Source organism: Prosopis cineraria, unplaced genomic scaffold (assembly GCF_029017545.1).
Source record: "Prosopis cineraria cultivar Desert tree isolate PC_DT_omini unplaced genomic scaffold, ASM2901754v1 PC10, whole genome shotgun sequence".
In the NCBI taxonomy this organism is placed as follows: Eukaryota; Viridiplantae; Streptophyta; class Magnoliopsida; order Fabales; family Fabaceae; genus Prosopis; species Prosopis cineraria.
The window spans coordinates 34,012,878-34,073,825 of record NW_026555341.1 but is presented as its reverse complement, the minus strand read 5'-3'; the positions used below and the strand labels follow the sequence as shown (position 1 = coordinate 34,073,825).

Here is a 60,948-nt window from a genome sequence, read left to right as displayed (position 1 = left end):
AGCCCATAAGCCCATTTTATTTTTAAAAAAATTAAAAAATATATAAATTTAATAAAATAAATAAATACAAATAAAGATATATAATCTTAATCAAGTTTTAAAATGAGATTGAAATCTTCAATCCAGATCAATCTTATCAAATCTGATAAATACAAAAATTTATATATCATAGAGTACAACATTAATCAAAACCAAGAAATAAATCTTACAAAATAATCATATTTAAGAAATTAATAAAAAATTTGTCAATATTGTGTTAAAATAAATGGCAAAAGAACCAACATTAATTATTTTAACAACATAATACTTGAAAAATCATTGATCTTTTGGGGACCAGGGCTTAAAGGGCTGTCTTAGCTTGAGTTTTTTTTTTAAAAGCCTATCAAGACTGAGCCTAGAAGCCCAGTTTCGTAAAAAATCACTAGTTTTTCAAGCCTAAACCCTTATTTAAATCGGTCCTTCAAGTTCAACTCTTATTCCTAATTTTATTTAAAGGAGCTTCTTAAAATAATCAAAAATCTATTTTTTTCAAATTTTGATTATTTTTAAAATTTTAAACAAACATAATAAAAACTCACAAAATAATTTTTTTTTTCAAAAAATAAGTAATTTTTTTCATGAAATAAGCTAAAAAAAGACTCCTAATTATCGCAATTTAATTTAGCTTTAAAATTAAGGCTCTAATTTAGATTATGTATCCGTCGATTACAAAATCCATAATCTAACTATACCATGATATCTCAAGCAATTCTTGATCTAATTATGCACAAGTTTTAAATAATTACCCAGGCTAAAAAGTATATGTCTATTTCAAGCACAAATTAGATTAATTCCAATTTAAAGTTGCTTAATAAATGGTCTATTTGAAATTCTCTTTTGTCAAAGGTGAATTTTAAGATCCAAATACATACTAGAGTAGGTCACTCAATAGCATGAGAACAAATTAAATTATATTAAGCATTGAATCATCAATCAAAATCAATAACCAAAAAAAATCTACTAACAAAGCATCTAAGGTTCATATGATCCTTGAGGAAGAAATAAATTAGCCACATATGGTTCTAAATATGCATAAAAGTTTAGAAACAACACAAAGAATTAGATGCATAGAGTGGAAGAAAGAAGAGAATTAGAAAAATCCTCTCAAAAAGCTCCATGATGACTCTTCAAACTTTAATATAGCCTTCGAACACTTGGTTGACGCTCTAAAATCACCTTCTAGCCTTTAGGTATATATTACTCTTCTTTTTAGGGCTAATAGGGGTTTATTTATAATTATTTAAGCCCTCTTGAGCTTAAACTTCGGTTAGACACTATTGTAAGAATGACTTTTAACCACAGTTATTTTAACCTTTTAACGTCAATCATTAAAGGAAAATAATAAAGAGGAAAGTGAAAGCCAATGTGGAAAGTAAAAAAAAATAATTGAAGAAATAATTGATTTTTTTTTCAAAAAATGGACTTTTAACAACAGTTTTCAATAACTATTGTTAAAAATTCATTCATTTGAAAAAAAAATTATTTTTTCTATACATCCAGAAGTTATAATCTGTAAATTGTATAGATCATACAGCGAGTCTATACAGTTAGCCAACAAAACTACAATGGTTATAAAACAAGTTATAACTACACTTAATATATATTTACAACTACATTATATATTTCTTCAATTGCAAAAAAAAAAATAATTTTGTTCAACTTCTTCACTTTGAAAAGTATTCTTATAGAAGTTGTTGAGCCAAAATATCTCAAATACTATCAATCTCTTATTCATTATAGAGCTCAGTATTATCAAAAAATTAAATTATAAAATTAATCAAAGTAATACTTTAAGAAATTAAAATAAGAATTTAAACTAAAATAATAAAACCAAATACCTCTTGTAATCTTTCAGTAATTCTAACTTGAATTATCTCCTATATGTAATGAAAAACATAATATCTACATTTTGTGCTTCCTAGTTACCTATGACACTGAAATAAATAAAAATTTAAAATTAAACTAAAACACACAAGGGATGATTAAATATAAATTTAAAGGTTTATACTTACATTTGGATAAAATCCATTCCACCAATGATTTTTACTTGCGTTTCCCAAACGTAAACATATAATATATCTTAAGTACACTATTATCATTTGTAAATAAAAAATATTACAAAAGTACAAATATCTCTTGAAGTAAAATTTTATATAGATAAAAACTTACTAATTGAAAATCTAGCTTCTCCCAAAAAACAAAACCAGTATATACACTTTGATCAGGGTAAAGAATACAAAATGACTAATGATAGCTACAACATTTAAAAAATTTAAATGGGAATTAGATAACTCAAATATATATATACATGCATACACATTCATGAATACAAAATACTTGCCATCCAATAATTGGTGTTAGATAACTTGGCAATTTTGTATCTGACATATAATTCATCACATATGTTATCCCTTACTTGCAAGACAAGTCCCTTCATAGTGAGATTTAAGAACTGCAATAGCCTTCATCCCATTTAGGTATTTGGTACAAAATTCAACAGCTTTTTCAATAACAAATCTTTTAACAATTTGAGACTTTAGAACGATATGGATTATTCAAATACCCCTTTAATATTTTCATGTAACGCTTGAAAGGGTATATTTATCTAGGATAGGTAGGATCATGGAGTCTTATTCCCTCACTAAGTAAACAATTAAATGCATCACAATATCAAAAAAAGCTAAAGGAGAGTACATTTCTAATTGGCATAAAATGATATAACATTCGTTCTCCAATTCACTTAACTTATTAGGGTCAATGATTTTGCTGCAAATATAATTGAAGAAACTACACAGTCTTGTAATTGTATGCCTCGCATCATCTTTCAATATGTCTCGAATAGCAACTGATAACAATTGTTGCATCAGTATATGGCAATCATGAGATTTCAAGCCTATTTTCTTTAAATCTTTCACTAGCACAAGATTTTTCACATTAGAAGAATATCATTAAGGCATATTAATACCATGTAAACTATTGAAAATTGTTCCTTATGGCTAATCATTGTACTATAAATATTATTATTTAATGAATTTCTTTTTTATTATTATATTAATTGTATGTTCACTATAATAACTATATCCTAAGACAAGCTATAGCAATTGTTCTAAATGTTCTTGGTCAGTCATCTATGAGGAATCATAAATGAAATAAGACTAATATAACTTTGATTAATTATAGATATATAAATCAAAGTCATAGGCATTTCAAAGGGTACAAGTGCTGGACTGACCCGCCATGAGAAATTTGCATCATATAAGTCATAAGCTTATCTCATATATAACCATATCACTAAGTCCTTTGACCTGAAATCATCATGAATTCCTATATGATGACCATTAAACTTTGACCTAGTTAAAAGTCACCTTTAATCGGGTAATCATAAAAACTACGACTGAGTTTAGTGATATTCATGAAGAGAAATATGAGTGGTCAAGATAAAATTTGTCCCTCACATTAATTAAGAAATATTATTGGGCTCGTTAATGAGTAAGACTGTGAAAATGTATGGCCATGTTATAATGAAAATATTTTTTTCCACTACTATAATCAGTCCACTTAGAGATTGAAAAAGTAATGGTCAGTAAAAGAGCATAATAATTCCATATCTCATACTTGACTGAAATATCACGTGGCAAAATAGATGTGATATGGTTATATAATAGGTTATATTGGATTATCGATCCCTATATGAATTGGGTAGTCACAATGTCTTTCTAGAGGTCACTTGTAACTTGTAAGCTAGTAGCGTTATTCACCTACTGTCAACTTCATATGGGCTTACAGAGTTGCACACAAGAATAACCCAACTCAAACTATAATGTCCAAATTTATTGAATCTGAAATATGTCTAGATTCAACAAATATAATGCTTCATCTAAGGTGAATGAATTTTGATAGATATATATATATATACACACACACACACACATTTTAATATTTATTTGATAAATATTTTGTGTGTGTGTATTATATATAAAATTTAAAATATAATATAATATATATATATATATATATATTCGTGTGTATATAATATATATATATATATATATTTGATATATATGTTATATTATATTGTATCATATTATTATGTTAGTTTTAAATTTAGTTTGATATGATATATTAAAATTAATGACTAACATGATATAAGAAAATATCATATCAGTTTTATAATTTAAATTTATGAGATAAATTTAAATTAGATATGATATTATAGATTTAATTTATAAGATAAATTTAATTTAATTTTGTTGATTACAAAAACCCTAATCTATATAATATAAATAAAAGGGACGAATTTCTTGACGGCAAAACTCTGAGAGCCATAAAAATATCTTAGAAAATAAAAGGAGCATTTGATTGAAGGAACAGACGAACATAAGATGTGGAGAGCGCTAGCATGATATTTGTGTGGATACCAATAGATGGAGTATATATATATTGTCAACTCTTAAGGTCCAAATACTTAAAGAAAATATGTGAAAAGTATGAAAATAAAAGGTAACTCTTCCATCCACCTTGACTTAAACGAGTTTGATTGGTCTGCGATCGCGATTGGGACTTGAATTTTAATTTTTTGCTGTGCCTCCCAATCTATTAGTGCATACACCTATAGAAGCTTGATTTCTCCTTTTTTGAAAGTGTGTTGGATGCATAGGGCAGACAAGTTCTTTTTCCTTCTTCTTATCGTGCAAATAATTATTCTCTTATTTCCATCTTAGCTAAATCTAGCCTAGCAGTTATCCCAATTTTAATCTTTCCATTAATGTGTAGAAGTGTGCCCATAAGATTATCACAAATATCTTTCTCTGCATGCATCATGTAAGGTCACCCTTACTAAACCATAATTAACTCCCAAAACATCAATAATCATAGGACTACACCATCTAATTATTAAGTTTGTAAAATTTACATATAAGGGATCCAATTTTTCAAAAGCTTTCAAATCATCCCAATAATATGTCATAGGAAAAAAATCAGAGTTAAATAAGCTTATAAAAGTATGAGAATCCAATTTGAGCTAAAGCATTTGCATTTAGAGTTGGAAAATATAATATCGCACATACTAAATCATGATTTCCTCTAACATCCAAGGTAATAATGGGTTAAGCCATTTATAATACTAAGCTTGTAGTTTGTAGAAATGAGATCCCAAGTTTTTATAACTTAAAATTTTTTAGATGTCATAAAGTAAGCCTCAAATTTGATTAAAATATTATTTTAGAAGTATGAAATACTTTTTGAGAGTTAAAGACTTAAAATCAATTAACAATATCAAGGATTGAAAAAGTAGAGAGACGTGCCACAACTGTCCTCCTCTATGCCACGTTGTCTAATAGCATTTTGTTGTCAAATGATAACAGTCAGGGGTGACTTCCAATGCCCTCAATTTCTCTACTCGACGTCTAATTTAAATGATCTTGGTGTCTTTCAATAAATTAGCCAATGGCACCTGTTTTACTTCTAAATTATTTTACACAGGGAAGATGAATACCCAAATATACTTTCACAACTTTTCTCACTTTTTACAACTTAAGAGTATCCAAAACTCCACATATGTACTAAAAACTACCACTAACACCCAGAACACTTAATGAATTTAGGACTACATATAACAAGAGTTGTAGTTTCACAGTTTAACTTTGTATCACTTTTCACAAGTCAAATCATAAGGTACATTACTATAAAAGAGACAAACATGTGCCAATGACCCAATCCACAATCTCAATGCATATTGCCACAATATAGACAATTATGTGATAATGACATAATCACTATCATGACTTATCACAAACTAATCAATCATATGGCACCTCTTATTCACATATGCATGATCAATTCCTTCTTATACCCTCTTCATTTCCTTTGATTAAAACTCTAGACTGTAATATCAATCAGGGCTCCGTCTATGTGATCGGACTACCTAGGCTCACTAATAGTGAGGAGTGAATGGCTAAAGATTACTGTATTCACTTTTGAACCACAGCTTCCCCCATTTTGAATCTTTGGGGTGTTGTGTGCCTTAAACTAGTCTCATCAACAAACATGTGGAGATAGCTAGGTTCAAGTCTCTCAACAAACTATGAGATAGTTCCTCAACAAACATTAGGATAAGGCTCAATCCAAACTGATATGAGGGGATAGCCCATGAGGCATGCACTAGCTCAATCTAAACTGACTCGCCACTAATTAAGGATGATAAGACTCCAAGTAGACCTTCAAAGACTTGGAGGAGGAGTCAGTGTACGGCAACCATATCTTTTTTAGAGTGGTGGCTGAGAGGAAAACCTTATCCCTTAATAGCAAGGCGGGCTTATTCTTTTGGTCCACTAAGTGTTTGTACTAGGTGGGAAGGCGGTGATTTGAAATGTTAAAAGGCTTTAAGGTCTTTCACAAGGGCCAACTTTACTAATTGAAGAACTCAAAAAAGTTCTTTGACTTAGTCAGAGGCCGACCACCCAGGAGGCAAGTGAAAGGGTGGTTGGTGTGGGAATCTTTAAGGAAAGGTTCCCGACGGAGCAGAGGGAAGTAGGCCGTCATACACAACTTCAAGAACTAAATGGGCCCATAGAAGTTACTGAAGGGTTTCTTCATCAGTGACGCTGTCACGCCATTATAGAGACGACACAAAACATGGTCTCCTAGGCTATTTGGTTGCCACAGAAGAGAAACTGGGTGATCCTCAGGTATAGTTACACAGGCTTCTCACCTTCTAGGGCCAAGATCTATTGCTCAATAAGATCCAGATTAAGACCAGATACTCCGTAAGGGTGACAGGCTTGTCGACCGGCTTCTTAGAGAACAACTCCATGATCTTCGTATAGGAGCTAGTGCCCTTAATCTTGCTCTCCAATTTAGCTAAAAGGTTGATGTAGGAGTCATGCTTCTCAGGGATTATGTAGAAGTTTTCCTCCTCGGTGATAGGCAACCTCAGGTACATGAAGATGTCCCATATGTGATGGACATAGGACTTAGCTTGAAGATGAAGGTGTTGTAGCTCGGAGCCTAAAAACTCAGAAAAGGGCTGTCAATAGGTCGACCAAAATGTTGACATCAGCCAAGAAAGGCTGGATAAGGTCATAGAGACCTATCTCCTTCCACTAGTACACATGGGTCTACTTCAAGCGTCTTACCCAATTGATTCAAGCATGAGGAGACCGGGGCCAGTTCCTAAGCTTTCGGCAAGATGACTTGGGAAAAGGTAAGGTCGTCCAAGCTGGAATTAAGTTTCGGACTGAGGTTAGTGATCATGGATTTAACTGGGTGCGGGCAGTCACTTTAGACAAGTTAGGCGAAAAAGTCAAGCACTTGACGTTGCTCTTGTTAGAGATTTGGAAACTTTAAGGAGAAGTATTGAAAAGACAATGAATAGTTAATATATATCCCTAATAAAACAGAAGGGCTAAACAGGAGAGGTAAAGAGCTTACCAGAAAGCGATGGAATCGTGGAACAAAGAATTCTCCTGTAGTGAAAATAAAGAAATATTAGAATGAGGACCTAATCAAGGGGAAATTAGGGTTTTTAACAAAAAAAGTATACCGTTACCAATCCATTGAGTAAGGAAACAAGATTTTAGGTAGCGGCCAAGGAATCAGGCAAGCTTTCGGTGGATGTGGAAGACGGAGTAGCAGTAGAGGCAGCAACAAAAGTGGAGGAAGCCATTTATGAGCAAAGGGAAGATTGGAGCAAGGGAAGTAAAAGCTTGAATGTCAAGAAATGGCATAAAGGGCAAGAGAAGTGACAAAAAAATAAGTTTATATTAACAAAGGATGCTCAGAGATAAAGCGACGATTTAGTTTTTTCAAATATACCATGTGGCTTATGTTATCAACCACTGGCATGCGGGGGGCATTATTTAGATCAAAATATAAAACGTCACTCAAATAGGTCACATGGCTAGTTAGGCTGAGTAATTGAAGAGTCAGGCCTAATCTGAATAAAGGGGCTGGCCCTGAAGCTTAATAAAAGTCATGATAGAACAAACATGTCTAAATCCTGCTAGTTACAAAATTTAGACTGTTGGCACATGAAGACATGATCCCAAGTCATTTTGAAATCCACGGACATCGTGCCCAAGTATCTCGATGAGACGAACTGATTATCAAAAATGGAGAACGCGGAATAAAGATCATGCTATGAGTTTCGCGAGATTCTTGATTTTTCAACAAAACTTTCTAGGTTGTAAGGAAGAGGCTACCACCACTTTGACATTATAAATAAAAGACAAAGACACAAAAGAAGGGCAGTCAACACTCAACCAACGACTCACATTTTTACACCTTTTAGCCTTTGGTTTTATTAGTTTAGTTTTACTTTCAATCTAGAGCTGTAACATTTTGCATTTCAATAAAAAAAATCAAACACTTGTTCTACCAAAATTTTGTATATTTTTTACATCTGAGTGAACTGTAGTAAATGAGCTCGGAACCCTTTTGTTATTAATTAAGACTCAGCGTCTCTAACACGCTTGGTATTTGTTGTTCACACCAAGAACATGTTTTAATAAGGATTGAGCATATAGATGGCAGTGTTAACAAGTTTTGTTAGTAAATTGACAAATAATATTAATAAAATAACAAGTTAAATTTTGGTTTCAACAAGTCATCAATATTAAACATATAGAGGGAAGTGCTAACAAGTTTTGCTGTTGAATTAATAATTAATATCAGTGAAATAATAAGTAATATTACTAACAATTTTACTTAGTCTTGGTTTGAAAGTTTGTGTTATTTTATATATTATATTTGACATCATATAATTAATAAACACCATTGGCTTGGTGGTTATTAAATTTTTGGTGCACTAAGAATTTTGGGTTCAAACCCCTGATGATATTTGATGAATTAATTTTGCTGATCTAGTCAACGGAGGATTATTTTTTATAAAATATTCCAAGTACATTTTGGTTTTTTCTCTAAGAAACAAAATTTCAATTTAATTTTTAGTTTTGTAGAATAATTTTGGAATTTTTTTGGAAATAATTTGAAATTATGTCACGCTTGTCCGATAATGAAATTCTACCCGGATAAAAGTGCTTGGCCTGAGAGGAATAAATTCCAAAATACTGCCGATTTCCACAAAAGGGGCGGAACAGTTGCCCCAATAATATCTGATCCAATACTGACCGTCCGCTCGTATTCTTCAGTTTTTCACTGACCTCAAGTTCTGTCTCGCTGGTTTCAGGAACACGACCAAAACCCTAACCCTAATCATAATCCTGCGAACCGCATCCGTCCATGGCCTCGGATGCACATGGCTCCCGTCGTAAGCACCGGCGCTCATCTTCCCCCGAAGAAGTTGAGCGATCCTCTAAGCGTCACAAGCACCGGCACCATGGCAACCGGCATCATCGGCACCGCCACAGTGGCAGGAAACGCGAAGAAGAGCTTGAACTTGATGCTGAAACTGTCGATAAGGTTCCTTCTCCTACTCTTGCCCCTAATTTTGATCCGAAGGTCCCTAGGCTTGATGATGATGTGGAGGAGGGTGAGATTCTCGAAGAGGAGGGTTCCGGTGGCCGAGATGGTGACGTTGGAAAAAAGCATACGGAGTCCGATGTTGAGTCTGGTGAGATTATGGCCACGGGAGGTCGAGGTACTCGATCTGATAATTCAAATCCAGTAAGTTTTGATCGAATTTATTGTTTTCTTTATCTTTTCTACTTTTCGCAACTGTTTGGTTGCTGAGGAAGTGGAGATTCTGACACTATAAGTTCAAAGAACTTGTTTTCTTGTTCGGTTTTGTTTTCGTTTGCGAAATTCAATATTAATTTCTTTGTGATTGGTGGTATTTCATTGAATCCACTTCCTGGTAACCAAACAAGGCTTGGAGTTTGTTTTTTTTAAACTGAATAATGAATTATTGATTCATGAGAGTTTGGTAGAATACCCTGTCAGTGTCTCATAGCCATGTAGAACCCGCTTGCACTACACGAACATGAGTGAATTGCAAAAGAGGTCTCTCTAGGCGTTTCAGTGAAGACTGATGGCTTACGGTTAATTTGTAAGAGCTGGTTACGTGTCCTTTTTTAATTTTACGTATTGACTGATATAAATGTGTTTATGTTAACGTTCATTTTGCTTTAACTTAACTACTTACGCGTTGGGACCTGTAACATATGCACATAATTATCTCTTGTTCTGAGCAGGTACATTGCACTGAAGAGATGTTGCATCGAAAAGATGCTGTTCCTTCTAAAGAGACGGTAGGGAGCAATGCTAAAGGTTTAGAAACTGATAATGAGGATATTAACAATGGTAGATTTGTTAGTCCAGGATTGGATGGAGATGCTATTTGCCATCAGAGACATACTGGTTATGACAGAAATGAGGTTGATGGTTCTTCTACTCATTCAAGTGCCGAGTCTCTGGATGGTAAGCATGCTAGAGCTAGTTCAGTTGGTTTGGGCAATGGGTATTTGGATCGTAAATCTTCCAAAGAGGATAAATGGCAGCATGGGGAGCTCAGATGTTTTAGAGGAAATGAGAAGCTAAAAGGTGACTATGATAATGAAGACCTGGAGGTTACTGGAGGCAAAGCTAGGATTCATAGAAAAAACTCCTCCCCTGAAAGTGGAGGAGGCAAATATAAGACCGGGGAAAGCTCACCTAACTATAGATGTAGGAGTCAATCTAGATCAAGTGGTCATACTCATACTGTAATAGAATATGCTCATTACAGGAGAAGGAATGATGAGGAAAGAATAGAGGATCATGGCAGGGAGCGTGAACATGTCAGTAGAGATTTAATGGTAGGTGATAGAAGGGAGCACAGTTCCAGTTACTACAGTCGAGAGGCCCGAGACAGAGAGAGAAGCAAGGACAGGGAGGGGGATAGGGACCTAAGAAGGGAAAAGGAACGAGAAAGGAGTCGGAATAGGGAGGATGACCGTGCACATAGGAGGGAAAAAGAACGTGAAAGGAGTCACGAGAAGGACAGAAGGGATGCTGAAAAAGATAGGAGCAGGGGAAGAGAGGTGGACAGGGATAGAAGAAGAGAGAAGGAGCGAGATAGAGATAGGAACTGGGAGACAATGGCTGAGCGGGAGAGAAGGGATAGGGAAAGAGAGAGGAGCAGGGACAGAGCAAGGGTTGGAGAGAGAGGTAGAGTCCGGGAGAGTGAAAGGGATGATAAGCATCGAGAAAGAGATAAGATTAGGGACAGAGAGAGGCATAAGGATAGAAACGCCCTTGATAAAGATAAATATCTGGGTAATGAGCATGGTAATGATAGCCGGGACAGAGATGTACGGTCTAGGCATTCAAGACATGAAGAAGCGGAAAGCCATCGGGAGAGAAAAAGAAATTCTGAGTCTGTGAAAGCTGATAACCCTCTGGACAGGTATTTATATTTTCATATGTGAAGTGTCCAAAAAAAAAAGCTCTTCTCTTATTTCTTTGTTTTTATTTTGGGAATACCTCACTTCGTTGATTTTTTTTTTCCTTTGAACACAGAGGTGAGGATGAACAAGATGACTTAGATGAGATGGTTGCATTGCCATTTGCTGAACAAGAAGAAGAAGATTTCAATAGAATTAAGGAGGAGAGTAGAAGGAGAAGGGAAGCAATCTTGGAGAAATATAAAAAGCAGCAACCACTGCAGCATCAACAAGCAGAACAAACTTATGAAAGTACAGAAAAAGGTTCCCCCCCCTTTTTTACTCTTTTTTTTTAAATTTTCTTTATTTGCCTTAGTGATGTTCTGTTGAAATGATCTAAGAATGTGTGAGACTTAGTACAGATGATGATACTTAAATAAATAGGGTCCTGAAGTTTGGATGATATGTGTGCAACATTTTTGTTGTTTGTTCCCCCCTTATTTGCTTACTATTTATTCTGTGTTTGCCATTGTGGGTTACTTTCCATACTAAAGCGTACATTTTGAACTATGATTAGATAAGGATCCTGTGAACATTCCGGCTGCTGTTTCTGAAGCTGCTGATTCTAAGAATGATGGTGTTGATGTTTTTGAAGCGGAAACATCTTTTTCTGTTGGTAAATCTCCTCGAGAAAATGGAAATGCTGCATCTGAAAAGATCCCTGGTGTTGCTGGGGGCTTGGGAGAGGGTACTCCAAAGGTTTGTTCATTTGTTATTGTGTATGTTGGAAAAATGTCATAACTATATTGGATTTCTGGTCAAATCCTTTTTGAGCTATTTTGTTTTGAAGCTTATTTATAACATTTACAGAGTGAAAGATCTGATGACAAGTTTTGTGATGACATATTTGGTGAGACACCAACGGGAGTTCGGAAATCGGTAGGTGTTTGGTTAACTTGTTGTGTTTTTATAATGACAGCCATTTTTTTCCCACTCAAGCTATCAGGTCTCTGGGTCCATATTAAGTAATGATATTGCTTTACAAGTAATAGCACTTCTTGCAGGGAATGGCATTATGGCATTTTAAAGTTATTAGCTGATGCTTATCAAAATAGGATGTTATAGATAGTGAATAGGTATTTGAAGTTCCATAACTTGTCCACTCTCAATAAAAATGAAATAAGTAAAAGCTTAATGCATTTGCATGAGTGGTGTGAATATTTTAGTTACTGATGATTTAGGAATTGTGATTTGGGGAAAACTTAGTTTATATACTTATTGAACATTTAATTTTAAGAAGCCTGTTGCTTATCTACAACATCTTTTCAAACTTAAATGTATTATTATTAATTTGTATTCAGTGTGATGGGTGATTTTAACTTCTGGGCGGTAATATGATTCAGATAATCTTTAGTAGCCACTGGATTTTGTGGTTGAATGTGTTTGTTACATTTTCTTGCGAGATTTGTGGATTTCATGTTCTTAGTTCCTAAAAGAAATGGGAATAGAACCTAGGAATTTTGTAAGACTATGAAGCAGAGTAACATGAATGGTTCCTATTTCTTAACCCTCCCTCTTCTTTCATACTATCTATTGAGAATTTGTATTCGTGTGTTGCAGGGCAAAGGGGATGGATTGCGTGTTGATAGAGGTGGATTGCATGACAATTGGGATGATGCAGAGGGGTATTACAGTGAGTATCACATTTAATTGCACGTAGCTGTGTTAATTGTAATCTAATTGTTGCTTCAAGTATTAACTACTTGTCGTGGCCTTGTGCTGGCTATGCACCCAGGCAAGGTCGTATCTATACATTTCTAAAAGCAAATCCAGATACCTTTTGCTACAAGCTAGGATTCATAATTCAGAATTGCGAAAACGATCCAAGAATGCCATACTGACACTTCTCGCGCTTGCAGTAACAAAATTTTTGTTGATGAGAATATGTTTTATCAATGTGATGTGCAAAGTCTCCTGGAAGTACTAGAAATCCTAAAAGTTTTTGGCCTGTCTTTTGTGTTGGAGATATGAGTCTCATTGTCATTTATGAATTTTGCGGCGTATTATAATTTTTATATTTTATTTTGGTTTTTTAGTTTATTTTCCATAACAATTTAGGATTCACAGTCAAGAATTGATAAAATGCCAAAGAATGCTTAATTCTTTGCTGATGAATTTCTAGTGATCTGTTCGGGTATATTTTGTCAACATGATGTGGGAAATTTCCTGAAATGATTTGAACTCCCAAAGATGTTGGCCTTTTTTAAATTATGCTGGTCTGTTGTACATCTGTTTTTCTGGTTTTAGTATTGGGTGTTAATGTTTCAGTGCTTCCACAGGCTATCGTTTTGGTGAAATACTTGATGGTCGATATGAAGTTATAGCAGCTCATGGTAGAGGTGTCTTTTCGACAGTTGTTCGTGCAAAGAATCTAAAGGCTGGTAATGGTGAGCCTGAAGAAGTAGCTATAAAAATTATTCGTAATAATGACACTATGTGAGTTATAATGATTCCCTTGTATCCTTAGAAAATATTTTGCATTTAACTAATGGCTCTGTTGCTCATTGTCATGTGTGTAATGTGGCACAGGTACAAGGCTGGTATGGATGAGTTGGTCATACTAAAGAAATTAGTAGGTGCTGATCCAGATGACAAGCGTCATTGTGTTCGTTTCCTTTCAAGTTTTAAGTACAGGAATCACCTTTGTTTAGTTTTTGAATCTCTTCATATGAATCTGCGTGAGGTTTTAAAGAAGTTTGGTCGCAATATTGGCCTTAGGCTAACAGCTGTGAGAGCATACGCAAAACAACTTTTTATTGCACTGAAGCATCTTCGGAACTGTGGTGTTCTTCATTGTGATATAAAGCCAGACAATATGTTGGTATGCCTAAAATAGCTTTCGTATTTGGTTTGTTGCTATAAAAGATCATTTCTTTTGGTTTTTAACTAAAAATTAACATTTTTCCTCTTTCATTAGGTGAACGAGGCTAAAAATGTGTTGAAGCTTTGTGACTTTGGTAACGCTATGTTTGCTGGAAAGAATGAAGTTACACCATACCTTGTTAGTCGTTTTTATCGTGCCCCTGAAATAAGTAAGTTCCTTTCATGCATGTGCCTTATTTTCATGTTGAAGTTCTTGTGGTGTTACCAACTGTTGAATTTTTGTTTGATTTTGTGCAGTACTTGGCTTGCCATATGATCATCCGCTGGATATATGGTCTGTAGGCTGTTGCTTGTATGAACTCTATACCGGAAAAGTTCTTTTTCCGGGTCCTAGTAACAATGACATGCTACGTCTTCACATGGAATTGAAGGGCCCTTTTCCAAAGAAGATGCTTCGTAAGGTAAAAATGCTTTGCTTACCATGAATTGTTTGCTGTTGTTTGAATTTGAGCTTGAATGTTTTTATGATGAAGTGGGTCTGGTTTGTTGGTCCTATTCAAGATATGATTATGATTTGACGCTTTTGGAGAGGATGGAATTTTAATGGAGCTTATGGTCAAGCCTGAAACCCCCCCTTTTTAATTTTCACATTATTACATTACATATCCAAGCTCTAAAGGATAAATTAAAATATTTTACATTACATATCCAAGCTCTAAATGATATATTACAATTTTCTATAGTCCAAAATGAATAATTCAAATCCAAGCTTTAATCCAAAGATACAAATCTTAACCCTCATCATCATCATCATCATCCAAAAATAGAACATTTGATCCTTTGAAGTAGGCCCACTTTAATTAAAAGAAAACACAATCACATTAGTTAAAGAAGTTAGAACTTACACTTCAATTGAAAGAAAACTCAGTGTGGTTTGTAGTGAGCTGGTTAAGTTTAGCATAACATTGTTTTGGATGAAAAGAGTGATAGGGCGGAGCATTCTAATTTTCTGACCCCTTCATATTGGTGGATTTTGGCTGGGTTAAGTTCTGATTCTGATCGTTACTTGCAATTTAAGAAACCTAATTCTAGCAAGCTGTTATGTATTTATCACAAAAAATGTGGTGCATTGGTATCAAAGGAGCAAGGAGAAGCTATACTAAGAAACTACTGTTTTTTTCCGCAAAGAAATCTTTTGTTAAAATTAAAATAAATAAATGATCTGTTGGAGTTATGGGTTGATTAATCCTAGAGTTATATATTGGCAACTCCCTAAGGTAGCGTTTGGATTGGTGGACTTGGAATTAAATTTTAGATTTAAAATCTTACATTTAGAATTTTAGATTTGGGTTTGAATCCTTTATTTGGGTAGTTTAAAAAAATTTCGCATGTAAGAGTGATGAGTTGAGATTCAAAATGACAATGAAAAATCAGAAATGATGAGTTTACCTATATTTTTTAATCAATGAGAGATAAGAAAAGATATGAGAGGTATGGAGGGATCAATAAAACACGAAGAGAACAAAGTGTTTGAAGTGATTAGAATTTCAAATGATTAGGGTATAGGAGGAATTTGAAATTACAAAGGAAATGTAATGAGAGAATATTCAAATCCAAATCCATAAAATTTTGTTTATCTAAATGAAGGATTGAATCTAAATCCAAATTCTCCTTAATCCAAACACACCATAAAAGTAGGGATTTTTGATGAAATGCCTTACATATTGAAACATTGGACTTTTTAAAAAATGCCTTGTGATATGAAATGAAGGGAGTATTTATTGCTTTTTTGAAGAAAAATTATTTGTTAAATGATGCACGCTGGAATTTGAGATAGTTGTAGGAACACAAGTGAGAGGTATAACTATAGTGCTTCGTAAAAGGAAAGGGCATTTTATCACAGCCATCCCCTAAAAAAAAAAAATGAGCCTCCATTTCTTACAATCCAAACAAGGATTGGGGGGCCAACCTCCTTCCCTATCATCCAAAATCCCCCAACAAAACACATCAATAACTAACATTAGATAGAGCTGTGCAAATATGGTTTTTTTTCCCCCTCTGCAAGTGTCATATTGGAAATTTCATCCTTCAAACTCACTCCACTCTGCTTAGATCGTAGTTTTCTAGCAATAGTGTGTGACTATCTATTTTTTTTATCTAAACTTTTGCAGTTTAAAAAATAGAGTAGGAGCTCTCTCCTACCTAGCGTCACTTCACCTTGCCATCTTTAAACCTTCTAAATAAGTATTTATGAGTCTACATTTTTGCTAGTAATTGATTTCACCATACTTTTTTCAATCTTCTGGTGTGACTGTCTAATCTCATCCGTGTATGTGACCTGTACCTTGTAATGGATTTGTGGTGTTTCTGATGAAACGTATTGCTTTTATAACTTGCAGGGAGCATTTATTGATCAGCATTTTGACCAGGACTTGAATTTTCTTGCTACAGAAGAGGATCCAGTGACAAAAAAGGTGAGTTGGACCTTTTTTTTTTTTAGTATTTTAAATATTCTATTCCCAAGTTAACCATGTCATTTGTTATATAGGTGGATATGCATTTTTGAGTTTATTGATTGTGGTTTCAATTTGATTCTGTAGGCTATAAAGCGGTTGATTCTCAATATAAAGCCCAAAGATATTGGAACTATCATTGCTGGCTCTCCTGGAGAGGATCCAAAGATGTTAGCCAATTTCAAAGATCTTTTGGACAAGGTTTTTGTCCTGGATCCAGAGAAGAGGTTGACAGTTTCACAGGCATTAAGCCACCCATTCATCACTGGCAAGTGAACAATGTTGCTGATTTTGTCTGCGAAATGATGTTTGCTGATTTTTGTACATAATGACCCAATTCATAGTGATTCTAATCATTTGACATTATTTATCCTCTCTGCCCCGTCCAAGGGGTGTCAGCAACGCTTGTTGGCATGTTGAAGTGATAAAGGGTGATGTCTGATCAGGCGTACACTTTACTGGCGGTTCTTTCAGTGGAATGTACTGTTTCTATTGTAAGACAACTTGCCAATGGCAGTTTCCCCCTTCTTGTATGGCCATTGTGTAATTTAGTATATTAGTTTTTTCAATATAGTTGTATATGTACTTTGGACATTATTTTTGCAATTATATTTTATAATGGAAAATTTGATTTAGCACTTGCTTTTCTGATCTTCTGCTGAACATTGGCTGTTGCATCATGTTTTACGCTATTCTGTTGTAGCACTAGCTTTTGCAACCTTCGTTGAACCTTTTCATTCTTAGTTTTGTTACTATTTGATAAATTATGGTCCTTCTCATTTGTTGCTGTTAATGCCAGTTCATTTGTTCTTAAATTTGCTTATTTGCTTGGATTCTGGAGATGCTAATTTAATTCTTCATTCAGGAGACCTATCAATGCTGTGAGGCAACCCTCCAGTTCTTTAGATGCTTTAATGGCACTCAGGAGAAGGTACCTTGGTTTGTTTATTGGGAAAATTAATTTGACCACACTGGAATGAGTAAAAATTTACTTAAAATTCTATAGGCACTAGTAGATTAGTCACTTCTCTTGATTGTAAATTAATGTTGTGCTTGTGTGGTCTATTTAAGGTCATTGGAAAAGCCTTAATGTTGCCATTGCTAATTTGTAATGTGGGTTCGCGTACTGTGGAATCAATCTTTATGCCAGCATTATTCTATGCCTTAGAAAGTAAGTCACATGAGTGACATTGCTAAAGAATAGTGTATTTTATTGTTCTGTGGGTATTCCTTTGATTGATCAAGCTGTATAACATGCAAATTGCTTGGCATGTGGTGCATGTCCTTTTAGCTTGGAAATATAGATGTGCATGGGACGATAATTTTATTAGCTTATCCTTTAGTCCAGAATCTTTGTAGTATTTTATTTCAATTATTTCTTAAATTTGAATTTGAATTTATGCAAATCCTAATGAAATTGCGTTGCATCTTATCCATGGCCTGATCATTCCGGAGGCATTTCTACTGGAGGTGTTTGGCTGTGTTCTTGAAGGGAATTCTTATCTCAGGGGGTAATTAAATCCAGAAACTTCTGTTCAATTTACCTTGTGGTATGGGTTAAAGTTGATGTTGCCTGTATTTGATTGAATTCTCCTGGTTTTAATTACCTCTTTCTCTTTTTAGGTACAGTATCTTTGGTCCTGCTATTTTTGTAAGTATATTCATGTCCGACTTAAATTTCTCATATTGTCTGCATTTATGTGACTGATGTTCAATTGCACGAGGTTTCCTATGGTTAGTCACTCAGTTTTTATTTGTACATTTGATATCTTGTGACCTCCATGGATTCATTATATTTCAATTTTATTCATGAGCCGTGTTTCTGATGGTAAAATTTGGGTCATGTCATACATTCTTAGACCTATTTCTCTTCTGAATTCTATGTATGGCATAATGAGCTCCTTCCTCACATCATGGCTGTCTGGATTCCCCTTCAAAGATCCCTATTGTCATAGTCTGTTCTGTATGTAACTCCTTCAGACTGGACTCTTATCTCTTAAAAGGTCTAGTTTTTGCAAACATATGTCTTCTTTCCAAATCAACTGAACTGCTTCAGGATGAGCTTGTTCCCCACACTCTAAACTAGAGTAAGCCAGGAATGGTGCAGTGCCATTATATGTTTTGATCAACATTTATTATAGATGTGAAGTTACCTAATCATAAAACAATAGCTTATAAGTTGCCGCGAATGTGGATCCTTAATCTGGAACAGGAAGTAATCCATGGATAGTGATGCATTTTGGTTGACTTTTAGTGAGAGCTATATGTATGAGAGCAAAATCTAACAGATCAAATCCAAGCAGCAATTTCTTTTGTATGGATGAGAGGAAATCGGAACTTTGAGTACATTCCTTCTGATCCCCACTTTTTTCTTTTTGTTTTGAATTGGCCAAATTAGTCAAATGGTCAGGTTCATAATTCTAGTCACATTTCTCAGCCTGTGGTCTTTGACAGGACTGTTCTTTTTTGGGGATTAATGGGGAGGGTTGAACAAAACAAATGGATTAAGTGAATGGTGGTAAATATCAAAGTCAGGTAAGTGGCTGATTCCTAGATTATGCAAGTTGTCCTTTTTGTATTTGTTCCTTCAACGTTTGGTTCTCTGTCAACCAATTTCCCTAGAACTGTATTACTAGGATTGCTTATTTTTTGGAAGTATGTTCTTTCTTAAGGTCCTAACTAGTCTTGACGACATGCTTGATGCCTTGGTTATTTGGCATTGGTACACATTGGCATTTCTCTTCATTTTCCTAACTCCTTTGCATGTTGTGATGTACATAATGTAGTGCTTATTTGATTTTTTGCTGATCAAAAGTCATCTTGTCAGAAGTTTAAGCGTTAAAGGGCAACAATACCCATTAACTTATGCTCCAAGAGGACTCAGTATTCTTAAGTGTATTTTGATGAGTGCAATTTTACCCATACTGTTAAAAATAGTTGATGTTCATTAGGTTTATGAGGTGGGTCGCACAATCATGCCACGTGTCAAGCTTTGACAGTTTCTCTCTCCTCTTTTCTTTTTCTTTCTACAGTCTCTACCAATGGTCTCATCTGACTATTTCTTTTCTTCTCTCCCACATATCCTTTTCATCATTGTCATCTTGAATCTTCATCACCATATTAAATCCAACTAATTATTACTCTCTCCAAGAGATGATGCCTCCTAAGCAAGAAACCACTACTGTACATGTGACGTTGTCGAGCATTTTGGCCTTCCCTAACTGGCTGTTGCAGTCCCATGCTCCACCACATTCCCTCTTCTCTCTTCTTTTCTTTTTGTCTCTCTCTTCCCTCGACCATCCCTTTTCTTCTCTCTCGTGCTAAACATATTGCTGCAAGTTTAGTCACGACCAGTTCAATCATGCATTCTACACTTATGAACAAGAGGAAGATGAGGATCGTGGAGGGGAGTGGAGGGATGATGAAGTTGAAGACAGCTTAGTCACGTGCTCCACACTCACGCTCTTACCTCTCTCTCTCTCTCTCTCTCTCTCTCTCTCTCTCTCTCTCAACTAAGTCCTCACCCTTCTGTCTCCCTCTCCCCTCTCCTTAGGCCTCAGACTGTGACCGCTATCTTGGAGAACTAGATTCCTCAGCATCCACAATCATCCACATTTTCGTTGCACCCCCTGGTGTTCTTGCTTCTTGGTTCTCCAATCTGTTGCTTGTTAAACTCATTGTGCAAGGCCGATCTCCCTCTAACAATAAGAATACATTGCCACCTGTGATCATAAATGTTGGCAAGAAGTGCTCATCAATCGTCAATTGCGAGGAATAAGGTCTTGGGAAGCTCCATGTGGAAGTCTATAGGATGATAATGAGAGGTAAGAATAGAGAGGAAGATGGAGCTGAGGGACAAGTAGAGGGCTTGGGGTGTTGAACTTTGGGGGCACGTTGGTGGTCGTCGCCTTCTGCTTAGTCATTGTCCATTTCAAACCATTGTGAGCCCTGTTCCGACAATTCTCAATGATGATTAGAGGGAGCATGCGATGGTTGACGAAAGAGTTGAGGAGGTAGGCGTATTGGTCCAAGCATCAAATGGTTGAGAGGGAATAGACATTGATTGGAAAAAAAAGAAACGGAGAGGAGGGGAGAGGAAGTGGATGGTTGCCTATGGGAACTTGACACTGGGCATGGTTGTGGGATCCACACTACAAAACTAACGGATGTTTGCCCATTTTACCAGTTTAGGCCTAGTTCATGTAAATTTTTTTCACCTTTGTTCACATAAGGATGTTGGGTGCCTCTGGAGAAAAATATAAAGGGTATTTCTGCCCTTTAAACTAAAATTTATTTGGCAAAAGTCAGTTTAGTGATAGTTAATTATTTCAATGAAATTTGTGTGTGAATACATTTTTTCAAAACTCTTTAATAAACTGATTGTTTGGATTATATATGATGAAGAGTGCTTTTTACTATTACTATAAAGAACATTGATTTTTATGATTGGTAATTTTTGTTATACAAATAAGATATATTAAAAGTAGAAATTTTTGAAAATTGTGATTAGAGTTTTAAATTGAATGTCATATGCTATTCAGCTCCCTTATTGGCAAATGTGTTTTCCAAATGCTGGAGATCATTTTGGGCAAATGTAATTTGGTGAATTTTTGTTCAGTACTTGTAGAATGGGCTTTAGAATGAATTTTGATTACCGAAGTACCTTTCAAAAGCCTAGAATGGGTTTACCAAATAGCATGTATTTAAAGTTCTAGTTCTTTGTACCTTTCCTGTGGCATGTCAAATGCGGGAAAAAGTTGAAGTCAGAATGAGAAACAAATATTTTTGTGAAATAATGTAATTTGAGCGGTTTATTGCAAATGACATGGGCTTATGTGTCACCTTGAGATTCATCATTCTGTAACACGGAAGTTTGAAGGATAACCTAAATAATATCCACAGCTTTTTAAAAGGTTTTTTCTGGGGGCATGACTTGGTTTCTCTCTGACACCATCGCATCCAAGAAAAACGAAAGGAAAGGTGTGCCTGGTTTGTGTTTGTTTAAATAAAATTCCATTGGTCTTTTTTTATCTGAAATGCTTAAAAACTCTCGAGTTTATATCATAGAGGAGCTTAATAATATGAATAATAATGATGATTGGTGTTTAATTTTAGTTGAGAATTATATTTTTAATTTAATTTATGCTTGTATGTATAGCTTTATATCAACGTGTTTTTATATTTGAAATGTTGAATGCCCATTTTTCCTTTGTACTGGTCATTTTCAATATTTTGTAAATAAGGGTAGTAATGAAATTTTTGGTCCTCTTAAGTTTGTTTCAATTATCAATTTGGTACTTGAAATTTATACTTTATCGGTTAAATTTTTCAAGTTTCTTTCAGTTATAATGTTACTCCTGTGGTTTTTGAAACAACAATTGTCTCTAAAATTAATTCGGTTAAAGATATTGATGACTGGGCATGTATATGTGGCCCCCTTTTCCCCCCGAGAACAACGCTGATATGGGTATATTTTGTTTTTTGTTTTGTTTTTTTTTTTTTGAACTTCTGACTCTTCTTTTCTTTCAGTTGCCAAAATAATCAATTTTTTATTCGTTAATATACATGTATCTCAACTAAGTATTTTGTCACCCTTGTCAGTGTAATTTTAGCGGTATTCCCAAAAAATCAAAGAAATTAATTGTGCGTGGTTATGAAATTTGAGACTTTATCAATAAGTAGTAAATTGCAAGGATCAAATAAAGTTGAGTGACTGCAATTTCTATTATTTCTTTGAATGCACACGCAGAGTTGCAGACATTTTAAAATTGCAATATCTGAATCATTGTATCTTGCATGATACACGTAGTGTAACATAATTTGGTTGCATGCCCAAAATGATTGTTTGAGAAGCTATTCAGCGGTTCTCTCAATTTGATTCGATGGCTCCAGCCACCCTGCTCTCTCCTGCATAGGAGTCTTTTATCATCACCATTGGCATTACCTTTGCGGGATCCAGATGTTTTGCTGGAGGGAATGCTAATATATTGTCGAGTGATTAAATTTTTAACATTTTTGTATCTTTTGCACACAAGGGGAATGCCCATATAATTATGAACTTCATCCAATGGAATTATGAGCTATGATGCTGGGGTAATGGATGGTTCGATTATTTGAGAAGCTATAATCTGCTCTAATGTTTGATTAATGGATAAACCTTGAAAGAGCCCCCCGGGGGGGGGTGTTCAATAAACCTTGGGGTTTTTATTAGCACCATTTGCATTATGTTTGCTTGATCCAAATTCGAATCTCATCAAATAGAACGTGCTGCACTGCTGCTGGTATCACCAGTCTTAAAATCACCTATTTTATGCTAGTGCTCATGAAAGATGGTGCCCTTGCGTCTATTTATCTCTCAAATGCAACTATGTTATCATATGCACTTGCAAAACCTGAAACTAGGAAATGCAGCAATAAGATTATGCCGATGTATGATTCTTACGATAATGGGTCGAGGTATGGTTACCTCTGATGTTGAGGATCATTTTTATGAAGCCTGGTCTTTGACACAAGCTGTAACACAAGACGTCTGTATGTGCCTTATTTCTGGTGTTAACTGGCATCTTCCTCGTGCTCATGTAGATGGATTATTAAAACGCAAGGAAAAAAAAAAAGCACTCGACAGTGCCCTAGGATTTGTTTTTTATGTTGTAAATATTTTGGGTCTGACGAGTGTTATTGATGTTGACACATGAAAAGTGTGGCTTATTACTCGAGTTTTATATCATCTGTCGGTTATTTTGTTCTGGCTACTTAATTCAGCAATGTTATCTTGCTTGAGTGCCCTATTGTTCTGAACTTTGATTAGAGGGTCATAGTTGTATTGAAGATGAGGTGGGTGCCCTGAATTCCGACCTGTGTTAACTGTCTAGTGTCTAGGTATTATGGCAACTAGGTCTTGTGAACTTTTACTTTGTTGTGCCAATGCTTTTCTTAACTTCTTGTTCGTCCTGTTGCTGCTTCACTAAAATGTCGAGTGATTTTGTTGGGATTTTAGTCCACACGTTAATATTCGGGCATTATAGTGAGATGCTTGAATTAGAATAGAAGCTACTAGTTGTCGCTGGAAAGTTCTGGTTATCACAGTTTAAGGTGTGTTTGGTTTTTGTTCTCATTTTTTGTTTTTTAGAACTGTTTTGTAATTTATTTTATATTAATTATGTTTAAAAATAAAAAATTGAATTATAATATTCATTAATTGTGTTAATGAAATTTTTATTAATTGTCTTTTATGACTGTGGATGATAAAATTATTGAGAGGTAATTCATGAAGTTTGTATTAAATGTTTATTAAAAATATAATTTTATTTATATAAAAAAAATTAAAAATAATAGTTTCTTTTATAAATGAAAACAGGGGGATTACCAAACAAACGGGTGTTAATTAGTATTGTATTGCATTACTTACAATTGAATCAAATGGCCCCCTACCATCATCAAAGATCACTAGTAGGTTGAAACTTGAAAAATTAAAATTTTTATCAATTCATAGAAAAATAATGGAAGAATTACAGTCGGCTTCCTTTCAAGAAAGTTAATGACGGATGAGGATCAACAAAAAGTTCCATTTAAAAAAAAATGTTATGTTTTGTATTTAAATAATAATTCATTTTATTCTGTCTGTGGTTAGTGTTTTTAAAAGGCATGTAATTCTCCCAAAAAACTTTTGTATTCCAGTGATCAACGTAATGTCATCGTGTCAGAGGATCTACGGTTTCATCCAATCACCTGAACAGCGAGAATGTCGGTGGAATGAATCAGTCACTTAGACTTTCGAACGCTTTATGGGCACTCAATAAATGTGAACTAGGACTGCTTTTTCTGTCATTACAGAGAAATCAATAAATGCACTACCTACTTTGTGAGAACAGTTTACACTATTGAAGTTGAATTCTTGCATGCCACTGATGCACCAAAGCTTCCACGACTGCTACAATGGAATTTACTTGATGACCTGTACGTACGTCCTTTACGCCACCACTGATATAGGTCTTTGGCGTGGCGTGTGAACTGCCCTAAACGACTATGGTACCATTTAGGTACGACACTATTTTACTTCTCAAAATGGTCTTCAACATTGTCGTACCTCTCTTCCTTAGACTGAGGAGAATTCAAATCTTTCAATATTGTATTCCTCGATGAATTTCAATATCCTTATATGTGTTGAATCATGCGTGTACATTGGCTTCGCCTCAATGGTTGTAAAATTATGGAGTGAAAAAACTAGAAAATGCAGAAATTCTGTTCAGTTGTTAATGGTTTGTTATTTTCGGAGCTATAAATAAGAAATTTATATTTATTTTCATGCGTGTGTACTGTTATACTAATCTCCTACGTATTTGTGTAAAGTGGTGAAGAGGATATAGTCCAATGTTCCCCATAGGGGAAGATATTTAGCGGGATGATATTTGAGGATAAAAAAAATGAATTAATTTTATTTTAGGACTAAAGGATTTGGAAATTTCAATTCAGGAGCATAAAAGTTCCTTTTAATGAGTTGAGTTTAAAAGTGAATTTATTAAAATAACCTTGTTATAAAAAAGAGAAATATGACTCGCAAACCACCTCATCAAAAGTTGCAAATCAAGAACAATTAGTGTCTAGTGAAAAAATGGACAAGTTAAATTTCTATTTTTTTCATCATAAAATAAGGAAATGAGTAACGAGATATAAAGTAATACTAATAAAATTATAGATTAGGGATTATTCGTGCTAAATTTTTTAGAATAGAAAAATAAATGTAAATTATCTAGTTTTTGTCACTTTTAAAAAATTGACAATAATGTTTATTAATTTGTAATTTTGCAACACTAATTTGTAACTAATATTCCTCGTTTTATAATGAAAAATGAGGATGAGGATTTAACTTGTCATTTTTTTCTCACTTACAGTAACTTGATGGTAATTTTTCCTATTTTGTAAATTTCTAAGTCAATTTGTAATTCATATTCTATTTAAAAATAAGCATGCAAATATATAATGAGTGAATACAGCAACTATTTTTTTTGGTATAAAAATGAGATAGTTTTTTAATCTCAGGCACCCAGATATATAATTTGGTGTCACAGGAAGATTCGAATGCCGTCTTGCACAAATATATATCATTAGGTGGAATTGGTGTCTTATATTCTAACCAACCAGTCTAATTTAACAAACGATAAATTGTGAAATGTGAATGGTCTTTATCATTCCATATTTGTTGACAATGAATAATATTCCATTTCTGTCACTGTAACTTCATCATATGAAATTTTCTGAGAAGCTGAAAACCGCGTTTTAAAGGAACCAACTGAAAATGACACTTCAGTCATTTGCCATGTAGTTTCTAAATCTTCTTTCAAAAGCTGTGTTTTTCTCCTTCATCACTAATCTATACATGCCATAAATGTCAAAAGAAACGACAATTAGAAAATGTTGAAGATTAATCATATTGCTTCAATTTAAACACTGCAAGAAAATGACATTAAAAGCCATTACTTTCTTTGCTCTTTTCTGTACTCTGAACTGAGCTTGATGCTATGGGGAAGAAGCTTGATGCTCTGTTTGGAAGAAGCTTCAAAGCCACAAAGTTCATCCCACTCGTCAACCTTGCCATTGCTCGCCTCGCTGTTCTCAAGAACCAAAGAGAAACACGATCCAAACAAGCCCTTTCTGATGTTCTTCAACTCCTCCAACTCGGTCACCATGAACGAGCTTTGCTTCGAGTAAGATACAGCTGTGATAAACATATGAAACAGTCTTCATTGTAGTTTATGAATATGAACTTGTTTGTAGTTCTTGGGTTTTGAAAGTCCCTATCTTGTTACAGGTTGAGCATGTGATCAAGGAGCAAGATATGATGGATGTGTATGATAAGATTGAAGGATACTTCAACCTCTTGATCGAAAGGGTTCGCCTCATTGAACAAGAAAGGTTGGTTCACTTCTTCTCAATTTTGAAATGGCACTGACTCTTTTAATGTTTAATGATTGGTCTGAAAGTTTCAATGTCTATATATGTGAAGGTAGTTTGTTAGATACAACAACAACAACAACAAGCCTAATAAATGAAATAAAATTATAAAGAACTCAAACAGCTTCAAACTCCTCGAGACATGTGGGTTTTGTTGTTGAACCTATGGTTGTTGTTGATGATGATGATGTTGCAGAGAATGTCCTGAGGAGCTTAAGGAGGCCATAGCAGGTTTACTGTACGGAGCATCAAGGTGTGGAGAATTTCCAGAGCTCCAAGAAATTCGTGCAGCTTTAACATGTCGCTTTGGTAAAGAATTCACAGCTCGTTCTGTTGAGTTACGCAACAATTGTGGTGTCCATCCTCAGGTATTTCTTTGCTTTTTGTTTTTTTAAGAATAAGGCTGATGTTGCTATTATAGGTGCCGGCCTTCAAAAAAACTCTGCCTCTGAATTAGTTTATAGGTCTGAGATTGTTACATAAGCATGTCCTGTTAGGAATTTTCTGGTGTTGGTTATCACTGTCATGAGCAGTGAATCCATTTCATGTTGATATCAGATAATGTATTGAGGTTCTCTCATGAAATAATATATACTTTCGGAATGGATTATCATCTTTTTGCTTATATGATAACAATTGTAGCTTTCATTGAGAGTTTAAATGTTGTAAGTCTTGTGTTGTCTCCCTGAGCCTTTCAACTACTTTAAAATATCTGAAGGGATTTCTTTTTATATAACTATCTGACTGTTTCAGATTCAAGCATTCTCAGTGAAAGGAATTTTAAGACTTTAAGATGAACTGATATTTGAGCTATAGTTGAAATGATATCTGAAGGGGCAACTTTCATCATGGGCATTGTTAATCTAATAGTTTCTAGCAGAGAAGTATTGTGAGTCTCACATTGTTTGTCTAATTTTCTCAACTGTTGTTTTAATATGACATTCACACTTCACATCAGTTAGTTTTAAGATCACGCTGAAAAAAATTACTTTAGTGCTCAAAGTTGGCAAATAAAAGTGCAAATATGTAACCTGTAAAAGAGAAACCTATTCCTTATTCCTTAAATTTAAGTGGATGGTCAGATAAACCCTATTTTGAAGGACATTCAATGATTATTTGGACTTCAAAATCTACTTGTGTCTTGGAATATCCTTCCACGCACTAGAGAAATCCTTTGGGATGTGCTTTTTTACTTAATTCAAGTTGTAACACCCTTCAAGAAGAATAGAAGAGTCAATGTGTTTGATGAAAGATCATCATGAAGCATCCATCACTAGTAGTGGATGCAAACTTAGTTTAAAGACTTGAGATCTTTGACTTACAATATTTTGCTGCCAAAAGCAGAGAACCTTTCTTTTCATATTAGTTTCAAGTAAACTTCTTTATGTAGTACTCCCTGAAGAAAATGTCATATGCTTCATTGTTTTTTTTCATAAGCAAAATGACAAAATTCAAGAAGTAGTTATCACATTTTTCCCAAACTACCTCTTATAAAATCAGTTTTTATATGAGACAAACTCGATTCCCTCACATGTTAAAGATTAATTTTAAAGGATATTTTAGTCCAAAATTTTTAATTTTAGAAATAATTATCATGCTTAATCAACTTTCTTAAATTGTGTGAGTTGGTTAAAATTTGCTTACATTTGAATACGGAGGGAATAATGTTCATGGTCAGTGATATAATTCATTTTTCTTGTGGTACCTGTAGATGGTCCAAAAGCTGTCAACAAGGATGCCAAACTTGGAGAGAAGAATGAAGGCACTAAAAGAAATTGCTGCTCAGAACAGTATTGTTCTGCAGCTTGAAGAAGCTTCTTCCTTATCTTTTGAGGTATATAAATTAAGGTGGCACTAGCTGAGACAGCAAACTTCAAAGTTAAAAGAACAACTTATGTTTCAGAATCTGGTGTTGTTCAATGCAGGAACAACTGAATGCAAAAACACAAAACCAACCTGAACTTAAGCTCAGGGAGAAACAGGACCTTCACATTTTACCTGAAGGAGGAAATTTTGATTGGTTATCTGATTCCTTTAAGGCTAGAGAAAAGTACAAGGATGTTGCTGATGCAGCACAGGCAGCTTTTGAGTCTGCAGCAAATGCAGCAGCAGCTGCTAGAGCAGCAATGGAACTCTACCGGTCCGAACCACATGATAATGATGATCCGAGTGTAAGAATTTTATTAATCATGAGTTTATGTGAATTTATTTTATGTTATATAAAAACCATCATGTTACATGATCCAGTTTGAGAGATAGGCTTAGGCGCAACCACAACTTTTTGCTGTTTGGTTTTGGTTAGAAGATAGGACAGCCTAGACTTCTGGCACTCATTAGGCCTTTAGAGCTCACCTCAGAATTTAATTAATGGGAGAATAAATTCTATGGATTTTTTTTTTCCTCTGATAGCCATTTATTCTGGTGAAGTTGGAGTGAAAGTTCTAGCTATCAGTACTCATCTGAGCATCTTTGTCCGTGATGAGATTCATTTAATAACAAATGCACAAATACTTCAAACACTATATTCTATTTCGTGATCAGAGTTTACCTCATGCGTCAATCTAATCTCACTCAGGATGGTACTAGCCCTCAACAAAGAAAAGTATTGAATGGGCGCGATCCTGTAAATGCTGCGTCTCAACTTGAACACAATGAAACTCTCAGTGAAAACCAAGGAGAAGAGGAGTCAGACAGGAGTGCAGAGAGGTTGGGAAAGCAAGAATACATTTCAAGATCAGATTCAGGTCATGAGGTTTTGAAGCAGAACAGTGTGCCTATGAATGAAGAAGTTGAGGTTGAGGTTGAAAGTCAAGAAAAAGAGCTACCTTTCAGTGCTGACATGGAGGTTGGACCAAGCTCCAGGCACCAAGCTCCAAATCCAGTGTCAGCATCCAAGATGCAGAGCACACCACAGTTGGACTTGCAGAAGAGGCCGTTTTCTGTGCGGACGAGACATGTGCGGACTTACTGAGCAGAAATCTTCAGTTGTGCCACTGCCATCCGCTGGCTGTGCTCAGAATTTATAAATACTCACCAAAATGAGACATTGTTGAATATCTTACCTGGGTTAGCTTGTGTGCCAGAAGTTTTTACATGTTTCTGCAAGATAGATAATATTATTGTGTGTGTATATTCATTCATAATTAATTTGGTCTATTATCTAGTTGTTTATGGACTGAATCTCCTTACAAGATTATTTTTTCCTCCAAAATAAAGGAGCCCATTTTCGTCTTCATAGTATGTAGTATTTTAGTGAATTGTGTCAATGGACCCTATTGGACTTCGTGTTTTGGGAAAAAAGTATTGAGTTTGGTGTATTGAAGCATAAATATTAAATACTTTGCCTGGCCAAGACTGTTTGTCCAAGTCTACCGGAACATTTGGAGGGCTACATGTAGCTTCTTATATCTTGAAGATAGCTTTCACTGAAAGAGATGCTGCTTACATCAACATTGAAAACATTATAAACGATCTTAAGTTGGAAGTGAGGATGAACATTTTGTCACCACATCAAAAAGATATGCATTCTAGGTGGTTGAGGTTAGATTGGATGTGGACAAACTACTTCTTGCATAGATCTCATTCTAGATGCACAAGGAATTTTTTCATGAAATTGTTGAGGTGACCGGCAGAAACGCGAATGGGAAGGTACGGGTTGCTCGAGTTGTGCCCGGAAGGACACTGTCCTTAAAAGCTATTCCGGCACACCCTCAGACGACTGGCAATTCTCCAAAATTAAACAAGCACTTCCTCGATGGAACGAGGGAACAGAACAACCGAGACCAAATGCATAAATGAAAACAGATGGAGGAGAGGAGAGAACACTGAGCAGTCAAGAGACTCTGCACTGTTATGTCTGCACACATGGCTATATATAGCCCGAAGGTGGACATGAACGTTGGAGGGTTACCACCAGATTAAAGGCTCGGTTACACTGTCATAAAATCGTTTAAAAGCTTGTCTGAAAATGGAGAGGTTACACAAATGTAAACTGCATTTAACCTCCTGTTTGGAAACGTTGGGAAGGCAAAACGTTCAGAAAATTAATTTGGTTAATGATCAAAAAATTTCAAACTTCAGACAGCCAAAATTTAAGTTTTTCCGGCAAGGTAAAAAATAATTATTTATTTTGTAAAAATAATTCGGTAAAAGAAACCCATTATCTCTTGAACTCGCGTGTAGGGGGGGCGAATCGGTTGATTTCAACTGCGATTGCCCTGAGTTAGCCTGTCTCATGTGAACGAGGCCACTTCTCCTCCAAGCCCATTTTACTAGCTCACTTCATTCCTTAATATATATATACTAGGAGATTCCTTCCTTTAGTCAATGTAGAACTTTGACACACACACACTTTTGATACACATACAACAGAAATATCTTGGAATTCAACCAAGTACAATAGCTAAACTGTTCGGCAAAATCTTAATACTTGTTGGAATGAGAAACACTCTATAGCAATGTTTTTTTTTATTCCTTTGAATCAATCAATCTCATATGTAATGAGCATTTACAAAATTATCCTTTCATATCATCAAGAAGATCAAATACCTTAATAATAAATTACATTGTTGCATTGGATCATCTTTTTAAAAAATAAAATAGGCGTGCGGATTGGTTAGCCTACCAATCAAATCAACATAGCATAAAAATCATAATTTTCAACGGCCTTACGACTCTTCATTAGATGCAAGAACAATCTAACTTCTTATATGAATTAGTTAGTTGTTTGTTTCATGGCTTTGTCCGAGGCCTTATCTATAAAAAAAAATGAATGTTAAAGTTAAGCATACTAAATTCTTAGTTTTAGTAATATCCTCTTTTAAAAAGACACGTGTCATCCTTGAAAAAAAGATATGAACTAGAAGTCCTAGTTAACATATAAGTATACTTAAAAAAAATAATTGCAACATAATCAAAATATTGAAATTTGTGAGAAATTTTTTGAAATGAGTTAAGTTTCACAAATCAGCCTTTCATGAAAGATATAAAGTTTAGACCATATCAAATCAATCTTTGACCATCTTTTTACTATCCTATAATAATGGAATGGAGAGCAACCATGGTTTTGATGATGATGGGTGTGCTTGAATTTCAGTTGACAAAAATTGATTACATGATGATGTTTGGATAATATTTGTTGAAATTGATCTATAGAAATATTTAAATAATTTTTTATAATCAATTATAAAGATGGAGAAAATGGAAAATGCTTGAATGCTAAGAATTGATTTTTAAGTAGAAAAAATGACTTATGACAAATGGAGTTTCAAAAAACAAATAAAGTGTGAAAAAATTGATGGTGTTTACATAAGATTTTTAAAGACCATGATTTGGGATCCAAGCTTGTTTTTGGATGTGTATCCAAACAGGCCTGATTTTTGCTACAAAAACTTTGTTTGGAACGCGAGAAAAATGGGCTGGGAAATGTCTGTTTTCTTTTCTTCCATGAGCCAGCACCATTTTCGAAGGACATAGGATTGTGGCAAAATAAATAAATAAATAAATAAAAATAAAAATAAAAATAACGGACAAAGGATGGGGGGACTGGGATATTGAGAAACGACGACGTCGTCTCTCTCTTTCTGAATATGCCCTTGTCTGAAATTTAGAATTACAAAAATGGCATTCCTGTCGCATAATTATGAATTAATAATTATCACTGCTGAGTGCTCACAACGAAGCCACGCAACGCCTGAGCTTCTCTTCTCTGCAGTGAAGACGATGACGAGGATGACCACAACGACGTCGTCCCGAACGTTGCTCCTCAGCAGCTTTGCCTTTCTTTCGTCGAAGCCCTGTACTGCAAAATGTTCACTCTATCTTCATCAATTGCGTAGACCTAAACCTCTTGACTACACCTCAAGTTTATGTACAAAACCACTCATCAAATCGAGGACCCTTTCATGCTACGCTGCACGTCGCAAACCTACAGTATCAACCGTATCTTCAGGCGAGGAGGGCGATGACAACACAAAAAGAGTGCTCCAAATTGCTTTGTGGATCGCTGAGGGTATCTACATTGGCTGGCTCTTCCTGCTTCCTTTTGCCCCTGTACGTAGTGCCCTTTCCAATGCTTGCCTCACCCTCTTGTGTAATTTTTTTTTTTTGTGTGGAAATTTAGCTTTATTTTTCGAATTAATCGTAGTGAACTTGTGATTGAGAGGAGGCTAAGTAACATGTGATTGGACTGTATCTGGCTAGTTCTCACTGCATTATCAATGTTCGTTATTTGTTTCATTTTAAGTGGAAGCTTTCAGTCTTACATTATGTTATGAAATCTGTACGGCTGGTGAAGCAAACTATTGTATCTAGTACATAAATAGCACATGAATATGCTCCTTTGTTTTCTTTCTTTCTTTCATTTTGGTTTTCTGCTTTTGTTTTGTTTGGCTGTTGCGCGAGAGAGAAAAACAATCTTCGTGGCAAGTTTTTTTATGTGAAAGGTTCCTCTTCTCTGCTTTCTTAAGTTGCTGCTTGTGATTGTGGTCTCTCGTTCAGTTAGGCATGCCGTCTTGAACATCTTTAGTTAATCTCCAATCATTTGTATTTTTTGACTTATGATCTGTTTGTTTTGAACTGTGAAAAAAGCAACACTGGACTGTGTTGCAATGCTTGGTGACAAGAGATCTCAAAAGAGTAAGAGCATTTTCTTTGGCACTTTTGGAGCTAACCTTTTCATCGTTTCACCTTCTGGTCGTTAATGGATTTATTCATAAGGAAAACCTGATCCATAGATGGTCTCTGCCTCTTTGCTCAACATCGAAGAGCAGAATTCTGAGATTTGCTTGATCCTTGATATTTTTTTGGTTGACAAGGCACTTTTAGAGGCTAACAACTTTTAAATAATACTTGGATTGGATTGGATAGCATTTGATCAATGAGCCAAGTGAAAAGCACTAAACAACTACATTTTCATCTTTTGGAATTTTCTACACATCTTTTGATGCGCATGTCAGATACATTTAGCTTTTGTCTTTACGTGACAACTTAGCTTTTGGGTTGAAATAGTAGTTGATATTACTTCAGCTTTTGAGTTGAGTAATTCTTGATAGTCTAAGGGAATCAGAGACTCCTTTTGTCTTTACTAACTACTGGAAGATGAAAGTGGTCATCTGGGCTAGTGTTTGTTTCAGCATCATCATTCGATCATTGACAGAAAGTAATGCCTTTATTTTGTGTGATGTTGCGTCTTTCTATGTGATATGATTATTAACCAAGTTGCTCATGTGGGATGTGGCTTTGTTGAGAAAACTTCCCCCCTCCTCTCTTATCTTGTGCTGGCAATCCACATGACATATGATACCTTGACGTTGTATTCCACATGTATTGACTTTTAATATATAATACCGGAGATATTTGATTTGACCTTTTTGTCTTTTGAGAAAAGAAGCTAAAATCTTAAATTTCACTTGTATCAGGGAGATCCTGTATGGGCCATCAGTAAAGACACAATAAACTCTCTCGTGGGCCTTTCTCTCAACTTCTTTTTCATACTGCCTTTCTCAAACTTTGGTACGTTGACTATGTTTACTTACTGCTCCTGCGTAATGCAGATTGATTGCTTTTGGTTGCATGGCAGAGAATCTTGAGCCATATTGAATCTATGGGCCTTCCATTGTCATTAAGTCTGATTAATGCTCAAAAATTAATCTGCTCCTTATTTTTGGTCAAGCTACTTCCTGCCATAATTGTATAATTGTATTTGTGAATAGATTGGTTAGGGTTTCTCTGTTTAATGAGGCGATGATCTTGTGTTCTTTTCTTTTTGTTTTTTCAAGATGGTACCTAGAGAATTTCCATGATTCTGAGATAATATTTGCATTAAATATTACTTATGATTCTTTGTCAATTTAAATGGAAAAGTAGTACGTTCTTGGGTGCTTAAATGATGCTGGATCAACAAGTACAGGGTAACGTTTTCTCTTGATTAATAAACGGGTCCTCCTTTCTCTTTCTCTCTCTTAGCAGGAGCAGATCCTTTTGGAGAAGGGAAGATTGCTTTAGTATAGCCAGTTTTTTAACATAATATAAATATAAATGCGCATACACATGTATGCAGCAGACCTAAGTTTTTGAAGAATTATTCGGTGTGTATTCTGTTTACTGTATGGGGTTTTCAAAGAAAGAATATTATGGTTTTCCTTACTTATAGTGACTTCTGCAATCAAATTTTTGGCAGAGTAGTTGGCATTCGTGTGATGGAGGCTCCAGTTCTTCATCCTGTAAGCATCATTGAACGAAGTTAATAATTTGATTTGTATCCAATGGAGCGCACACAATGTGATTAGAAAATCTTTCTGATGTTGCCGAGTTTGTTGCTTCAGATGTCTGAAGGACTATTCAACTTTGTCATTGGCTGGACATTCATGTTTGCCCCTCTGCTGTTCACAGATCGTAAGAGGAATAGATACAAAGGATCTCTGGATGTACTTTGGGGCCTGCAGATGTTCCTGACAAACAGTATGTTTCATACTATTTTCTTTGCTTGACTGGTTGATTCCCCATGCATTATGCGAAAATTGAAAAATAAGTTTTATCATTCATGACTTGTAAGTAGTGCGACTTGGGCTAGATCTTTATCATTGATATATTGATTTAGTGGCAGCAACCGGTTTTAATTTCTATTTTAACATTTAACAAAAACCGTTGATAGGCACTAGCATTATGCTTTCTTTTTAAATGCAATGTTTCCTTTTCACTTCCTGGATTTTGCCATGCATATAATGAAATTGCTTTATGAATCACCCAAGTTTCTTTTACTGGAGAGAGCAACATTTTTTAGAAAGCAAAAATTAGCATGGTCTCTTGGCTTACTTCTAACCTTATTGAAATATCTACCACAATAATAGATTATTACTACACACGTGTTACAGTACTTCCAAAAATATAAACTCTTGCATTTAAAAGCTTGTGGGGGCACGTTTTCCAACTCTCTTGCAATTGATTCTTTTGATAAAGTTCCACCGCATGTGACACGTGTTACAGTACTTCCAAAAATATAAACTCTCCTGCATTTAAAAGTTTGTGGGGGCGTGTTTTCCAACTCTCTTGCAATTGATTCTTTTGACAACGTTCCACCACATGTGCATTCATTATGTACTCCTATTGCATTGTCACAACAATAACAACAAACTTACGGCAATCACTTTCAGACCTACACATCAAAGTTTTCCTTTTCCTTGATGTATCATGCAATTACATTACATATTATTATGGTTATTTTTTCTCCTTGTACCAGCATTTTTGATACCATATATGGCTATCCGATTGAATGATGCTGATGATGACAACATTCAAAGCAAACACTCACAGTTAGGCGCTGTAATGACAAAGGGTGCTCCAATTGTGGGAATCATTGGAGGGGCTGCGTGTCTTCTATCTCTATGGTGGGCTCTATATGGTAGAATGGATGCAAATTTTGGAGGCATAGCAGAGAGATGGGATTTCTTGTTGGATTATCTCGGTTCAGAAAGGCTGGCGTATGCATTTATATGGGATATATGCCTCTACATCATCTTTCAGCCATGGTTGATTCAGGAGAACCTCCAAAATGTCCAGGAAACCAAGGTTTTTACAGTTAAGTATCTTAGCTATGTCCCTGTGGTTGGCTTAATTGCTTATCTTCTTTGCTTGGATCAAGAAGTGGTGTGACTTGCAAGAAACTTCTTAGGTAGAAACGATTTTCATGTAGTAAGTAAACAAAGTCATTCATGGAGAGAGATGTTAACTTGCCAAACTCATTAAATACTTACAGGTTTATTCGTGATTGACTTGGTTTACTTACTTCTTATGTTGTGATTTTACTCAAAAACTTCTGTGGTTCAGGATGTTTATGTTGCAAAGAAATATATTGACACACACACCCTATATTTACCTTTCAACATTTTCTGTACTCCTTAATTTATTAACTTTCTTGCGTGCAATGTTTATTTATTATACTTGCATACTTTTCAATGTGTTATGAGTGACCAAAAAATTATCAAATTGGTATGAACATGATTTGAAGAATTTGTGAAACCGAAACATTTTAGGTTTTACGTTTAGAGTTTATGTGATATGTTGGATGGAAAAGAATTGTGCATGAAACCATGAGCTCTTGGATCAACTGGCAAGAGTTGTTCTAGCTGAACTAGAGGTCTCAAGTTTGAGTTTTGAGAATGCAGCAACATCAGTGGCCAAGGACGCTTACTCTTGTGATATTTGTGATGTTTTAATTTAGATTAGTCTGGGCTCTGTTAAGTTCTCAGAGCTCAATTGGGGCAAGCATAGGATGCCGGGTACTCACAAAAAGAAAGAAAGAAAGAAAAGAATTGTTCATGTAGAATCTAATGTTAATCATTCATCAATATGGCAGAATCTATATGTCATTCCCTTCATAAACCAGAATTTGAGCATATTGATAAGAGTGGGCATTAATTTTAATTTCTTTGCCAATATTTTTAGTAAAACTCACTCAGTCTAAAATTTGGCATTTCATGTTAAAATTTTGAAGATAAAAAATCATATCAAGCGAGCTGTATATTTCATTTTGAATAATGCAGGACTGCATATGTGATGTAAAGAGAAAATATTATAATTTTAAATATAATGATAGAATGTAACTATCACTTTACTTTCCTTATAAATACTGTTAATCATAAATTAATACTGGATCTATCTAACTTTCCGAGCATATTGGTCAGCAAGCGAACATTGTTGTTTTTTAAAAGTTTGTTTAAGGTGTTTTTGTTTATCGTGCATGTGTATGATATTTAAATTCATAAACGTTCAATTATGCTTTGTTTTTTTTCCCCCCCAGTTAATTGGTCATTACGGACCCCAAAAAATAAAAGTCAACTTGAATAGCTCAGGTAATTCTTCTCAAAACTACCACACATGGTTGCTTCGGTACAACTCGTGCCAGTTTGCTTTAGCAAGGGAGCATCTTCGACGTATGCGTAATGTTTTGTAAGATTAGTATTGTGGATTGATAGAGAGGTGAGAGTTATGAAATGATGGATAGTTTCATACCAAAAAAAGAATGATGAATATGTGGAAATGGAGATATCACTTTATTCATGTCAATCGACAGTCATGCTTCTAATCTCTCTATCACCCATGGTTAACAGAATTGGGTTTTGAAACGAATACACAAATGGGGAAAAAAAATATTATGTGACACAAGATGGAATGAAAGTGTTGGTCAAGAGATTAAGAGGTATTAAGTTGAACTGATTGGAATTTGAATCAATTTATTTTGAAATCTCATATTTGAGTCTTAATATATGTAACCACATTAGATAAAAAATTATTGAAGCCATCCGCGAGGTGTCATGAAGTTATCACTGGCACTAAAATGGTCACAATAGGATTTCTGACAGAACGAATATTTGGATTAATTTGGATAGAAAGTGGTAATATTTCAATTTTCTGAACATATTGGGAAATAGAATAACAACTAATGAACAAATGTCCATTTTTCTCCTTTTATGTGAGGAGGCATTTGAACGAACAAGTGTAGGATCCACTGTTGAGCTTTATATTGTGCAATGCTCAATTTTTGTGAATCTTATTATTAATTTTACAACTTTTATTACTCAATTTTAAAGATTTTTCATTTAGTTCTTAACACAAAATAGTTAAAAAGAAAATCCCTTTTACACTTTAAATGCCGCGAGAGTCCTCATTTGAAGGATCCTTGCAACACAATTAAATATAATTGTTATTTTGCTGTACTTAATTATCAATTAATCTTATAATATGTAATTATGTTGGGGAGAATTCTCCTTTCCTGAATTTCATCTCATTTTTTCAAAAAAGGAAAAAATATATATTTGAATTAGTATTTATTTTTTCACAAGAGAGCAAATGACTAACTATAGAATGCTCTTCATTTGCATGAATGAGAAATCAAACCCCTTATAACATGTTTAAGGAACGAAGCGAGATAGCCACTACGCCACATGTTTAGTGAATCTGCATCTTCTAATCTATTGATATGCTGGCCCTCAAAAAAAAAAAAAAAATCTACTGATATGAGTGCAAAGAGGAAAACCAGGAGACCAGTCCATTCATCTAGAGGTCAAAAATCAAAATTTGATTACTTCACGGATATTTTCGTTCAAAAAAAAAAACAAGAAGAAGAAGAAGAAGAAGATTACTTCACGGATATTTTTGGGGGGGTTTCCCCCTCCCCGCCATTTAAGGCTACCCGCACAGGTCTCTTCCCCTACTCTTTGTTCTTCCGTGCTATTCCTCAATCACATTCTATCATCTCAACTCGCTCCTAAAGGGCAAGGACTCAAAACACTTCCATAATCTCTATTACATTATTGTCTTCATCTTCAAATGCGCGTGTTTCCGGTCATATAGAGGATTTTATTCATGAATTTATCTTGTTCTAGGTTCAAGAAATGGCAGCAAAAATTGGATTGCTGGGGCAAAGTTTTGTGGAGCGGAACAGAGAAAGGTTGCTTCCTAAGAGCAATCATTCCGATTTGGAATATTGTAATGGAGGCAATTGCTTGGTTTTCCGTGCGCTTTCGGACCGCATCGCTCAAATATATCGGAAATTATATAAGATGGGTCACTCCGATCCACGAAAGGTGTTGTTTGCCATGAAAGCTGGGTTATCTTTAGCTATCATCTCGCTAGCTATATATATTCAGGATCATTCTCCTTTCAGCAAGCTTACACGGTACTCCGTTTGGGCGATTCTCACGGTCGTTGTCGTTTTTGAATTCAGCGTTGGTAATAATTATAATGTTATGCTCATTTTGTAAAAGGAAACGGTGAGAGAATGGAGAGAATTTTCACATTGATGGTGTTGTTTTAATTTCTCAAGTTTAATTAAGATTGCGATTAGTTTTTTAATTTTCCCCCTTTCCTTTCTTCTATGGTAGGTGCAACCCTTACCAAAGGATTCAATCGTGCTCTGGGAACATTTTCTGCAGGAGGGCTTGCTCTGGGTATTGCACGATTATCCGTGTTAGCTGGAAGTTATAATGAGCTTGTTATTACAATCAATCTGTTCATAGCAGGTTAGACGTTTATTTTTGAACTTGTTATAGTTTGTGTGATATTAGTCAATCTGACGGCTAGCTCAGCCCTTTATATTTTTCATTTGCTACCTCTGCTTGTGGGAAGATAATTCATTGCACTTGCTGTTATGCCTTGGCTTTGTCATGCCTTTTCATTATTACAGAAAATTTCTATTTTTTATGCCTGCACTGCTACTTTTGTGTTTTGCAGGGTTTTTTATCACGTATGTCAAACAGTACCCTGCAATGAAGCCATATGAATATGGATTTCGTGTTTTTTTGTTGACATTTTGTGTTGTATTGATATCTGGGAGAAGGACGTCAGAGTTTTTTTTCACAGCTGCGTCAAGATTAGTTTTCATTGCTCTCGGTGCGGGCATAAGTCTTTTTGTTAATATTTTAATATGCCCCATCTGGGCCGGGGAGGATCTGCACAAATTGGTGGTAAAAAATTTCAATGGTGTTGCCAAATCTTTAGAAGGTTCGATCAAACTTCCAGATACCTCACCTGTAAATACTTGCTTTATGTAATTCGCGTCTAATTGCCTCATTTAAGCTCTTTTTTCCACTGACAACGAATGTAGCTAATATCAGTATTACTTTCTTTAGGTTGTGTAAATGGTTACCTGCAATGTTTTGAATACGAGAGGATCCCTTCAAAAATTCTTATTTATCAAGCTTCGGATGACCCTCTTTACAGTGGCTACAGATCAGCAGTACAATCGTCAAGTCAAGAGGAGTCTCTGGTATTATCATCTCACAATTCTGATATCCTATTCAAATGTTGAAAGTACTATTTAACTCAACAATTTCACCTTACTCTTGAAGTTAGAATTTGCATTATGGGAACCACCTCACGGCCCATACAAGACGTTCAGCTATCCTTGGAGAAGTTACGTGGAACTCAGTGGAGCTTTAAGGCATTGTGCTCTGATGGTCATGGCAATGCATGGGTGCATACTTTCAGAAATACAGGTAAGACCGTCAGTTGATGTTTCTTTTTATTCTATGTGGTAAGTGAAAGATTTATAGTAATTATTACTGTTTGATGATGAGATTATCATTTGCTTCAAACAACTTAAAATGAGTGCCAGGTATACCTCGCCTGGGATTCTCTTTTAAAAGACCATATATGGTTTGAATGAATAGCACGTTCTAATGCTATCTGATCTTTCCTAAGTAAAAGAAGCTAGAGTCTAAGGAACTAGGAAATTTCTCTATTTGAACACTTCTTGATCATTTTTATTAGAAAAAAACTCAGGGTTGTACTGTCTGCCCACAAACTAAATGTGAAATCTCAGGAAAAAAGGCCAAGTACAGAAAATCATGATGATGCATTCTTTTTAAGGTTCCCTTCTAATTTATTCAATAAATGCAGGCACCACCTGAAAAGAGGCAGGTCTTTCGAGAAGAGCTTCAAAAGGTTGGGATTGAAGGAACAAAAATACTACGTTTACTTGGAAGCAAAGTTCAAAAGATGGAGAAGTTGAGCGGGAGAGGCATACTGTTTGAAGTGCACGAGGCAGCCAAGAAATTGCAAATAAAGATCGATCAACAATCGTTCCTTCTAGTCAGTTCCAAGAGCTGGGAAGCTGCAAGACATCCCAATGAATTAGAACAAACCGAGAATTTGATACAGGATCACATGCCACCACAAAGTGAAGCAAAGGATATTTCGAAAGACTCTTGCATCCGGAAATGGAGCTCTGTAGATAATGTCAGGAAAATGGGATCATGGCCTTTTCTCCCGCTTGATGCAGATGCCATGAATGTGATGGATGAGGAAAATTCCGCTGTATATGAAAGTGCAAGTTCCTTGTCTTTAGCAACATTTGCTTCACTTTTAATTGAGTTCGTTGCAAGACTTCAGAATCTTGTGGATGAATTTGAAGAATTAAGTGAGAAAGCAAACTTCAGAGATTCATCAGACTAGCCAGAGTAAGCAGGTGGTTAGACTTTGAGCACGAGTGTACAGGCGCTTTTGTTTAAAAAAAGAGAAAAAATGCCCTGCTCATTAGGTCAGTACAAAACAATTGAATACTGAATCACAATTTGTAAATGATTAAATTCAAATGCGGAATTTAGGTATTTGCTATGTTTTGTTAAAAAACATGATAGTCAAGAAACTTAATGTTTTTTGCACAAGGTAAACTAATGAATGTTACCTGAGTGGGATATTTTGATTCACTACTAGCTTATTATTTCTACTAGTGTTTAAGTAAGCTTTTGTACTGATTTGAATCTTTATGTATGCTGCAAGAGAGTAATACGTTTCTGTATTTGGTATGAAGTTCCAGAAATGCAATTTTTGGAATAAAACCTGTCATTTTCATTCTGATACGAGAGGATTGGGATATTGGATTTGACGCAATGACATTGTTTTTCTTCTTTAAATAAACCTTGTGGGGACAGCATTCACTCTTCCCACCTCCCCCCTCCCCCTCCCCCCGAGGCGCGGGGAATGAAGTAGGAGTTTTATTCCATACATTAAGAGGGTTTAGACTCACATCCCACCGCACCCTTATCATCTTAATTAGTCTCAAGTGATATCAATAAAATAGGAGTTCAAACAAGTGTTTGAAGATATCTAGACACGCTACATATGTATGATGTATTATATTTACTATGAAGAGTTGAATTTATTTTCTTAAAAAGTGAAGCACTCTCTTATAAATTATAAACCCAAAAAAAAAAGTTCATGTTTTTATGGAGATAGGAATCAGCATTTGAAAAGGTACCACTAAACTTTTTATTACATTAGAAAAATTCTGACCATGGTTCTTTTATTATTACTTATACCTCCAAGCAACAATAAGGAAGTTCAATTATTAAATTGATCTTTCAGGATCTAATTATTATTTTATCTAATTTCAAATCACATTTCTTGTATATATGGTCATTAGTATTTTTTTTTTTAGCTTGTGTACATTTTCTGCCCATAACTAGTTATGTGTAAGTTCCATAATACCAAAACTTGTAGTTATAATTGGATAAATAAACAAATTATTTTTAAACTTTAAGTCTAGTAATATCATAGATCTGAAATTTATTTGTTATGCAAATTATTCTCTTCACACAAAATTTGCCATGTGGACATTTGTTACTATTTAATGGTAAAAGTTAATGTCAAGATAAAATTATATTTTTTAGGATAACATTGTTCCAAAAAAAATTTTAAGACACTAGATGTTTCTTGTAAAAAAGTTTTAAAATATTTTCACCTTTTAATCTATTTACAAATATAGAGGGAGTTTTGTACTTTAAAAGAAGAGGAAATTTTTTCAAGAGGTAAAATAGCACTAAGCTCAATGCACGAATCACTACTGTTCGCCGACATTATTGTTGTGAACAGTAAAATGAGTGAGTAGCCGACCTGAGTCATTTTCTTGATGCTGCTTGACTTTATTTTGTTCATGACGTCCTCACTCGCTTGAACATTAACAAGAAAAAAGAAAAAAAGAAAAAAAGAAAAAACTCTCCTCATTTGAGAACCACTTGGAAATTCAAATGATGATATGAATTCATGTTATTTTATTGGTGGTTTCAGAGGGAAATGAAAAGTAACAGCACTGCTGTTGAATTGTTTGCTTGGGGAAGGATAGTCTTAGACAGGAGGCAAATTATTTGGTGAGTTAGGTGGGGCCTTTGTTATCAAATTTGGAGATCCAAATGTTTAAATTTGTGTGTGTGTGTGTGTTTTTATTATAATTATATATGGTACTTGGTTGTATTATCGGATTAAATTTAAGTATTGATCAAATCAAATAAGTAACAACAACAATAATAACAATAAGCCTTTATCTCACTAGATGAGGTCGGCTATATGGATTGCAAGACACCATTATACTCTATCATTTATCTAGCTTTTAGAAATATTATTAATTAAAAGATCGCGTTCAACAACTTTCAAGAACGTTCTCTTAGATCTCCCTCTACCCCTCTTAATCGGGCTCAAAGTTATATGTTTCACTCTTCTCACTAGTACCTCTCTTAGTCTTCTTTGTACATGCTCAAAGCATCTCAACCGATTTTCTACCATTTTTTTTTCAATAGGTGCTACCTTCACTTTTTCAGATACGTGCTCATTTCGAATTTTATTTTTACGTATATGTTCACACATCCATCGTAACATTCTCATATCTACTATTCTAACTTTATGCTCTTGTTATCCCGTTAGAGCCCAGCATTCACTACTATATAACATCACCGGTCTGATAGTAGTACGATAAAACTTTTCTTTAAGTTTATTAGGCACCTTACGGTTGCAAATAACTTCTTTAGCTTTTCTCCAATTAAACCACCCAACTTGAATCCTATGTGAAATATCCACACTAATTTTGCCATCATTTTGAATAATGGCTCTCAAATATCTAAACTTTTTCACTTGAGGTATAATTTGATCTCCTAATTTCACTTTCAAATTACTGTCAACTAGTCTCTTACCAAATTTATAATATAAATATTTCATCTTACTCCTACTCAGACGGAAATCTTTTGACTCCAATATCCTCCTCCATAACTCAAGTTTGCAATCAACCTCTTTTCTTGTCTCTGCTATAAGAACTATATCATCCGTAAAGAGCATACATTTGGGAATTTTCCCTTAAATATGTTCTGTCAAAACCTTTAAGATCAAGTTGAACAGATAAGGACTCAAAGATAATTCCTAATGTGGTTCAATCTTTATAGGAAAATCTTTTTTTTGATGACTATTCGTTCTTATACTAGTTTTTACCCCCTCATATATATCTTGTATGACTTTAATATAAGCAATCTGTACTTCCTTTTTTTTTTCAAAGCTTTCCAAAGCACTTCTCTTGTTATACGGTCATAAGCTTTTTTCAAATCAATAAAAACCATGTGTAAATCTTTATCTTTACAACGATACTTTTTTCATTAATCCCCTTAGTAGATAAATTGCCTCTGTAGTCGATTTAACTGGCATAAAACCAAACTGATTTTCAGAAATACTTGTCTCCAATCTCAACCTATACTCAATTACTTTCTCCTACAATTTCATTGTGTGGCTCATGAGTTTAATCCCTCTATAGTTAGTACAATTCTGAATATTTCCTTTATTTTTATAAATAGGAATTAATGTACTTCTCCTCCACTCATCAGGCATTTTCTTGGACCGTATAATCACATTAAATAACTTAGTTAACCATCTTACCCCTTCTTCATCTAAACATTTTCACACTTCAATAGATATACATTCAGGTCCGTTGGCTCTACCATTTGCTATTTTCTTAAGAGCTTTCTTTACCTCCTTATCATGTATTATTCGATAGAATGAAAAATTTTGTTCTCCTTCACCAATTCCTAAATCCTCTAATTTACTAAATGAACCTTCTCTATCATTGAAAAGTTTAGAAAAATAAGTCTCTCATCTATTTTTAATTTCATCATCTGTAATTAAAATTCTTTCCTCTTCATTCTTAATACACCTTACCTATTCTAGATCTCTTGATTTTCTTTCCCTACTTTTAGCAATCTCATAAATGTTTCGTTCTCCTTCCTTTGTCTCAAGCTCTTATAAAATTCTTCAAAAGCTTTAGAACGAGCTTCACTCATAGCTCTCTTAGTTTCCTTCTTAGCCATATGGTACCTCTCCCAATTTTTCTCATTGTTACATAAATGTATGGCTTTAAAAAAGTTCTTCTTATGCTTGATTTTGTCCTGTACACTATTATTCCACTACCAAAACTCCTTATTTCTCGGACCAAAACCTTTTGATTCTCCTAAAACTACTCTTGCAACCTCTCGTATCTTATATCCTCCCACATGATGTTAGCACTTTCCTAAGATTTTCAAATTCTTTTATTCAAAAGATTCTACTTGAAAATATCTTGCTTCTCACCTTTTAATTGCCACCACCTAATTCTTGGTGCTACTACTTGTCGATGTTTTTGAATTTTACTCATAATACACACATCAAGGACTAGGACCCTATGTTGTGTTGTTATAGCATACCTGAGAATCACCTTGTAATTCTTACAAAGTCTTCTATCTGTATTCCTAACTAAAAGAAAATCAATCTGTGACCTTGAGGCTCCACTTTTATAAGTGATGAGATGCTCATCTCTCTTCTTGAAACAAGTGTTGGTAATCTTAAAATCATACACCAATGAGAAATCAAGAAGAGTTTGTCCTTCATTGTTTAGCTCTCCAAAACCAAAACTATCATGCACCCTTGCATATTGACCAGCCTCCCTCCTGACATGCCTATTAAAGTCTCCTCCAATAAAAATCTTTTCACTCTGTGGTATGTGTCGAATCAACTCCTCCAAATCCTCCCAAAATATTCTTTAAGACTAGCTTCTGTCCCGACTTGAGGCACATAAGCGCTAATAATATTAACAGTCTCACGTTCAATTATCATTTTTAAGGAAATAATTTTGTCTCCAACTTTGCTAACTTCTACAACGTTCTTCTTCCACTCCTTATCCATAATGATGTCTACTCCATTGCGTACGCTTACTTTTTTTGTATACCAAAGTTTGAAATCTTGAATATCCTTAGCTTCTTCTCCATGCCATTTTGTTTCTTGTAGGCAGAGGATATTGATTTTCCTTTGAATCATAACTCTTATAACCTCTACAAGTTTACAATTCAATGTTCTAACATTTCAAATATCAAATCTAATTTTGCTCTCATGGACTAACCTCTTTAGCCGTGCACGTCCAGAATGATGCAGTAGTCCTTGCTTATTTAACACTACATCCAGGCGCCAATGCAGCAGCTCTAACTCACTTATCACTATACTCGAGCCATGTAGCACGTTACTTACAGACAACGACCTAGTATTAACATTATAACGTCTATTGTTCATGTTTATGATAGATTCAATAAATTTTTACATTGGCTATTGATGGCTTAACACAACCCTCCTTTTTTACCTGGACTTGAGATCAGCTATAAACATAGGCGGAGTTAAATTAAATAAGGAAATTTTGTCAAAAACATTTTTTACCTCATTATTCTTTTATGAGGATATTTTAATCTCTGTTCATTCTCTTATAATCATTACCTATCTTTTTAACAAATACTAATTGTAGTTATTTTTTAAAATTCCATTATACTAAACATAGATTATTAAGTTTTATTTCTTCTCGTATACTTGTATTTTTCCTGTTATGATATTATATATATATATATATATATATATATAAAATCACTTTTTAGTGTTCTGTATGTAGAGTTCAAGGTTCGTCTTTGAAGTCCCTTTGGCACATTTGATAAAATTGGAAAGTTCCTCTTTGGATCACATTAATATTATATTTTTTTTTTAAGATTGTACAAATTTAGAAAATCGTATGTGACAACCAAATGCTTCCATTCAAACTCATGGTTATATTAGACTCACTAATGTCTCAAAATAACATAAAAGCATCCGTAAGCCAGACAAATATTGTCTGGAAAATGTTTTTTTTTCCTTTTTTCCTCCACGGTAGGTCATTTGAAAATTAAATTTTAAATATTTATGTAATTACTCAACATTTCCTTCTATCTATTGCATAAAATTTAAATTAGGAATAGTATAAGTTTCAATAACTTATTAAAATAACATGATGTAGTAAACGAGGAAGAATGTCATATAAATGTAGAAAATACTACTCCTTTCGTTTAAAAATATAAGGTATTTTTAATTAAATCTCATCTCCCAATAAAGTAATTACCTACTTTTTAATTAACTCTATTTTTTATATTTATTCCTATTAAACACCCTATAATAAATATAAAGTCATTTATTAATAGGAGCACTTTTGAAAAAAAAGAGCAATAATTATATATCAAAAGACTAAAAATGCCTTACATTTTTAAATATCTAACTCCTCAAAAAATGTCTTATATTTTTGAACGGAGGGAGTAAATAATTTTAAAATAACTAAATAATAACTTATTTTTCATAAACAGATATATCATAAAATATTTAAATAATTAATAATAATTATTTTTTAAATGAAAATAATAATACCTTTTTATTATTATAATCAAATGTAAAATAATATCATTTTTTAATAAATTTTCTACCCAGTAAATCTTCTTTTACAAAATCACTAAACTATCTAAAAAATACTTATTATTTTAATCTAAAAAAAACGAGCCCATAATTGATAAAAATTTCAGAAGCTAGAATTTACATTTTTCCTTTAGGTTAAGTTACATTATTTAAAATTTATAAATAATATCATTTGCTCTCAATTAATGTCGGGATATTCATAAAAGTTACCCAAAGCTATTTTATTAGTATTTACAACCAGTTAACAATTTTATCTATGCATAATATCTACGAGTACCTCATAATTATTGCATTACATTTTAACTGTGGTTTTATTTTAATGGTCGGCAACTTTGATTTTATTCAAAGCACATGCTCAGTGCCTCATAATTATTACTCCCTCCATTTTTATTTATAAAAAAATTATATTATACATTTTAAAAAATTTAATTAAATATATTAATTGTGTCTGAAAATAAAAAATTGAACTACAATACCTTTTATTAATTATGTTAATCGATTCTTTATTAATTATTTTCTATGACTATAAATAATAAAATTATGAAGGATAATTTAAAATGTTTGTAATAAATGTCTATTTAAAAAATGTAATTTTTCTTACATAAAAAAAAAGCTAAAATTTATATTTTTTGTCATAAATAGAAATGGTGGGAGTATTATTTTGTTGTTTTTTCCAAAAAAAATGTGATCTTTATAATTTTATTTTTTAAATATAATGATCAATATTTTAAATAATTAAATTTAAAGCAATAAAAAATGATTAAAATTATAACAATTGACTTGCAGCAAATGATTAACGAAGAATTTTAACTAAGAATCAGGGATGTAACTTAATTATTAGTGGGTTCCCAAAAAAATTTAAAATTTTAGTTTAGTCTAGGAGAGTTGACATGAAAATAATTTCAATAATTAAAAGATTAAAGTATTCTTCATTTATTAATTTTGTTCGAGATATAGAATTATTAATTGTTAATTTTTTTACTTTACTTGTTAATTTATTAATATGAATTATAAATTATATGACTTAACCTTTCAATAATCATACAAAATTTGAACATCAATTATTCAATCATGAATAGTAATATTAGTTGTTAATTTACTAAATTTACTAACATCAGTTGTAAATTACTAACAGTAAAGCTAGCAATTGATAGTAGTAAATTAACAAGTAAAGTTAATAAATTAATAACTGATGTTGCTGCTTGTATGACAAATTAATGAATTTACAACTAATAATTATTTTGACCATTAAAATTAAGTAAAAAAATTAATAACTAGTAATTCTACATCTCAAATAAAGTTAACAAGTGAATGATAATTTGATATTTTTATCATTAGAATTATTTTTACTTTAGTTATAATATCTCAGTTCACTAACCATAATTAACCAATATAACTTATGATAATTAAAGGATTAGCTCAAGAGTGATTACTAAGTTTTAATTCAAAATTAAGGAATCCCAAGTTTTCATTATCACAAAGAGTTTAAAACAATTAAGATCTCTTATATTTAAGTAAAAGCAGGTTATAAAAGCATGAGATACCTCAAAAGAGTAAAAGAAATTGAAAACAAGTAAAAAACAATTCATATGATATGAAATAAAGCAATATGTCGCAGCTTAGGTGCCATGGCTGCGGCATGTTGCACGTAAAAATCAGCAATTTTTGCTGTCATTTGACAGTAGAATTGAAAAACTTTTGACATGTCCCGATTCTTCGTTTGACGTCTGAATGATGTGATTTAGGTATTTATGGAAAGTTTTTTACATAAACTAGCTAATGGCATTGGTTTCATTTTCAAAACAAGTCACACTAGAAAGTTGGATACCCAAACATATTTTGATTACTTTTCACAACTTTCATATAAAAAAGGTGTTCAAAACTTTCAACAAGTATTAAAAATCTTTCCTAACACATGAATCGTATCCATTAGACCTAGGACTATTAGCACAACACGTCACACACACCAAAATAATAGTATAACATAAATCCACTCCTTAACCTCTTTTCACCAAAAGTTGAGGGGGATGCAAATTTCCATTTCATCTTATCAAAAATAATTGTAACATGCTTAAAACATTATTTCTATATTTGCATTAGTATTTTGGCCCTATAAGCGTATACATCTCACCGTACACAATTACTCAGGGCTCAAAATAAGAATCAAATATTTATAATAATAAAATAGTACAAGTGTTATGACATGCAACCTAAAATTAGCATTCAAATTCTATTACACAAAATAAATCTAAGCTAGAGGCATATAATAGAAATGTACTAATTTCTAACTTCTTGAGCTTTTTCCCTTTCTGCATTAGAGCTAGAACCTAAAAAGCGTTAAATAAAAGAATGAGTTTAGCAACTTAATAACCAATGTAAAACCTACCCTATGCAGTTATATATCAATTATAAGCCAAGCATATGTATATGAAATCAAGTACTTAGAACATGCTTACATACATCATAATTCAACATAACTCATTTTATAATATCTTTATCTTGCATACACTAGGTGCATTATCACATCTATATGTGACCATGACCCGTTATTCATGCAACTTGCCATAACTCAATGTGTGACACGTCATATATTTACTTAGGCAATGATTAACCAACCTTATATCCTCCTTATTTTCTTAAATTGAAATCGTGTGTTATAACATTGAATAGGGCTTCATCCGTATGACTGGACTATCCTAACTCATCAATCATGAGGTGTAACTCACCCAAAGACCTTATGACTCACTCTCGAACCATGACTTTTCCCATTCTTGAATCTTTAGGGTGTCTTATACCTTAAGTTATTCTTTTTGTTGAACTAGTGGAGAAAGCTAGGTTATAGTCCCTTGACAAACTATGAGACATTCTTTGACAAACTGCAAAATAATGCTATACCCTTGTGCATAGGAGAGAAGCCTGAATACTATATAAATTTTTCTCTACTCTCAATTCCTAGGTGAACTCCTGCCCATTAATTATGTTATAAACAATATTTACTCATTTTCACATTTTCATTTATTGTTTATCACATTCACACATTGAGTTCATGATTATGTGCTACCCAAGTGAGCATCCAATAACATTTCATCACATTCTCCTCATTTATCACCCTAATTCATTTCTTCATCAACACACATTTACCTCAACACAACATCACATTCATCTTCCCAAAGACATATACATGTTCATAGTCCAAAACTATTTTCTTTTCACATTTTGTATTTCAAGCCAAAAATAACATTATGCACATTCAAATTTTCATACACTTATTGAAGCTAATATATGTTTTCACATTGAAAATCAATCCACGCATGCAACATTTAAAATTAAAAATTAATTTGCAATCAATTAACATATATTTACCTAAAATAGGATTACCCTGGTTACTTTAAAATTTTAAGAGGTAAAAAATTTATCCCTCAATGTTATAGCTTTCAAGCTTGAATTATCAAGCCAAATAGGTGTTCAAGAGCTAAATTTACAATCGACCAAGTTGAACTTTATCAACAAAGTCAATCACACACAATTGTTAACTCACTTTTCATCTCTAACTCACTCAATGCCCACATTGCTTACACTTAGGCCTACCCATTGAATTTATGAATTATTTTGGGTCCCCAATAACATTAATGAATCATTAAACTTTTATTAATGGCATCACACTTTTCTAACAACCCATATTAAATGCAAATTTTGAATATTTATGGTACCTACAACTCAAGGCACCAAAATTCATTATACCTAGGTTTAGATATTTCAATCTACTCTCATTAACTCCATTTAAGTTAATAAATTCAGACTCATAACTTATAAAGACCGAAAATCCACTTTCACTTTCAAAACCTAATCATAAACTCATAAATGTGGAAGAGATAGAGAAATTAATAAGTGTGGTACTCACCGTAGGTATTTATAACTTTCAAAATACTCCTAATGTTATCCAAAAACAAACTTTAGTAGAGCTTGGCTCACCTCTTCTGTTTTCTCCTTTATTTCTTTTTATTTTTGTCTCATTTTTGTAACTAATATCTGTAGAAAATGACCATGCGCTGTGACAGATGCAGAATGTACTATGACGCATGGCATAGAAAGGCCCTCATTTTGCATTTGAAGTGTCTGTGTGCCGTTGCATGTGGCACATCAATCTTAACTCTTCAATTTTTTCTCCTTTTGATGCGCAGTTGGCCCAACTTGATATCGGACCTACTATCAGGACTGAAATTCAATCGAATATGATTATTAGACCTCCCTAATCAAATATCACTATAGTTTACTTAATTATCCTAATTAAGATTAGAAAATTAAGAGATTAAAAATTGAGATATTACATTAGTTCTCTTATATTGAAATGAAGTTTTAATTTTTTTTAAACCCATTAATAATTAAGTCACATGCCATTCTTAGTTGAAATTCTCCTAATGATTAATTTTTTATTTTAAAAGTTACCCAGGGTATTTCAAATCAAATGCTATCAACGGTTTAACGTTTGTAGAATTTTATTAAAAAAAAATAGCATTTGTACAATTTCATATTTATTGGTAATAATTTAACTATAATCTATAGATTGTGAATTCAAATTTTATTATTTTTTCAAGAAAAATAATAATAATTTTTTTTAAATATCTAGATTACAATTGGGTTTATCAAAATTTTATAATTTTTTTAAATTTTTAAAAAAATTTCTATCATTAATAAATTTATTTAAATTATCAAATTATCTTTATTAAAAATAAATGATTCATAAGTTCTGTCAAAATATTTATAATTTTTTTTATATTCATAATAATATAATATTAAATAAAAAATTTAATATGTAAAATTATAATTTATTGTTACATTATTATGAATATAAAAATAAAAATTGTGAATATTTAAATAAAATTTGTGAATAATTTATTTTCAACAACAATAGTTTAATAATTTATATAAATTTATTAATAATAAAAAAATTTTTTAAAATTTTTAAAAAAATTAAGACATTTTAAAAAATTAAATTATTATTTATATATTTTAAAAAAATTTTATTGTTATTTAATTTTTTTAAACAAATTTCGTTATTACCGGTAGGTAATTTATAAGCATTTTTTTAAAATTTGAAAACATATCCAAAGAAAAGTTCCATATTTCCATGCCAATTGCCGAAGAAAAAGTCGACCGTAAAATTGCCTATATATTTTTCGACTGTTTGTTCTTAGTTTCTCTTTCTTGGTCCGTCCTTCTCTCTCCTAGCAGTGGCCGTCCAAGTTTTGGAATCTAAGGCGGCCGGCGGGAACACAGTGCGATCGGTACGGTGCTTTCTACTTGTCATTTCACTGATTTGTTATTGGAAATGGATTTCTAGTTTCTCTATCGTTAATTGAGACATCTTCCACTGTCAATTGGACTAAATTGAATCAAATCCCCTGTCTGGCTGCAAAGTAAGCTGGGAGAGGAGCTAAGAAGTTACCAAAATTTTGATGCTTCATGATCTGGACTTTTTAGGTTTTATTGAAATCGAAAGAAAATATTGCGTTCATGGGTTTTAAGGGGCGATGTCTTGGCTGTATATATACTAAAAAGTCAGGCTTCTTAACCAATTAATCTTTTACTAGATCTCTCGCGAAAGATTTGAAGCATTAATTTTATGATACCTGCAATTTTGCTTGCAACCTGGATGTAGTGCGAGACCGAATGACTAGAGAATTCTATATTTTTATTTCCTCGTTTTGGTTTCCCTAAACAGCCATTCTAGATTTTGTGTTGCAACACCGGGTTTTTGCCATTCTAGTTTTCTGGCCCAACATTTTCTCCATTTTCCTTTCCTTTCCTTTCCTTTCCTTTTTTTAAAATTTTTTGGGCCAACTTTTGGGATCCTTTAGATGTGGCGTGCTGATATCTTTAAGTTGGTTGCTTGAGAGTAACAGTAGGGTGTCTGCGTCATAAACTAATAATCTAATATTGTTTTGAGAACTGATGGCTATATTTGATGTACTTCTTTTCTAACAATTGATTAAATTGTTCATTCTGCCAGATAGCTTGGAAACAAAATGTCTCTGGTTGATGAGCCACTTTATCCAATAGCAGTGCTTATAGACGAGCTAAAAAATGATGACATCCAACTAAGGCTAAACTCAATTCGCAGGCTGTCAACCATAGCACGTGCTCTTGGGGAGGAGCGAACCCGGAAGGAATTAATTCCATTTTTGAGTGAAAACAATGATGATGATGATGAGGTACTCCTTGCAATGGCAGAGGAGTTGGGAGTGTTCATACCCTATGTTGGTGGGGTGGAACATGCCAATGTATTGCTGTCACCTCTGGAGACACTTTGCACTGTTGAGGAAACCTGTGTAAGAGATAAAGCTGTGGAATCACTTTGTAGAATTGGATCTCAAATGAGGGAGAGTGACTTGGTTGATTGGTTTATCCCTTTGGTGAAGGTGAGATAACACTTGTTTCCTTCAGTACAACATACTTTTATTGCTTTAAACCTGCAACCTGGAGGCTTATATATAAAATTTGATCTTTTCACAAGATGCACCATTATTCTGATTACTTGCATTCATTTCTCTACCAGGGTTTTTTCTGTGTTATATCAAAAAGTTGCTACTGTACTTGTGTAAAAAGAGATTGATTTGTGGATCTTGGTTAACTTGAATGATGCCTAAAGGGGTAGAGGTTGCCTTATATCACACAGCCACATGGCCATGACACCTGAGTGTGTAAAAATACATGTTCATATATTTTTGTGTTGTTGTATCCTGCTAGTTATCATTCATTATGTTTCTTGAAAATCTTTCTAAATAAACATATGTTTCTGTTCCAGAGACTGGCAGCGGGTGAGTGGTTTACTGCCCGAGTCTCAGCTTGTGGACTATTTCATATTGCATACCCAAGTGCACCTGAAATGTTGAAGACGGAATTGAGGTCAATATACAATCAGCTGTGTCAAGATGACATGCCCATGGTTAGAAGGTCTGCTGCATCCAATCTTGGAAAATTTGCTGCAACTGTTGAATATGCTTATCTGAAGGCGGATGTCATGTCAATTTTTGAGGATCTTACACAGGATGGTAATTGAGCAGTTATATACCTACCATGCTATGCTGCTTCTATCTTGTAGAGTTCTTTATTCTTCAGGTTGTGCATGACTATATTCTATATATGCTTCTTATTTTTGTTCAGATCAAGATTCTGTTAGATTGTTGGCTGTGGAGGGTTGTGCTTCTCTTGGCAAGCTGTTGGAGCCTCAAGATTGTGTTGCTCATATCCTCCCAGTTATTGTCAACTTCTCTCAGGTATATTTTTGGAAGTAAAACAAGAAAGTATATATAACTCAAGTCTCTTCTCTTTTCAAGATCTTGATTTTGATCTATCATTAATTTAGTGGCCTGGTGTACTAGTATGCCTTTTTAAAGAATTTTTTTTTTTGGTTATTTTTGCAGTGTCCACTTTTGTAATTTATGACTATAGACTATTCATATGCAAGAATGTTAAGGAATGCTTGGTTTTACTGAAAAGCCATATAGAGGAGAGGGTATTTTTAGGCTTGAAATTTTAAGGTGTGATTGCCCAGGGAAGTTTACACTTTTCTGCTATGTATAGGGCAAGTGGTGTGGATAAGTAAATCGTTTTAAATGCATCGGGCATCAATTAAGTCCAGGGACTCTCATTTACTTAAATGTGTTTTGATTGTTCATTGTTAAGTATATTAATGAGTTTCAAATGTTTGCAAATTTTTATTCTTATTTGTCTGGTGAACTTTGAGTTGACCTTGGACAGGATAAATCTTGGCGAGTGCGTTACATGGTTGCAAATCAATTGTATGAGCTCTGTGAAGCTGTAGGGCCTGAACCTACCAGGTATTATCTTTTGGTTACATCTGGTGCTTGTCTCTTCTATTAATGATAATTAATTTAGATAAATAAATCCTACATGAAGTATAGTTTTTTTCACAATGATAATTAATGATGATTATTAGATGCCAACATTATTTTGATGCCAAAATTTGTTATTTCTTAATTAATTTACATTTGTTTGTTAAATGTGACGTTAATGATGATTATTTCAATGCCAAAATTTATTATTTCTGTATTGATTTTCTAGGTTTAATATGGCCCAGATTTGAAGGTGTATCTATTAATCTTCTTTTACTATTTTAAGAATCTCATCCATAACTGTTCAGGGCTGAATTGGTCCCTGCTTATGTTCGGTTACTTCGGGATAACGAGGCTGAAGTACGTATAGCAGCTGCTGGAAAAGTGACAAAGTTTTGCCGGATTTTAGATCCAGATCTTGCAATTCAGCATATTCTTCCTTGTGTAAAGGTGTAGATGAATTAAAAATAGAAGAAAAAAATATTATGATGCATTTATATTTTACCTTTGTAATGTACAGCAACCTTTTATGTTTTGGTCATACAATTCAGTATCTAGAAGTTATATATATTGTGCCTTACCTCACAATTATTTCAATCTTTTGCATCAATGCTCGTAGGAACTGTCATCAGATTCTTCACAACATGTTCGATCTGCTTTGGCTTCAGTGATAATGGGAATGGCTCCAGTTTTAGGAAAGGTATAAGTATCATACATGCAACAGTATCTGCAGTTATTGTGGCATTGGTAGGAATTTGCTTCTACATTTTATGTGAGGTGACGTAGATATTGTTTTGGTGGTGTTTACATTATTTTCAGCGCCTGCATTTCCCCCTTTCCTTAATGGAGTTAAATACATCATTTAATGCCTTTTATAAACATGCCATTTAGTGTTCTCAGCTGTAGAGCATGCATTACTAATCTCTCAGATGAATTTACTGATTAACGTTGATGCCATTAAATGTGAAAACTTAAATCATTTAGTGTCCATAAATATGGCTTTTAAAACTATAGGAGTTATTTCATATTGTGATCTTTATGACCTGTACTGCAGTTTTCCAGATTTATCCCCCCTTTTTAATATCCCTGCCTTTTCCTAACCAGTCTGACTGTTAATTTTAGGTTCAGTGCAAAGCATCAAGGTCTCCTACCTTGTTGAAGACAAACTAGGAAAAATGAAAGCTTATCTAAATGCTATCATTGTAATGTCACGTGCATTTATTTTTGGGTTTGGCCCCCAGATCATGCCCTTTTTATGGATTTCTTTGTTTATTAATGTCATGAGAAGGCTCGTGTATTTTTGAGGATTCTCTGTGGCATTATCTGGCCTTTTCTGTTAGATAATATAAAATCTTAAAGTGATATTTGTATATTGTAAAAATTCAAATGGTGCAACTGATCTCCTATTATTGCTGTTTTTTCCTCTAAAATCTAGCCTGAGCTTATTGTGAAGTAGTCTCTTTTTGTGTGAATTTGACTTCTTGGTTGTCGTCTCCTTTAAACTCAAGGACACTGGAGTACAAGCCTGTAGAACAGATCCTGTTCAAGTAAGCTCATGTGCAAATGTGACTTCTAAGCCTTACCGTTTTGTTATTTTAGGATGCAACAATTGAGCAGCTCCTTCCAATTTTCCTTTCCCTTCTGAAGGATGAATTTCCTGATGTGCGCTTAAACATTATAAGCAAACTCGATCAAGTGAATCAGGTTATCCTTTCAAACCTCCTGCTTCTGTCCCCCCCTTCCCCCCTTCTAATGATGTTCTAAATTCTACCACACATAATCAATGCTTTTATTTATATTGCCCATACTTTCTGCTTCACCTATACAGGCAGAAGAAAAAGGCATGGAAAGAAAGCCAATTTCTTGAAGTAAAGCTGATGAGGCTGCATATTTGCAGGTTATTGGAATCGATCTATTATCTCAATCTTTGTTGCCAGCAATTGTTGAGCTTGCTGAGGATAGGCATTGGAGAGTCAGGCTTGCGATAATAGAATATATCCCCTTGTTGGCAAGTCAATTGGGTGTTGCATTTTTTGATGACAAGCTTGGCGCTCTCTGCATGCAGTGGTTGCAGGATAAGGTTCTTGCTTCCTATTTCACATCTAGTGTAATGGAGTTAGCATGTTACCCACTCCTGTGTGTGTGGACTTTGAATTTTTATACAGTAGATTTTCATTTTTCACTGCTTTTGTGAAGGCCCTTGTCTTGCTTTGACCTTCCTAGTAAAACAAAATAGCATTTTTTCTGGCTTCCTGAGGAAAGGTTAGGGAACCTTATGTTCCACACTTCTGTTTTTCTTAATCTTCATTTTTTGGTGTTTATTGCAGGTTCATTCAATTCGTGATGCGGCTTCTAACAACCTGAAGCGTCTTGCAGAAGAATTTGGTCCTGAGTGGGCTATGCAGCACATAATTCCGCAGGTTCATCTTTTGTCTTAGATTATTGACTGAGTCACAATGCGCAGTCAGTTTATAGTTGGTCCACTTTTGTAGGCCGAGATGCCTTGCCTTGTATTAAAATATATGCATTTTTATCTGCTGTTTTTCTGAATGCAACTCTATGAATTATGGACAGGTTTTGGACATGGTCAACAATTCACACTACTTGTATCGCATGACAATACTTCGCACTGTCTCTATGCTTGCTCCTGTTATGGGCCCTGAAATCACTTGTTCAAACTTGTTGCCTGTTGTGATTACTGCATCAAAAGACAGGTTACTTGTTTTTGAACTGTCATTTTATAGGGGTAAGGTTCAATCTAGTTCAGTTTGTAATTACTGCCTGATTGCTTCCTGTAGGGTGCCCAACATAAAGTTCAACGTGGCCAAGGTTTTAGAGTCCATCTTCCCCATAGTTGATCAGTCTGTAAGCATCCGATACCTTATCTTAATTTCTTTTTCTTGAAACTACATGTACTGTTTTGTGTACAAATTAGATCATACTTTATAATTTAGTAATATATTCATATATTCAAAGAGGAATAGAAAAAGACCAAAGAGAACATGATGGGTACCTAAGTGGGATGGGGAACCCTATCTCAAAAGCTAACTATTGAGGTAGCAGAACCAACTCACTTAAATATTTCATTGAACATCCCGTACTATTCAATGTGGAAATTGGTATCCGATACCATCAAGTCTCCATCAATTGGCCTCCCATGGAAAGCTGACATCCTAGTGGCTGCACTCCATGATACATAACTTGATCTTTTGCTAGTCAAAACCCTTCATGGGTAACCCTCTTTGGAAGAACTAACAACCTAGTTCTGATACTAATTGATGGGTACCTAAGCAGGATGAAAAACCTTAACCCAAAAAAACTAGCTATTGAGGTGGTAGAACCAACTCATTTAAATATTCCATTGAGCATCTCCATGCTACTCGATGTGGGACTTGGTATCCCATACTACTAAGTTTCCATCAATAAATGAAATTATTGTAAAGGAATCTTTTGGTTAACAATATCTTTAGAGATTTGGTTTTTAATAGAACACAATGACATTGTACAATTTATGTAACCAATTTTACATAGTGGAATGAGGTTTGTTATAGTTGTATTCATATATTCAAAGAAAAAGTGATGCAGAAGTATAAGACTGCTATGTGGGACATATTCCACTCTTTTTCTTCCCTGTCCATCATACGTAATCAGGATTTGGATTGGTGTTATTGTCATACTCTTATTCTGCAAAAACCATTGTTTTGTTACTCAGGTGGTGGAGAAGACTATTCGTCCCTGTCTGGTTGAGCTCAGCGAGGACCCAGATGTGGACGTGCGATATTTCTCTAACCAAGCACTTCATGCGATTGATCATGTGATGATGTCTAGCTAGGATGGAGCTTGTTACAGGCATTTTGATTCAGCAACTTCCTGTAGAGATATTTATGTGCCCTCCTGTTACAATTCTTAATACATGGTGCTTTTTATCCTTTTTTTTTTTTTTTTTCTTGAGTGACTTTTGTGATCTATAGTTGATGTGATCTAGTTTTCATTATTGTCGGTAATTCCTGTCTCCCCCCTCCCTCTCTGATACTTAGGTTAATTGTCACTAATTGCTTATAATTACAGTTTATTAATATATAGACAAATAGAATATTTGTTTCTCTCTTATTGTCTTCGGAGGTTTTGGTCATCCCTTTTATTCAAACCCCAATATCCTCACTTTACTTATGTGAGAAGTTCCAGCATGAAAACTTCAATTGGCCTCAAGTTTTTGTTTGGTTAGTGTTGGAAAGCCAAAAGGTATGGTTTTGAAGCTCAAATTATGTATTGTTGAGAATGGATATCAAACAGTACAATTTTTAAAATCACAATTAAAAATGTCAAAACAAAACAGCATATGCTTTTTTTTTTTTAAATCACGTTTCAGTTCAAAATTATGATTGGGAAAGAAGTAACATGTAGTTGCTTTTGGTCAATTTTAATTTTGACTAACCTCAATTTTGCCTTAAATCATGTTTGCAAATCAATATTACTCTAACCACAATTTTGCCAACACAAAATCAAACAGACCGGTATTAAATGGGTGGGATTTACAATGTAAGCGTAAAACTCTCTGCAGTCAGCACCCATTCTCTTCGTACACCATATTTACATTGAATACATCACTTTGAGTGGATAAATTAGTACTTATTTAGTTATTGTTTAATAGATTCTGCAAATACATAATTTATAGTTACCCAGTAGTTTGACTTAGTGGGGGGATAAAAAATCTAAACGACTTGGATTGAACTCTGGACAAAAACTCAGGTCATGTAAGCTGAGTCAATGTAAAGTGTGTGTGTGTGTGTGTGTATTATATTGCTAGCTGAATTAATTTATGATGAATAATGTCTGGGTTGGGAACTTGAGATACTTATATGCTCCCTCTAATCCCTCACATTAATATGGATTTTTTTTTAAAAAAAAAGTCATGCTTGGTCCAAAATATAGGACATTAAGTAATTCTTATAATTTTTTTTTTCTAATAATACATATATTTCATTTATTATTTTTTAAATTGTTTACTAATATTAAGGAACTTATATAAGTCATTTGGTGATAGTATAATTAGAAAGATATGTGATTTTTTTAAAAGATTAGAGTGTCAACTCATTTTTTTAGAGCTGAGAAATATTTATTAAAAGTCTGTATTATGGATCAAGAGGTAGTATGCAGAATACAAAATATTCCATACTTTCATGTTTAGATATACCACGTGAAGGACACATGATTGTTCTAATATTTCTTATCTTGTCGCTCCACTTGCTTGTGAAAGGACCTACGGAAAGAGAGAATATTATAAAGTGTGTAGTCCAAGTGAAGTAGTGAACACATTTATGTATATGTCTTTGTCATTTACAAGTT

At 33.9% G+C, this 60,948-nt stretch overlaps 5 protein-coding genes across 20 annotated transcripts; all 5 read left to right on the top strand.

Annotated features, from left to right (window-relative positions):
* The first annotated feature begins 9,120 nt into the window (after window positions 1-9,120).
* LOC129322160 (uncharacterized) lies at window positions 9,121-25,058 on the top strand. 14 transcript variants are annotated; one of them, XR_008596205.1, is made up of 17 exons: window positions 9,121-9,660; window positions 10,188-11,380; window positions 11,494-11,681; window positions 11,935-12,116; window positions 12,228-12,296; window positions 12,978-13,050; window positions 13,697-13,853; window positions 13,947-13,989; window positions 14,110-14,238; window positions 14,335-14,449; window positions 14,538-14,701; window positions 16,640-16,714; window positions 16,841-17,247; window positions 17,619-17,684; window positions 18,209-18,264; window positions 18,377-23,845; window positions 24,431-25,058. XR_008596205.1 is itself a non-coding variant. In XM_054968259.1 (12 exons), exons 1-12 carry the CDS (start codon window positions 9,277-9,279, stop codon window positions 17,027-17,029), a joined length of 3,081 nt encoding a protein of 1,026 aa, XP_054824234.1. In that variant the 5' UTR covers window positions 9,122-9,276; the 3' UTR covers window positions 17,030-17,391. The 14 variants fall into 14 exon arrangements, 1 of the variants encoding a protein (XP_054824234.1); XR_008596204.1 differs by having other exon boundaries at window positions 13,947-14,045; window positions 14,136-14,238; XR_008596201.1 differs by having other exon boundaries at window positions 9,122-9,660; window positions 13,947-14,238; window positions 18,383-18,404.
* Window positions 25,059-25,864: 806 nt separating this feature from the next.
* LOC129323086 (uncharacterized) lies at window positions 25,865-29,939 on the top strand. Its single transcript, XM_054969641.1, has 6 exons — window positions 25,865-26,457; window positions 26,562-26,665; window positions 26,901-27,072; window positions 28,416-28,538; window positions 28,630-28,875; window positions 29,280-29,939. The coding sequence occupies exons 1-6, from the start codon at window positions 26,272-26,274 to the stop codon at window positions 29,673-29,675; spliced, it is 1,227 nt and encodes a 408-aa protein (XP_054825616.1). The 5' UTR covers window positions 25,865-26,271; the 3' UTR covers window positions 29,676-29,939.
* Window positions 29,940-32,381: 2,442 nt separating this feature from the next.
* Window positions 32,382-36,587, top strand: LOC129322886 (uncharacterized). 2 transcript variants are annotated; one of them, XM_054969337.1, is made up of 5 exons: window positions 32,382-32,755; window positions 34,123-34,216; window positions 34,889-34,926; window positions 35,029-35,164; window positions 35,943-36,587. In XM_054969337.1, exons 1-5 carry the CDS (start codon window positions 32,426-32,428, stop codon window positions 36,353-36,355), a joined length of 1,011 nt encoding a protein of 336 aa, XP_054825312.1. In that variant the 5' UTR covers window positions 32,382-32,425; the 3' UTR covers window positions 36,356-36,587. The 2 variants fall into 2 exon arrangements, with proteins under 2 accessions (XP_054825312.1, XP_054825313.1); XM_054969338.1 differs by lacking the exon at window positions 34,889-34,926 and having other exon boundaries at window positions 35,096-35,164.
* A 2,166-nt stretch (window positions 36,588-38,753) lies between these two features.
* On the top strand, window positions 38,754-41,926 carry LOC129321554 (aluminum-activated malate transporter 4-like). Of its 2 annotated transcripts, none has more exons than XM_054967356.1 (7): window positions 38,754-38,902; window positions 39,088-39,433; window positions 39,586-39,723; window positions 39,935-40,204; window positions 40,333-40,469; window positions 40,552-40,698; window positions 41,102-41,926. In XM_054967356.1, exons 2-7 carry the CDS (start codon window positions 39,097-39,099, stop codon window positions 41,654-41,656), a joined length of 1,584 nt encoding a protein of 527 aa, XP_054823331.1. In that variant the 5' UTR covers window positions 38,754-38,902; window positions 39,088-39,096; the 3' UTR covers window positions 41,657-41,926. The 2 variants fall into 2 exon arrangements, with proteins under 2 accessions (XP_054823331.1, XP_054823330.1); XM_054967355.1 differs by having other exon boundaries at window positions 38,820-38,976.
* A 10,949-nt stretch (window positions 41,927-52,875) lies between these two features.
* On the top strand, window positions 52,876-59,534 carry LOC129322827 (serine/threonine-protein phosphatase 2A 65 kDa regulatory subunit A beta isoform-like). The gene is made up of 13 exons (XM_054969236.1): window positions 52,876-53,031; window positions 53,757-54,165; window positions 54,552-54,798; window positions 54,911-55,023; window positions 55,508-55,587; window positions 55,911-56,052; window positions 56,222-56,302; window positions 57,202-57,306; window positions 57,500-57,682; window positions 57,930-58,022; window positions 58,177-58,316; window positions 58,401-58,467; window positions 59,315-59,534. Exons 2-13 carry the CDS (start codon window positions 53,773-53,775, stop codon window positions 59,432-59,434), a joined length of 1,764 nt encoding a protein of 587 aa, XP_054825211.1. The 5' UTR covers window positions 52,876-53,031; window positions 53,757-53,772; the 3' UTR covers window positions 59,435-59,534.
* Window positions 59,535-60,948: the final 1,414 nt, after the last annotated feature.

Excerpts from the sequence above, each read along its gene's own strand:
- LOC129322160 (XM_054968259.1), top strand. The coding sequence starts at position 9,277 with ATGGCCTCGGATGCACATGGCTCCCGTCGTAAGCACCGGCGCTCATCT. Across the intron at positions 13,051-13,696 it reads TGATGCAGAGGGGTATTACA|GCTATCGTTTTGGTGAAATA; the intron begins GTGAGTATCACA and ends GTGCTTCCACAG. Across the intron at positions 14,702-16,639 it reads CAAAGAAGATGCTTCGTAAG|GGAGCATTTATTGATCAGCA; the intron begins GTAAAAATGCTT and ends TATAACTTGCAG.
- LOC129323086 (XM_054969641.1), top strand. The coding sequence starts at position 26,272 with ATGGGGAAGAAGCTTGATGCTCTGTTTGGAAGAAGCTTCAAAGCCACA. Across the intron at positions 26,458-26,561 it reads ATGAACGAGCTTTGCTTCGA|GTTGAGCATGTGATCAAGGA; the intron begins GTAAGATACAGC and ends ATCTTGTTACAG. Across the intron at positions 28,539-28,629 it reads CTTCTTCCTTATCTTTTGAG|GAACAACTGAATGCAAAAAC; the intron begins GTATATAAATTA and ends TGTTCAATGCAG.
- LOC129322886 (XM_054969337.1), top strand. The coding sequence starts at position 32,426 with ATGACGAGGATGACCACAACGACGTCGTCCCGAACGTTGCTCCTCAGC. Across the intron at positions 32,756-34,122 it reads TCCTGCTTCCTTTTGCCCCT|GGAGATCCTGTATGGGCCAT; the intron begins GTACGTAGTGCC and ends CACTTGTATCAG. Across the intron at positions 34,927-35,028 it reads AGGCTCCAGTTCTTCATCCT|ATGTCTGAAGGACTATTCAA; the intron begins GTAAGCATCATT and ends TTGTTGCTTCAG.
- LOC129321554 (XM_054967356.1), top strand. The coding sequence starts at position 39,097 with ATGGCAGCAAAAATTGGATTGCTGGGGCAAAGTTTTGTGGAGCGGAAC. Across the intron at positions 39,724-39,934 it reads AATCAATCTGTTCATAGCAG|GGTTTTTTATCACGTATGTC; the intron begins GTTAGACGTTTA and ends TGTGTTTTGCAG. Across the intron at positions 40,205-40,332 it reads TGTTGCCAAATCTTTAGAAG|GTTGTGTAAATGGTTACCTG; the intron begins GTTCGATCAAAC and ends TACTTTCTTTAG.
- LOC129322827 (XM_054969236.1), top strand. The coding sequence starts at position 53,773 with ATGTCTCTGGTTGATGAGCCACTTTATCCAATAGCAGTGCTTATAGAC. Across the intron at positions 55,588-55,910 it reads GTAGGGCCTGAACCTACCAG|GGCTGAATTGGTCCCTGCTT; the intron begins GTATTATCTTTT and ends ATAACTGTTCAG. Across the intron at positions 57,307-57,499 it reads AACTCGATCAAGTGAATCAG|GTTATTGGAATCGATCTATT; the intron begins GTTATCCTTTCA and ends GCATATTTGCAG.